This window comes from Mastigoproctus giganteus, chromosome 1, assembly GCF_048544385.1.
Source record: "Mastigoproctus giganteus isolate SK-2022 chromosome 1, ASM4854438v1, whole genome shotgun sequence".
Lineage (NCBI taxonomy): Eukaryota > Metazoa > Arthropoda > Arachnida > Uropygi > Thelyphonidae > Mastigoproctus > Mastigoproctus giganteus.
This window is the reverse complement of record NC_143575.1, coordinates 175,631,552-175,698,660: the sequence shown is the minus strand read 5'-3', so window position 1 is coordinate 175,698,660 and position 67,109 is coordinate 175,631,552. Positions and strand designations below refer to the sequence as shown.

At 37.5% G+C, this 67,109-nt stretch overlaps 1 protein-coding gene across 2 annotated transcripts; it reads right to left on the bottom strand.

Moving 5' to 3' along the window:
- Nucleotides 1-9,049: 9,049 nt before the first annotated feature.
- LOC150091289 (uncharacterized) lies at nt 9,050-40,196 on the bottom strand. 2 transcript variants are annotated; one of them, XM_090383113.1, is made up of 3 exons: nt 40,104-40,196; nt 11,593-11,711; nt 9,050-10,598 (listed from the first exon to the last, which is right to left on the bottom strand). In XM_090383113.1, the coding sequence occupies exon 3, from the start codon at nt 10,580-10,582 to the stop codon at nt 9,221-9,223; it is 1,362 nt and encodes a 453-aa protein (XP_090239239.1). In that variant the 5' UTR covers nt 10,583-10,598; nt 11,593-11,711; nt 40,104-40,196; the 3' UTR covers nt 9,050-9,220. The 2 variants fall into 2 exon arrangements, with proteins under 2 accessions (XP_090239239.1, XP_090239246.1); XM_090383120.1 differs by having other exon boundaries at nt 9,050-10,594.
- Between the last annotated feature and the right edge of the window lie 26,913 nt (nt 40,197-67,109).

Sequence of the window (67,109 nt, the reverse complement as noted above, 5' to 3'; positions counted from 1 at the left end):
GCTATTTATTGAATTCACAAAAGCCCACCAAAAAAACACAATCAGTTGCCACTCCTATATCCGTACCTCCTAGTGCTCCACCACTACCAAAACCAAGTGGTAAAAAAGAGCAAAAACGTTCGGAAGAGTCACCCGTAATACCAGAAACAATGGATGTAGAGAACAAGGAGGTACAGGATGAATCAGTCATGGAACTCTTTGCGGAGGAAGAAATGGACACGGGACAGCGTCCATTCTTCCCCAAAAAAGATAAAGCCAAGACTGATAAAAGTAAGCCCTCAGCACCTCGGAAGCCGCCTGATGGACCCACCAAGCCAAAATAATGGCTAAATTCCTACAATGGATTTGTCGTGGATTCCGGCGAAATACTGACGACATCAAGGCCCTCCTGCAAAAGCACGAGCCAGTTTGCTTTTGCTTGCAGGAGACTTATCTAAAGGCAAATGATGATCCCACCATGCATAACATCACAATCTTTCGTAAGGATAGAATTGCGGATGGTCCTGCTCATGGAGGAGTGGCTATCCTTGTGGGTAATCAGACCCCAGTTCAGCCCTTGCTAATTACAACCAGCATAGAGGCTGTTGCAATTCACCTTACAGTGGGATTTTTATTAACGGTCTGCTCTATTTATTTGCCACCTGGGACTGACATCTCCCAGGAAGACCTTGATGATCTTTTAACGCAGTTGCCTCCCCCTTTATTACTTCTCGGGGATTTTAATGGACATAACACCCTGTGGGGTATGCTAACATTAATGGAAGGGGACGAGTCATAGAGCGTATGCTCAATGACAACGACCTTTCCCTTCTAAATATTGGAACAAACACCTTCTTCCACATGCCTACCCGTACCTTTTCTGCCATTGATCTTTCTATCTGCTCCCCTTCTCTACTCCCTTCACTCACTTGGGAAGTGGAGGAGAATCCATACGGAAGTGATCACTTCCCTGTGATAACCTTGTTACACAGTGGGAGACCTTGTCTTCCCTTCAGGTTACCACGGTGGAAGATTGATCAGGCTGACTGGGCTGCCTTCCAACATCAGGCAAATTTTGATCTCAGCACCGTCAGTCAGGAGCCGATCAATGATGCAGTAAAGTACATCACAGAAATCATCGTCCAAGCAGCTGGGAACGCTGTTCCAAAAACATCTGCCCGGTTTCCACCATTTCCCAAACCTTGGTGGAATTCACAATGCACAGCAGCAAAAAAGGCTCAAAACAAAGCTTGGGGGATATTCCGCCGATATTCTACCACTGTTAATCTAATAGCCTTCAAGCGTTCACGAGCCAAAGCACGCTACATTCGCCGTCAGAGTCAAAAGGAATCATGGATCCGTTTTACATTATCTATTAACCAGGCTACCAACTCTAAGGTAGTCTGGGATAAAATCCGGAAAATGAAGGGAAAATATACATCCCACCCTTCTTCAATCCTAGATTATAATGGATGCGCTATTGCAGATCCAACTGCAATAGCCAATTCTCTTGGGGAAACTTTCTCCAACATCTCTGCAACATCTTCGTATTCCCCAGAGTTCCTGGTCCTGAAACATAAAATTGAAAAGCAGGCCCTTAGTTTTAAGTCCAAGGGCCTTTATCCCTACAACGGGGCATTCACTATAGAGGAACTGGAAAGAGCCCTCACTCTTTCCAATGCAAGTGCTGTTGGACCAGATGGCATCCATTATGAAATGATTAAGCATCTTTCACCAAAATATATGGATTATCTGCTCCTTCTATATAACAGAATCTTTATTGAAGGGCAGTTTCCGGATTCCTGGAGCAAGGCAATCGTTCTCGCCTTTGCTAAGCCAGGAAAGGATCCAAAAGTCACTACTAATTACCGTCCTATTGCTCTGACTAGCTGTATGTGCAAAATTCTGGAGAGAATGGTTAATTTTCGTTTAATATGGTATTTAGAATCAAATGACCTTCTCTCCAACATCCAGTGGGGCTTCCGAAAAAACAGATCAACTCTTGATCATTTAATTAGACTGGAAACATCCATCCGGGATGCTTTCCTAAAACGCGAACACTTGGTATCAGTGTTCTTTGACATGGAAAAAGCATATGACACAACTTGGAAATTTGGCATTTTAAAAGATTTGCATATCCTTGGTCTTAGCGGCCATCTCCCCATTTTTATTAGAAACTTTTTAGCCAATCGATCTTTCCAAGTTCGTGTGGGATCCTCACTCTCTCGTTCCTTTAGCCAAGAGGAGGGAGTTCCACAAGGATCAGTTTTAAGTGTCACGCTTTTCGCCATCAAAATAAATTCCATCACAGAGCAACTTCCTCCAACTGTACACAGTGCCCTCTATGTTGATGACTTCAGCATATTTTGTCAGTCATGCAACATGAGGGTTATTGAAAGACAACTGCAGAAAGCCATTGATCGCCTTAATTCCTGGGCACTTGCTAATGGCTTCAGGTTCTCGCCGGAGAAGACCGTTTGCGTACATTTTTGTCGTAAGCGTAATCTTCATCTTCACCCTACGTGGCTATCCGTAGGGTGGTCTGGCACCCTACGTGGCTATCCGTTTTTGAGCCACGATGGGAAAATTTATACAATACCCGTAAGACTGCCAATCGTCCTTTTGGTAATCGTCTCCAAGATCTACTCATAGAACTTAATATCAAGGTAGACAAGGTTGCCCAAACACCTAAGCAACCCCTTCCACCCTGGCATGCTCATGTCCCGAAATGTGATTTGTCCCTTCGGAATTGGGGAAAGTCGGACACTCCATCATCTGTCTAACTGCAGCTTTATTCAGCATACCGTGCTGAACATTCTGACTTCGCGCCAGTTTACACAGACGGTTCGAAGTCAGAATCATATGTGGGATCTGCTGCTGTCTTTACAGACAGCACTACATCGGAGCAGATTCCCTCTGAATGTAGCATATTTACTGCAGAGCTGCACGCAATTGAGTTAGCCTTGGATCACATTAGTAAATACCAATACCAACGGTTCATTTTATATTCAGACTCTCTTAGCATGTTACAGGCTTTAATATCTGTGAGGTATAATCCTCATCCAGTTCTGTCTAGTATTCAGCAGAAGATTCACTTCCTCCTCGGACGTGAATATGATATCCGCTTCTGCTGGATTCCCAGCCACAAGAGATTAGGGGAAATGATTTGGCTGACGCCGCAGCCAAATCAGCAATTCCCAATAATAACTGCTGCCTGTCAGTCCCCTATACAGACTACAGGCAAATAATACACGAGAAGATACACTCCCAATGGCAGGATTCGTGGAATAGACAGACTGCGAATAAATTATATCGTATAAAGCCTGTTATTGAACCGTGGCAGTCTAGTCTGCGCAGGAATCGTAAGGAGGAAGTTGTTCTTGCCCGGACTCGCATAGGACATAGTCATTTAACTCATTCGTTTCTGCTGAGGGCTGATGACCCTCCTATGTGTGTGTGTGTGTCCTGTGGCACAATTTTAACGATTAGACACCTTTTAATTGACTGTCCAGATTTTAGCAGCACCCGTTTTACCGCTTTTAATCATCTGACTGAACCTTATATACTCAGTCAGATTTTATCTGACAATGACCATGTGTCTGCTGTTTTTAACTTTAACTATTTTAAATCAATAAAAGTTTTTAATTGCATTTAAAATTTATGTTATTGTTACCTCTTTATTGGTTTATTTTTTATATACGTGTTATTATATATCTGGACATGGTGGCCTAACTACTTAGGTCACTGAATGTTTTAACATTTTATAATATGACCGGTATTTGGCGCATTATAGCCTCAGTTGCTGATGCGCCAATAAAACCCAAACCAAACTCCCCCAATTTAGAGGATATATCAATTCATTAGTTCATTTATGGATGAAAAAGTCGTCGCACTAAAGCTGATCTTGATTAGAGGATAAGTCTTTCTCACGAGGAATTCGTCAGACCATTTTACATCTTTTTAATCATCAACAGTCCATCCAAATTTTAGGTGTTTTAGTCTGCATGAGCCGAACTTTTAATGCGCAGCTGTTCATATCGGTAATTTTTGGGTGCCTCACTCCAGATCCATGTTATGCAATTTTCGTTTTAGTGTTCTCCTTAGAATCGGCTCATAAAGTCCTTGGTTAACTATTTGAAGTCTTGTCTTCTTATTTCCTTTTAAATTGTTCTTAAAGAAATGAGTTCTTCTGTTAATGAGTTCTTGTATTCTTTTGAATTGTTTTTCGTTTATTAGATATTCATCGTTGATCACGATCAATTAGAGATTTTGAACCACAATTCTGCAGCTGATTTTTGGTTGATACCATCCCTTAAAAACTCTTATTATTGTTGGTATTAGTATTATTAAAGACAAATAATGTAGAGAAGCGAATCTGCCAAAAACAAATAAAATAATTAAAATAAAACAGAATGTTTATACTATTCCCATTCCAGCAAAGTAATAATCCAATTTTGTTTTGAATTTAATCAGATTCATTTCGTCCCACAGTTGGAGACAACTTATGCCATTGTTTGACAACCCACTGCCCATAAGTGGGCTTAGTGAAATCTAATCTTCTGTTATTTCCTCAGATTTTATATTTGTGTTTCCCCCGATTCGTGCCTCACCTTCGAGGGAGAACACACCTTCCTCATTAATTTTACTCAATCTCTTTACTGCCTTATACACCTCAATTCTGATCGTATTGAAACCTGCCAAATGCCATCATTACTTTTTATCACTCGCTAACATCTTTTCTACTTCCCAATTTTCGTGGAGAAAACTTTTTGCTCTTCAGTCACTGCTGGTATACCTGCTACAGCTTGTATCGAAAATCTGGTTGCATGGTTTAATAATTTATCCAAGATCAGATTCTGGATTAACTCATCATATTGCTTGGCACAGTGAGTTCTGCTATTATTTACTATTTGGCATTTTACAATAGCTTTGTGGCAATCGAATCTAGATCTCTCCTGATCGGAGAGATCTGGATTCGATTCCCGTAGACGATTGGCTGAACTTTTAAAGTCCTCTTGAATAGAAGCTGTAGGTAGTCAATCTGAGGTGGAGGAAGTGGGGTTTTTCTGTGAGTTATTCCGCGTTTTTAGCTCGCAAGACATGAAAATAACCCGGTGAACACACACATCTACAAGCATAATACGCTTATACGGATATAAGTTATGCTTGGGAGCCATTATATGTAATTGTCGATTCTATGAGGAAGACAGGGCACCACCAAACTGGAACTGGAATGTAAGCGATTTCTAACCAATAGATCGACAGGGATGGTCCATTCTGTTGGCCTCCTCGTTCTCCAGATATCACACCTATGGGTTTATTTGTATGGGTATACGTAAAGGAAAAGGGGTACGCAAAAAAAAGGTTAACAACTTCACAGAGTTAAAAAAAAAAAATGGATTTAACTGGCAGTGACTTCCATTTCTCAAGAGACTCTTCAAATCACTTGGAATAAAAATCGGCTACCGTCTTCACCTTTCACGTGCTATCAAAGGTGTGGATTCTATGAGGAAGACAGGGTGAAGACTTTTCTTTTATCATTAAATATGGATATCCCATATGCGCTCTCAGAAAGAGGTTAAGAAACACCAGTACTGATTGTACATTTTATACTAATAATTGGTCAAAAATGCTTCATGATTTAAAAAAAAAAAACAACTAATTTTATCACAAGACAGCATGAATAATAATTACAGCAAATACTATATTTTAAGTCTACTTTAAAGATGCTTGGAATGCACCCTGTAATAGACCTGTAGAAAACAAATAATTCGTCTCTGGCAGTCTTTAGAGCATAACATTTTTCTATGAACGACCAACAGAAGCGGAACTTTCAACCAACAACTTCATTTGAAGCCTGTGTATATCCTTGTTGTTGATTGTACTGATAACAAACCAAAACCAGAAACTTTCTTAGAAGAACATTTAACTTCCTTAGATCCTTCTATTGCCTAATTTGTGGCGATAAGAGCAGTATTGTTAATTAGAGTATTTTCGAATAGGAAACCATTATGATATTCAGACACTTTCTGGTCTTATCAAATGAAACTTTTACTCTGAATTTCTGACAGCTAATAATAATACAATTAACACAATAACTTACTAAAATATAGATCTTTTAATGCTTTTTCGCTCTTTAAATTATTCTATATTTCATACAAAAACAAGATATTGCTTGTTTTTGCAAGCTCATTCACTTTATTGAACTGACAACCGATCAATTTTCTTGATTATTAAATGACTCCATTCGATCTAACTAACTCTTAGGATTTAAACGATTCTCCGGTATGAATGAGGAATAAATGAAATTCTCTCTTCTTAAAGAAGCATAATATTTCAAGTTCATGGCACGTGCATATATATCTCGATCGAAACAGTTCAGTTAAGTGGTGAGAAAATTGCTCTCCAATGAAAGTGCCGTGCTCTTAAGGATGACCAGAGCATGTCAGTCTGTCTCAACGCCGGAACTATAAGTGATTAATAAGGTAATGTCATCCATTCTGTGACAACTATCAACTGTAAATTTCGCAATCAACAAATAGATGTTGCAAATGATCCTAAAAGACAAAAATATAGGATATGGGAATTTTTAATGATGGAATTGCAAGAGCGCCAGATTCATTGGGTTAAGGGATAGATTACGCGTACCTGTAAATCCTTCCCATGTTGAAAGAATCCAGTTTATATAAGGAATACTTGATTTGCTCCAGATTCCCATTGCACTTTCCTTTTGATTCGTCATAGGTCGATTTTTGTTAAATTGGTTCAGATTGGTTTAATGAATTAAATACTTTTGTGGCGTAGAGGAGACTTGGAAGCACATATTGTATCAATGGCAATTTTCGATATCAATTTCAACCTTAGGTTGGAATTGATATCCAAATTTGGGGGAATAAATAAGCTGGGAGAAGGTGATGAGTGGGTATTGGTTGAATCTCGAGAGAACTTTATGGTCTTTCAAGGTCATTTTTGCAAAATCATATGCTGTCCCATAGCTTTGATCGATCTTCGGGTGCTGTTTTCCCTCTGGAATTAATGGTGCTCCACAGTATTACTTTCTTGGACTGTACTAGCTGCGCTCATCAGGAAGATTGAGTTCAAAACTTGTTTACAGTAAGCCACAATGTAATGACAGTATTTTACGGGGTTTTTTGTACAGCAGTGCGCAAACCTGATGGTAGCTCCTCGGAGGAAATTGCTGCTGTCCAACGGTAGTGATTATAGCCAAGATACAGCTTGAGCTTGAGATCATAGCGTGTCAAATCTGGATAATACATTCCTAACCAGAAACCATCTATCTTTTTTTTTAACAGGCTTCAATTTGAATGATTTAATGTACACGCGGCGGGGTTGCCATGGGCTGGAAGGGGCCTCTTTATTTATATATATAATATCTGCGGCTGATTTACTATCGCTTTGAACTGGTTTAATTCAAATTCGGACTGAAACTTTAATTGACTTATTTTAAATCCCTGTGTACGTCTTTTCTCTTAAACTCGAGTGCATTTCTCAGAGAAGCAAACCAACAAAAGTACGCTTACTGCTGTTGTAGGCCAGGTGTATGTTTAGTGCCAAAGTAAGGCTATGTTTATTAGGTACCAGTATATTAGGGAAAAAAATATGAGATCCTCAACTGATGCCGAATAGGACCTAAGAAGTATGCTCTGGTTCTCATCAACAAGTTAATTGTTTTGTAATTTTATAACGTATTTATAATTTTAACATATAAGGAACCTCGATTAAGAAATTATGGTCGATATTTTGACTCTAAATTCGTGTCTTTAAACAAAAAGCGAATTATTTGTTTTTGTGAAATGTATCTCCATGTTTCAAAAGAACCCCGACTATGAATCAAAGTGCATATATGAATGTATACGCTTTGATTCTTGTAAAATTCATATCTGTCTTTTGGATGGATATTCTCTTACACCACTTAGGACAGCATCGCTTTTGACATTCCTTTTGTAGGAATAATTTTAATATTATACAAAGATTAAATATACAATATGAATTCAAAAAGATAAATAAACACAGTGAATATTGCAAAATTGATTTTTATTATACAGTAAATATTATATACATTTACTGATTGAAAATTATGAGAATTTTTTCATAAAAGAAACACGTGGAATCAAAAAGCACAATTACAATCAGTATTCTCAGATGTTTCGGTTCTATGGATTTGTAGGAACTCCATGGACTGAAAGCTGCTTGTCTGCTTAGTATTTGCGACAAGGCACCCAAGACATGGCATCAGTGTATGTGTCTGAATATTGTGTATAAGTTATGATCAGTTTGACTATTTGCTGATGAATTTTTAATGAGAAATGCAGAGTTTAAGGGACAAAAAACAGTGCAACCTTCATCCGGGATTAATCAACTTAAACAGGATGTGAAAAAAGTTGATAAAAGTTCTTTTCAACTCAATAAGATTTAAACTGCTGGGAATGGAGAGTGACAGAGAGCTCAAATTTCTAACATTTGACAATAAAATTAACAACAAATAAAAAGTAGAATAAAATAGTATTATAAAAAGTATTTTAAATTACAGAAATATGTTTTATAACATAAGCTATAAATTGTTCTTCATATCTGTTGCATGATTATTTACACATCACGTATTGTGTACAATATAAACATTTGCTTAGTTCGGTAAATAACTCGATATTGATAGGAGAATATTAGATTCTGTACTTACTTTCCACTCGATAGATTAGTCAGTTATGTATTTTTAATTGCCCGTATACAATAGTACCATCAGAATTCTTTTTCACAATCCCTGAGAAGGCATAAAATAAACTACAGGCTATATTGAAACATGAGCAGACTCCTTACCTGTAGAAAAATCCAATGTCCCTCCGGAAAAAAAGATCTGTTACCGTTGGACATCTGATTTTCGAAAAATAGCATATTCTTCTATGAAAGTTATTGTTTGTAGTTTAATATCAATACATGTTTAATATCAATACATTGTTTGTAGTTTAATATCAATACATTGTTTGTAGTTTAATATCAATACATTGTTTGTAGTTTAATATCAATACATGTTTGTAGTTTAATATCAATACATATCAATACATCAAGTTATAACATCAAATTCAGAAGTTTATGGTTTCAAGTTCAAAGGCTGGTAGCGGTAATTTGTATTCAGAAGATTTTCAAAGACTGTTTCTATGACTTAAATAGACAGAAGTAAATTAGCCTTATTCCTTCAATTAAAATTAGAAATAAAACTGTTAATTCATAGTATCAAATACCAAAAACAAAGCAATGCTGTACACATTCCCTTTGCAACCACTGAAAAGAGAACACTAGAAGCTACAGAAGTATTAGCCCTCACAGACTCCATAATTGTGGTATAATCCAGTGGAGGTTTGGTGACAAAAACATCTTTTATTGTTGGACTGACCGTTGGGACTTTGCTTGTAGAAAAGGTGTTATGTTCTCCTAGGAACGAATGTCGTTTAATGTCAGTACATCGACCGGAAATGTCTTTTATAGGCTCCAAATTGTGAAGTTGCTCGTTTGCAAGCTCTGCTGGACCATAACAGTAACTTGTATTCAAGAGAGCTTGATAGAGAACGTGTTTATTTTCAAAAAACAACCACACAAGCTCGCAGTTACAGTAAAACGAATTATTATGAACTACCAAAGCCACTTGTGGATTCAAAGTGCCAAGTAGATCATAATCAGAAAACAGAAATTCCTGCTCTGCTACTTTTATTTTGTTCTCAGAAAATTCCAAACTGTGAGTGACTTCTAATAAACTCAAGCTTTGCCGATGAAATAATTCCACGTTGCATCTTACAAAAGCAAAAAATTTCAATTTTTGAGCAAAAATCATATTCTTGCCTACTTCCTGGAACGTACAACCCACAAATTCCAGAGAAGTTATATCCAAAATATAAAGAAAAGACGTGCTAATATCCATAAATCTCAGGAAACAGTTTTCGAAAGTGATAGTATCAGCTATATTTATAACTAAAGACGCTTCCTGCAGAGTTCCAATCGAGCTGTTCACTATCCGAAAATCTGTGACATTAAGCAAAATTAAAGCAAGAGATTCTAATGTTCCAATAGTAGAATTTATTATTTCGAATGTCTCGATATCAGCAATGTCATTAATTGCCGAATTAAGAAGTACTTCTACGGAAACATTAACCATTGATATCAAATGCGCTCTTTTAATACCCGTAAATCCATATGGTGCGATGTCCAATTGACCAACATCACGCAGCTGAAGCACCTGAATACTTTGTATTGGAAACATGGCGAAAGGATGTATGTGCAACTCGTGAATATCAATAAATTCAATTCGCTCTATGTGCAATTTCGGTATTTCTTCGCTCTCTCTTTGATAAAAGGTAAAAGGATGGTGGAAATCTACTTTACCACACCCTTCGATTCTCATGATCTGCAGAGATTCATTTGTTACCATTGTGACAGTGAGATTTTGTCTATTCGTACAGAAGCACAATACTTCGGATCCTCCACAGGTGCACAGATCTTCGTCTGGACAGAAAACGTCCATTATGAAAATAGACATTGTTATCAGAGGAAGAGGTAAAAGGAAAGGAAGCAGCAGAAGTATGTAGTGATCCATTGCAGAGAAAGCCTGCCTGAAATTAAATTAAACAAAAAGTTATTATTTCTTTAAAATATTAAAGGGCACTATTAAAAAAATTAAGTGTCTTTAATTAATCAGTAATCGGCTGTTATACTCAACTCTGTAGATGAGGTTTTCACTGGAGTTGCAGCCAGCAATTGTGAGGAAGAGGTATGTGGGTTTTCCCCCCTGATTATATCAATTTAATTGCTACCTTCCGCTGTTTGAATTCACATTTTCATCCCTCGTTAAAAGGGCATTAGAGGACACGCAGTATACAGGAATATTATATAGAGCACCCCCCTTCCACGCCTAATAATAAAGTTACCTCTAGATGCGAATATAAAATAATAAAAGTGGAAGAAAGAGAAAAATCAGATTCCTTTCATTTGGGCAACGGGAGGAAAAAGAACCATTCCCTCTTCCGAGTCTTAATTTGATTATGGAGTAAAAGAGCTCCTTAAAGATTCTCTCGTCCTGAAGGGTTATTTTTCAGCCTCGAACAAAGAGAGAAGGGTCATTATACACAAACAACTACACTTCTTTTACATTCTTAGATCTATTTCGGTTATTCATGCAAAATCCAACACTAAAATCTTGTCACATTGGATCTGATTGGTCATATTTCAATTGAACTGATGTCATAGGTGCAATATATATATATATATGCTCTGTTCGGTTTCCTTATTACTCTTAGCGTTCCTTAAAAACTGATTAACGTATTTTATAATATAAATTATAATATATTTTATTATACATATATATTATTAGTTTAATGTTAAAAATTTGTAGTGATGTCAATGATACAAAGAGGGTGGATAACAAATATGGAAGATGGAGCTTAAAAAAGAGTTAGACAATTTATTTATATTTTCAGAAAAATTACACTTAAGATGCAATAATGATAACGAAAACTTTCGTATTCGTAAATCAGCAATATCACGGATTAATTTATTACAAAATAAACTTGTAATTGTAAGATGATAATTTTATAATCAGATACTAACCTGAAAAAACGCTAAAGACAAGAAATATGATGGGAGTTTCTTCTTTCAGCAGTTAGATAGGTTGCAGAAGAGTTCACGAAGTTGTTCTAGGATGAAAGTGGTGCTGTTTCTTCGATTTTCTTTAAAGAATACTTCAGAGTTCTTATCTCTATTACTATTAATGTACAGCGAAACTTGCCATTTATTATACACAAAAGCTTTTGAAAATATAGAAAGATGTACTAAACTGCTTACCGTAAAATTCGTTTCGAATGAACAAAATCCAAACTTAATTTTATAAGTAGATCACACTAGGAAGTATAGACATTTGACTATTTACGTCATCGGAAACATTGGGTAGCCTGTTTCCGTTTAAAACACGATGTCGTCAGCACTATTCTCTGAAAAGAGGCTTTTAAGATGGAGCTTCCGCTCTGCAGTGACCTTACATATAAATTACTAGATTTATAATCATAAACTGAAGGGCAGGTCGTCATGGGGTATCTGAGATAGGACTTGGGAGATGTTATTTCATATTTTTTTGCTGTTCTAAACTAAATTCGAAAGTGAAACTCGTGGATTGATTTCTGTCGTTAAATTACGAATCACAAAATGAGCTAAAGAATCATTAAGTATGTTCTGATTAACATTAGGTCAAACACCCATAGGCTTGGACGAAAGACAACTATCCTGCACTTCACTTAGACGCTCATCTTACTGTGACCCAAATGAAACAAACCATGACTCATCTCAATCCAAGAGACTACGAAAGAATGAACCTAAACAGGAATATCCAACATTCCTTATATTACATTGTCTTTCGTTCAAACCAATGGGTATGCTATCAAGGTCTCTAATTCATAAAGGTTTAGAAGCCGTTGAATCCCGAAAATTTTGAAAAGACTCCGGTCTAGAGATTTACTCATTAAAACAGCTAACCATCAGCATCATCAGTTGAAGCTTCCCAGAAAAACATTGAGGACAGAGTTAAATTAATAGTAGGCTATCTATCCTCCTGGATGTCCCGATACATTGTAGACGATCTTGATGAGATGAAATACACAGAAGGTAACTTGACTGAACCGAAAAATCCTTTCCTAACTGGAAATACTGATTAAAAACCCAGAAGATAATACGAGTGAGATGTGTTTCGAATTCACATAATCCTTATTAAAAGCTAACAAAAGTCTTCGCCAATCTTCTGCAATCAGAGACAATCGATAAGGGAACATGGGAAGTCTACAGAAGTATTAGATTGGGCTAGTCGATATAGGTCATTAATCCCCTGGATTAATGAACTACATCAACTAGCCCAATCCTTTTCGAAATCACGGTGTGTTGTAAACATGCTTTTGGATAAATACTTCCCAGACTCTAAGACCGCTGACTTCCTGTGTCAGAGTGATATGGAAAATAACCATCGCCCACAGTGTCATGATGATCTTTCCACCATACCGCACAATGTTATGAATGATAATTTGCAGCCTCAAGCAATTGGTCACGTTCAGATGTCTTCCATCGCTAATGTCTCAACCACCCAGAAATTAATGGAAATGGGTCAGTTAATGGCAAAGCTAACATTATGTCAAAGCGGCAAGCAAGACTGAAACAATCAGGTTGACCCAGACAATTGCAAGAATACAACAAACTGTTTTAACCGAATACATAAAGAACCCAGGGCAATTGTGCATACCAGGAAAGTAAATAAAAGGGTGTAGACTTATTAGAAATAGCTCAAATTAAAGTAATATGTGAAGGTGATGAGAAAAAAGAAAACAAAAACATTTGATCCGTTATTCAGGATAATTATCTGGGCGAAAGTATAAGACGACATCTAGCATACAGGTACCGAAAAGAAGAGTTCATAGATGTAACTGCTGCGCGATCTACTTTAAAATCTATCCCTGTGAAATCTGTGGTTTTTATTACACGGCTCCATCCAACTACTAGTTCCACACCAGTTAAGGAACTAATAGCCAATAAAACAGTTATAAAGATGGATACAGGCATCATTCAAACGCATCTTTTTACGTTTCCTGTAAATGGCATGTCTATATTGCTGGAAGATAAGGCAGTTTCTCTCTAGAACATTGGACGCACTGAAGACGTATTTCTAGCAATTAAAATCATATAAATCTAAATAAATCAAGAACCAACAACATATGCGTTCTTCAGAATGTAAGAAATAACTCAAATTATATGCTCTCGAAAACCTATTGTTTTATGATGAATTTTCAATCATTTGTCTAACAGAAATCTGGCTTTCTCTCTCATAACATAGAGATTGACTTGCTGAACAAATCTACAAACTGTCATCTCGTAGGTAATAACAGAATGGACAAAAAATGGTGGAGGAGTGGCATTCATCTTTAAAAAGTCGATGCGGATTTGCAGGACTGGGAAAAGCTCGACCTATAACTTTGAGTCGATCTGTGCAAAGTTTAAAGTTCAAAGCCCCGAGGTCCAGATATATTGCAGCAACTAATTTCCCGAAAGATGGATACACCTACAGTAAATAATATTGTGTTTTTGATTCTTCGAGGAGCGAGAGGAACAAATTTTTTTTTCTGATAGAAAATAAAGGATGTCGACGCTGCAGAAAAATTATCAGTTTCTCCAATTCTAGACTTCCAGTTGATTTTTGTGGGGGTGGGGTCTTTTTTTATATTTATATTATTTTTTTTTGTTTATATTATTATTTCTTTATTTACTATAGTATTTATTATTATTTATATTCTTAAATATCCCCACTTTGCATCTGACTTGTTATCTCACAGAAGAATTCCGGTTCTGTGGGAGTTCCTATATTAGTGCACTCCTCCTTTGGATTTTTTGCTGTGTGTTCAGAAATGACCAAACACTATTTGCATTAGGTTAGATACAATTAGTTTATTATACATAATTACAAATAAAAGATCAAGCAATTCATTACACATTATTCACTTCATATATAGGTACATGGCATGGATTACGTTCCTGGTCATTAGGCTCTCCTATCATCATCTTCTTAATATTCGGCAACTAACACATTCCTACGATCAGTTTCACCTAACTCTTTCTTAAATACAGTTGACACTTTTTATTTATTAATCATACTTATCCAGCACAATCCTACATTCTTCTTCATGGTTAACACAATTCTTCTTCTGGAATTTAATGTCCACTTCACACATTATTCTATTCTATTCTCACCCTAACGCATTAAAATTACATGTTAATGAAATATACATTGGTTTATTTATTTCTTCATCCTCTCAGGTAAACTTCAGCATTTAGCGACTAATTTCTCTACTTCAGTAATATTATATAAGTAACATACAACTGTACCTGCATTATAGGTTAACCCGTCCAAAATTATTAACTTCCTTCCATTAATTAGCAAATAAACCATAACTATAATCAATCCTTCGTTAAACTAATTCTACAATATTTCTTTGCTTATCTATACAACATGCACTGAGTTAACTGTATGTTTCCCTAAATCTCACTTGATGTTAATCTAATCTTCCCTGCAGTCCTTTGCAATTACGTAGGGGTATATACGTTGTTTAATCACTTACTTCTGGGGATTTGAATCCTACCGCTAATACAATGTTTGGCCTGTGACTTTCCGCTCTGCATCGGGTCCTCCATTGGTTTGGGAACGTTCTTCCCTGATTCCGGAATGCTAACTTCAGCCAGGGACACTATTCGCTTTGCCGATCATCCTGGTGTCGTATCCTTCTTTGCTGTGCCGGATCATTCAGTAGGAGTCGCTTCCCATCACTTTATTTCTACAGAACGGTACGGTGTTCTTCCGTAAGCATTATCTCACTGTCCTCCTTTCAAATATATCTCTCGGTGGACGCTCTCGGACTTCTATGTTACATCTCGAGAAAGTTCCCCTTTCTGTAACTTATCTACACTTTATTAAAGCTATCAGAACTTAGTCAACTCACCATAACTGGTTCTACTGGTGGATCGCTTCCGGGGACTGTTTCCTGAGCTTATCTCTCCAAAAACACCTTTCTCCCCCTCAAAAAAAACTTTATCATTTCCGAAAAAAACTTTATCACCCTTGTTTGCGTGCGCTCTTCCCCCTTTATTTCCCAAAATTTCGTAACGCCCCTCCTTTCCTCGACCAATCATTTCTGTCTGACCATCATCGTCTCCATTCTCATTTGCCTATGACCCATGACACGATGGTCGAGCCCCTTCCGGTGTAGAGAGGACTTCCGTTTCTAGAGAATTCTCGAATATTCTGGAAGGTGATCGAAATTTCGGAGCTCAGTATCATCCAGAAAGCACCTGCGTCCATTTACTTGATTCGTCTCGCCACGCCCGTTCTGTTTGCAGTAAACAAGAACGCCCCCCGCTGGTACCCCTATTGTCATCTCTGGAGCAATCCGTCCCTTGCCATTCTATCAGTTTACCCCCCACTGTTCCGTCTTGCTATCTTCGCTGGCTGATTCAGGTGTGGGCACTGATTCAAAACTCTTTCTAATGTTTATTTCCACGGTATATTTGCTTTTACATTAACTATAGACTCCACTTAATTAAATTCCATTAGCGTGAGACCCACTATCTTAAACAATATTTGTGTGTGACTTTAAGTGTTTTCTTGTAAGGTTTACAATATCACTCTATCTAGCATTCTATCATTAATTATATAGACATTTAATTTAATTTGTAAGACTTTGTGTCTTACAATTTACCAGAGACTTGCCAGACATCTAAAGAATTTGTCTGATTGACTGATCTCTTTATCTCGGCGTCTCCAGATTTTTCCTTTGAACTGCTGTGTTTCCAGAGATGTTTGTGTAACAATCTTTATATAAATTGTGTATATGTATTGATGTAATATATTAATTATGGACATTATTTAAAGATATATCGCTTACTGATAAAAATTGTAAGAAATGAACACACTTCTAGCAAAATTGCTATCCAAGAATAACTTGAATTAAAATGATAAATGAATTAATTAAATTGTTCTAGAGGGATATTTGCAGAGTGAGACTTAAAAAAATCAAAAAGTCGTTCAAGAAAAGTGAATAATGATCAAAAAAGATGACGAACTTGTTTTTAGCAGAACGTTATTCTTACATCAAGTACTCCAACCTTATCTTCGTCTGTCGAAACCGGATACCTCAATTTCTGCCTGTATCTTCACATACCCAATCAAATCAGATGATACAAGTGTCAAAAATGTGGATACTCTCAAAGAGTACATCTGTTTGGTGGAAGGTAATTTGCCAAAACTCCGAAGTCCATACACAAACGGATTACACTGAAAAAAATGCTGCTATTCCCAAATTGAAACAGGAACAGGCAGGATCCAGCCTACTCAAAAGCCTGCGAACTTTGCAAGGTAGGAAAAAAGATTAAAAAATACAAGGTTGAACTAAAGTCAGCATAATGTGCTACTAGCTTACTAATAGTTCAACTATCAGAAAACTAGAAGTAAGTTATGCTGAACATGCCAAAACTCACTTATGTTTCAGCTACTCAGACAAACCAGTCTATAAAATACAAATGACTGTCATTGTATCTCCATCCATATCATACAGTGACTGTGCTCGAACTGTGCTCTCGTTTCCAGAGCAGACATCTGCAGAGCAATGTAGACTCTGTGCTAGCAATGCTCCGCTAACAGTCCCACGAACTGCTTCTCATGCTGAAGATGACTTGGACGTTGGACGCCCCACTTCTCCACAAAAAGAAAATGTGAAACCAGATTGGTACAAACAGGCTGGATACAAAAAAAAAAGGAAAGAACTAGACGCAATCTCTAAAACCAAATAATGCAGAACATTATACAATGGAAATGTTGACGTCTATGCAGCAACATTTGTGATATTTATGATCGAGCCAAGCATTACTCTCTGGTGAGGATCTGCCTGCAAGAAACCAATCTAACCCCATAGGTGACCTCAGTGATTAAAACCTGTACTATATATCAACAGGACAGAAACATCACTTACACAACAAAAGGAAACGTAACCGTCATTGTAAATAATAAGGGTCCTACCAAACACATCTCCTACTGCACACTACGTTACAGGCATTAGCAGGGTGTGTTGCTTTATGTGTCTGCGGGGATAGAACAGTGGATTGTCACCGTCTTTCCAATATCCGTGGAAAAGGTTCTGTTTGGAATCCTTTCGATGACGCGAGTAACTTTTATGGGCTTTTTTCACTCGGTGGCTGAGTTAGTCCGTCTCAGGCATAGATAGCAAGGTTTTTTTTTTTGTCGAGGAAAGCAGGCAAATCTACTAGAGAGCAAACTCAATTTACAGACACAATACACATGGGTAGTTGAAAGTTACTTTCCAGGTGACCCTAATATAATAATTTAGTTTAATTTAGTTTGTGGCCTTTTGATTATTGTCGAAAAAGCAGTAAGAAACATGAAAAGTATGGTAGTTTTGAGAGTTGAGAATAAAGACCGAGTTTACACACACACACACACACACACACACACACACACACACTAGATTCAAACGGGGATTTGTTACCCTGTGGAGAATACAAGGCTCTGAAAATGACATCGTGTAGGTTAATGTGCAGTATGCATTGTGTTCTGTTGGGTATGTTGTTCATCTGACCTCTAGTGGGACCTGACATTGCCCTTCCAGCACCACGCGGAGGTGAGCCAGGTAGTAGGGATCGGACTCTGGCTAAGGCTGTCCTCAGAGTTCGCTGAGCTTTCTGGAGGCGTCCAACGACAAAAAAAAATTGTGAGGGTGATGGACAGAGAAAGAATGGAAGTTAACGTTGGGGGGAAGCTAGAAGGATGGGGAAGGAAAGCGTCTTCCTTCAAATAAAAGAGGTGTGAGGGAGAAGAGTTGGAAACCCTCAGCCCTGGAAGCCCGCCCAGGGCCAGAAGAAGTAAAGGATGAAAGTATTGCTCAGCTAGGGTGTCAGCAAAGTAAGGTTGCCATTTGGCACGTGAAAACACAATGTTGGTTGAGGTACAGTTGATAATTTCATCCAATGAACTATTTATAATGGGTAATGCTGTGGTTGGTAGTTCCTTCTGATGCTAAATGCAGCCTGAAAAAACAGTCAGTTGTTTGAAGTGTTTATCTTCAGTGAGAAAGATAAATTCTTCACCCCGTGGGAGAGACAGTAATTGTGTATACACACCTGTAGCAGAATTATGGTCAAATGTTAGATTAACTGTCTGCCTTTTCCATGTACCTCATATTGGTTCAAAAAAATACGATCACCATAATACCTTTTTCGAAGCTTACTCAGCTGGCTTCTTATCATCTGGCGGGTTGTTTCTGTTAGCAAACATATGCCAAAGTGTGAATAATGTACTTTGTCTAAGCGAACAGTCAAGTGGATTTACTGGTGGACAAAGGCCTTGGGGAAGGAAGTCCACATCGAAATTCAGGTTCATCCATCAGAGCCAACAACAGAATAAGTTTATAGTAGGTGTATTTCTTTTTTCACAATAGGATGTGATATCGGTGATGAATATTACGCGCCAAAGAAAACACACGTAAGGCTATGAGGCATCAATGTGTAATAGCTGAATTGAATGCATTCTTTGGTCGGTTTGCTGGACGAAAAACCCGATTTTCCAAGAGAAAAAAATACATGCAATCCTCTCCTGAAATCAGTTAATTCAGAAAGAATTGGATATGTTATCGTTTTTGGGTTAAGAAGAATTGTAGAAAGTTGTTGTTGTAGGGTTTATGGGCATCAGTGACTAAGGCCATATTGCTCCGTATGTAAATTGCATAGTCTGTGGTCGATTTTTTGTTTTCTGAACGAAAAATCTGAGTTTCGGAAGGCAAAAGTCATGCTACCGTTGCCTGAGACCGACTAACTCTGCCACGTTGTGAAAAATGTCCATAAAAATTCCTCACATCATTGACGGGACACGAACTCAAGTCTTTTCTACCTGGTGTGAGGAGGACGGCAATTTTACCAACTGTGCTACCCACGAAGGCTTCGCTGTTGAAAACATGGGTGGCTTATCTTACATCGAGCTAATTTGGTATCACTTCGGCTTGTTATTCAAAGCTGGAGAATTTTTATAGTAATGGTAAGTGACTTGATCACATTTGACGGTTTTTTAATACTTTCAATAACTGCAGCTGTGTCATTAATGAAGACCTGACGATTTCTTAATTTCTCCGCTATGAAATAAAGAAAAATTACAGAATCGGTTGATGAATATGTATGTGAAATAACTTCGATTAAAAGACATTGCATAAAAAGTTCTTTACAAAGAACCATCATTCATTATGCACTGTAGACTTTTCAAATTATACAGTTTCATGTATTGAGAGGGGTTATTGCAAAATGAATATTTTAACAAATTCCAATCCTCACATAAAAAGCGTATTATCAAGCATGCAGGCTACTATTATATAGCGATCTTTAAGAAGTTTTAATTATACCCTGTTAAGTCTTCCTTACAAGCTATTAATTATCATCCTAGATAAAAAAGGTATCTTCTTTTCGTGTGCATGCCGCTGATGAAAATAAAATTATAAATATGATGAGGTGTGCCATTAAATCTTCCCATCAGTGATGCATTGTTTGCTTTTATGTAATTTCATGTTTTATATGGATTATATTTTTGAAAAGTCTAGTTTATAGCTTTGCTGTATTCTCATACCATATTAAAAATAATTTGATTGCAGTCAATGGCCGAAGTTTAAAAATGCTTCACCAGAAATATAATACAGGGTAAGTACAATAGCTTTAATATGATTAAATTAAAGGAAATTTAAATATAAAAACATATAGCAGATTATATCAACTTGGAGAGAAACCGAATACAAAAAATAAAAGTAGTTTAAAAAAATTTAATAATAATGTAAATTAAGATAACACAAAAAGTTTCCTTGAGTTGGGTTTTCTCTGAGATCTAGGATGAGCCGTCTATACTTTTTGTCATCTACGATTTTACACAAATCAGCATCCAGGGATTGAACTAGATTGAGCTTTTAATATGGATGGAAGCGATCTTTAAACTGCAGCCGCGAAGGAAGAGCAAGAAGCTTGGGAGTGGAGCTGGTTGGGGGATTCGCCCACAAACAGTGTACCAAATGTTGGGCCCTAATATTCTCCCAGCGATCATTTTGATGGTCTTCTTTCATGCATTGGGGGTGAAAATCAAATCTAGTTAAATTCAGTGCTTTAGCCATTGGTGTTGTGTGCTGCTGTGGTGGGAAATGACACTTCCAGGTCTCCCACTTCAGGAGCCAGTATTCTGCGGCATTTAATTTGAATGTTGCAACAGAGTTCTACAACTCTACTCCATACAGTACACTTTCGAAAATCATCGTCCTGTTACACATTTTTATCAGATTTTTATCGTATATGTAGCTTTGGCATCCCACCGTTTGCCGTTGAATTTGGCGCAGAGTTATTCTGTATAATGAGGAATCTTAATTTTTGGTTAAAGATCACACCCAGATCTCCCTGCTTTTCAACGCAGGGGATCAGAACTCCCTCAATCGCTGGCTGAATTATGGTTGGTGTGCGTTTAAGTGAGAATACCATGACGGCAGATTTTTCAGGATTAACTTGCAAGTCAAATCTCATGAGGTACTGCTTTATTTCTGATAAAGTCATGTTGATGGTTACCGTCTGTAAAATGGCTGCATTCTGGGAAATATCCTCACAGAAACTAGATGTGATAAACACTCTGAACCTCTCCTCGGAGGAACATCTACTGGGGAATGCCAATTACAGAAACACCCCATAAGACACTTAATTCATTCCGAGGCGTGATCTCTGAATAGGATCAACTTGAGGTGTCTGAAGAGGAGATTTTTTTCAGGACTGAAACCTCAAGGAGTGATAGCTGTAAAGAGAACGTTTGTGCGTAGGGATGGGAATGTATTGCCAACTGGAAATCTCAACCTTACTTTTATTTCCCCTAAAATAAGCCTCATGGCTTAAAGTGGGGTAAATAAAATTGTATGTTGTGTTGGCAAAATTGCGAATATTCCGTGCTGTGTTTTCTGGTTTTTCCCGATTTGTCTAAGATAAAACGTATGAAACCCTGGCTCGAATCTGAGTTACTTAGATTCGCGCCAGGTTTCTCTGTTCAAGTTGTCACGAACATAGCCTCTTTTAGTCTTTGTGGAAAGACACAGATCGTAACTACTGCGCTATTCGCAAAGCCCCCAGCCTTCCCACAGAATCTGATCAGTCGAAATGTCCTCCCTTGCAGTCTGTCTGCTTTTACTGCATCGCTAATCTAATGTAACAGAATGCAAATTCCTTACCATGTAATTATTTTGACTTAGAATAATTTGATATCTTCGTCAAAGGTGTGTAGAATTGTGACTTATTTTTGTCTGTATCTATTTATCAACTTTGACTCTCTTTTGTGTAGTGTAAAATCTATTTATCCAGTTTTTATCTGCTAATTTTCTCTTCCAGAAAACAGTAAAATCGCCCCATGTGCAAAACCTCCCGCGGTACTCCGAATTTTAGTAACTTAATTTCGAATAAATTCATTTAATTGCATGGCCACCTTAATGGACTAATTCTTAATAAGGCAAACTCTATTCCTGTGAGAGAGTGAAATAAATGTACAATTATTCCCCCAAGACGCAGACTTCTAATTCTACATATATACAGACACGAAACTAGTGACAATTTCGTCCTTTTTTTGAGGATACTCATTTTCCAGGGTTACGTGATCAGTATATTAATTGCTGGAAGTTGATTGAAAATTAAACAATCGTGTTAAGTTAATGGGATGAAGCCAAATTAGGAATGTGAAAAACGTCTCTCCTATTTACCGGAAATGTTATACTGATTATTTCACACAGACTTTCTTGGTCACCACTAAATACCAGGTCGGCGACGAACAACGTAATTCGAAGTAAAAGAGAAATAAGTACATCGTTAGGATTTCTTTAAGTTCTCAAAGCAAAGAGCAGAAAATAAAATATTTTAATGGTTTCTTCAGCATTAATATTTTTAATTAAAAGAGTGTAAGAATTGAGAATGGGAATTCAAATTGAAACGAAGATTTTTTGGTCAATAATACTTAAATGATAAATAAATAGCCAACTCTTCGATTTTAATAATTCACTGAATTGGATTGTTAAAATCAATTTCTTTTCAAAGATGAGTAAAATTTCACAGTCAGAGTGACTGAAATTACAACTTTTCGGCCCCATCATTATAAACTTGTTTGAGACCTTTTGGCTCCCCATCGAGATCTGCGTCAAATAGCTTTTTACATGCGTTTTTGCAGAGTAAATGAAGAAAAAAAATCCCATCATCGATTTCTCTAAGAATTGAGCATATTTTCAATAGGTATAGAGTTTTAATCATCATCTATTGCTACGCAGTTATTAGCATGTGGGTCCCCGAGCTTTCGCTCTTTTGTTAGAACGCGAGAGAGCTGTAATGCGCATTGGAGAAGTGCTTTAGGCTAGTACGTTTTTCGTTCATATGCGTGTTAAAATGCATATAATCTAAATGTGCATTTTAAATTATTGGGTGAGGGTTATGTCCCTTTATCACGATATAAGCAGCTTCACAAGGATATATTATATAGCAATGTAGCTAGCGAAAAAAAGTTGAACAGAAACCTGAAAGCTGAAATACGGCCCAATTCGGCTTATTTGATACGCTTCCTCTTTTGAAAGGAAAATTTTCATTTTATAATAGTTTTTTTGCATGTGATTGTTCAAATATAGATTTAGCTTAGTTTTTTACCTAGGTCTTCAATCATCCAAGAAGTCAGTAGTCCTCAGAGTACTTGAAATATTATGGTAACCATAAATGACAGTATGTCGGTAAGGGCTGTAGCGAAGCACTTCCCAGGTCCCCAAATGACTCTGAGAACTCGTTTTCAAACGAGAAAATTATGAGAAAAAATTAAAAGACTTAGAATTATTATCTACGCCTTCCAGTTTCTTAATACTTCTATTAAGACCCATTTGACAACTTTAAGAAAGTTTAAATCATGGCTTAAGATTTTGATTCCAGCAAATTGTTTTTTAAAGTTAACGTATTGGACGACAATTAAACCTTATTGTATACTAATCAAATTCAACGAACTACCAAACTTTAAGTGGACCTTATTTGCTTAATCACCACACGTGGTTTATTGGAAGAATATGTGAGTCCGCTTCTCTGAGGTCCTTTTTATTTCTAGGCGGTTTCTGGCAAACTTTTGGCAAGACCGCCAGACATTGTCATACACACAGTATCATACAGGTTAAAATTCGGCATATCATACGGAAAATGCACAGAATGAGGTATGATAATAACATGGAATATCATACAGTTATAGTTGTGTTGAGTGATAGGTCACCATAGTGATCCTAAAGTTATTTCTAAAATCACAAATTGTTTGTAAAATTCAAGTATTCATCAAATGCCTAAATGGATGCTAAATGAATTTCTTGATCCGATCTACGCAGTATGAGACGCATTACATTCCTGTTCCAGTCATTTGCCCTTTCTGATTTACCTGCATATGCCTTACTCATCACCACAATAGCACATAAAGCCTTCCTGGCACAGCACAAGGAACAGAACACATCCTAGGATCCATGCAACAGAACGAAACGCGTGGATGTTGCATGAAGTCACATACGGATAGCGTACTGAACCGTCCACTACCTCCCTCTTGTCCCTAACATCAGATGATGAAACTGAATAATGGAACCGTCAGCAACTTCAATGTATATACTCACTTCTAGACCTTTTCCTTTCATACGTTGATCAATGCTCCAAAGTAATAGGTTCAATTTGGCTATAGTAGCCCTTGCGCCAATAAACCCCACTCCGATGACAACAACAATCGTCAGCAACTCTGAAGGCTTATTCTGAATTCATCTTTAAAAACTGCAATTAATTTTGATAAACTGGTTTGGTACGCAGCGTATATTTTGCGTTTCATTTATTGCTTCTTATATCTATGATATTACTCATTATCAGTATGCCAGTTTACTTATTTTGTTGGATGAAAATTCCGAATTTCCGGGCGAAAACAACCATGCATCCCTAGCCTGAAATTTCCTAACTTGGTCCATAAAAATTCTTTTTATCTATACGGAACTCAAACCCAAGCTTCTTCTACTCGATGTGGAAGAACAGTTATGGCAACCACTCTGCTGCTCATGACAGGTTTTTAATGAAAAACGTCATTAAAGTTTTCCTGTACTTCGGTAATGAGACTATCGGTGAAAAAACATGGGAAAAAAAGGTAGAAATAGATCAGTCGAACAGTTTTTTTTTAATGCTTGCTCTTAACTGATATTCTACTGAAGATTATTTTAATCTTATATGTATGTCATTGTAGTTAGACTGCATAGAAAGAACTGCATAGTACATATTGACCCTTGCACTATGCAGTATTTAATTTTTTACAGAGAGGTACACAGAGGACATATTTAAAGAAACTTACAAGTTATGCAATGAACTTTCCGAGACTCAAATTTCTTGAATGATCATCTGGAGGCTGTGATCTCAGGAAAGAGTTTTGAAGTTACAAATGTGGTGTTAAAATGTGGACACTGTCTGAAGACTTTCAGAGGTCTAAAAGATAACTTAAACCGTTAATTATTGCCTTGGTTAGCGAAAGAATTTTGTGAATTAACTTAATAATGCAGAAGATAAACAATCTATGTTTTAATTCAGATGTTTTAATAGTTTGTGTTAAGTTTTAACGTTGTTGCTTTAAAGTTTAACCCCGAGGAGTATTCAATTCAGGAAAAGTAAAAATTACAAAAGTAAATAGAACAGTACCAGGACTGTAATGTATGAGTAACTTTAATGTAGAAGGAAAGAAATATTTCTAAATCTGTCGTTTGTAAACTTGAATTGAAATAAAATATTGTAAACATATGAATTCATTTGTAATTATCCTATAATCCATCCTCATATCCTTTACAGCTGTACCGGGATGATTTGCAATAAACAAATACATAAATAATTATGTTCCTTAACGTAAGAATAATTGAAATAATTTCACGATATACACGTAACGTTTTTCTTTGAAAGAAAGCAAAAACAAGGCCTGTTGTAATGTTAAGGATGTTCTCGCTAGAACTAACTGGACAAAAGATACGTTCTTGTACTTCGAAAGAGAAAACATCAGTACTCAAAACTATAAGTTTTCTCTAAAACTTCTGCGCACGAAAAGAATAATACCATATTATTATTATTTACTTAAAAAGAGAGCGACAAGTTTATTCTCTTGATTCTTACTATTAATGCTTAACGTATTTGGAGCATGAACCAATTGTTTCAAAAAAGAGCATCTTTTAATGCTGCATAATGAATGTGTTACTATTTATATGAAGAAAGTTGTTTGAAACAGAAGCGTAAATTACCTTTAGAATTATTTCAAGAAAAGAAATTATATACGGGTGGTTTTGATTGTACTTTGTGTGGTCTCATTCATTTGGGTTCTCTTGATTCCGTTTATTTTCTGTTAAGCTTTGATATTGAAGATAATTGAGGAAATTAAAGACAAAACCATAACCTGTACATGTCATTTAGTTAATTGGGAAGAGTGTGTACTAGATCGGTATCGTTGCTCAGGTTGCATTAATGTTTGATTTACTGATCCACGCCAATACTTATCTCGTCTGTATTACACCAGGTAGAAACAGCCTGAGTTCGAATCCCGTCAAGAAAAAGAACTCTTTATTGTATATAGAAGGAACATTCCTGTACACAATATCCTTCACGGATACAAGCCAGGGATAAACTTCACGGATAAACAAAGATGAGAAAAAAAGCATTATAACTAAAGAAAGCTTTGAACACTGTAGTGATGGATCCATGGCAGTGATGGAAAGGTCCTCGGGAGCAGATTCTAATGTCCTGTGATGTCCTGAGTAGGAAGTCGATGGAGTACGTTCTGCCTATAATTCTCATCGACTGCGAACTTATCGAGGTCGTCAAAGATGCGAGGAACTTCTGTGGGATTTTTTCTCGCTGTGGCTGAGACGAGGACAGCAATTTTTTTCTCTCTTCTGGAAACCTGAATTTTTTCAGTAAAGCAAGCAAACCGACCTAAGAACATAATGGACATAATACACATAGGTGGATAATGTTGTTTTTTGGTAACCCTAGCATGACAATTTTTATCCACGACACTACATTGGTTCTGTTTGTTAAATTTCTGCTTTTATTCTTGTGTACCAGAAAAGTTATGAAATATCTTCAAATAAAACATTTGTCTTAGTTTTTTCCTTTCAGATTGTTTTTCATTCGTGTCCTTGTAGCCAAAGGAACCGATCGGTTGTATGCCAACTAGTATCATTATTGAATAAAATACTGAAACTTTTATAATATCAATTTAATCATTAGGTTATATTATAATGCATCAAATTTAATACATTTCTGTTCCTCTAACTCCGAGGAAATATCTTCTAGACTTACTCATCAATATTAACCACTTGCGCCGTCTTATCTCCGGGTGAATGAATAATCAGCGAACCCCCTACCAACTTCAGAGAAATAGCCAGTCACGTAACCGAGATGCGAGCTGCAAGCGGTAACCCAAATATATAGAATTCAATAATGATCAACTTCTGATGGAGAGTGCTCTCTGGGCAAACAGAAGTGCTTATTATGTTTGAGTGAAATCGTAGATATTTCCTAATTTATCTCAAAACGCAATGAAGGTTTGAATTCGAACTTCATGAAGACGAAGTTTTGCGACTAATCGATAGGTCTTTTGATTTTCGTCGTCATGCTGGTTGAGTCCATGCGCTTTGTGCTTTCCACACGATAAACTTCCTAAAGTTTCTTCTTGTTACACATCATTACTCAAAGTTCCTGCTTACAACAGCAAAAGTATCTACTCAGGCGAAACAACCATTAACTTCGCTATTGCAGAATACTAAAATGACTAATATACATACACCTGCACAAACAGTATGCATCAAAAGAAAGTATAGTCAAATGTTAATACGTTTTTCAGTAATCAATGAAACTACATGCCTCAAAAAAAAAAGACATTTCTTAAGTATTATGAATAGCAGCAATCAAACGTATTTTTTATCTGCGAAAGTTTTAGCCATTAAATTAAAGTAAGGGACCATGCTTACAAAGTATTATGGATTATTATTTTACTTCAAATCTTACCATTCGTGAAGGGGGATGCTGAGTCCAGCAAGTTATAACGTGCAGAAATGTTACTAAAAGCTTAAAGAAGCAAATTCACAAGAGACTTGCTTGCAGTGAACATCATGTTAATAAGGTAAAGGAGAGAACAGCATATTGGCAGTGTTCAAAAAATTTTCAAGACTTTGTTAAAGGAACGATGTGCACTACAATAACTGTATATATCCATGGGCGGTAGGATGCTGTTTTTCCAGGCCCCGGGTGCCAAGCGAATGTGATCGAGCGTTTTCTCTGTGCTTAAAAAGTGATTATATAAAAGCGATTTAAAGTTATATTAAGTTACTGTCCTTAAGAAATTAATTTTTTATATCAGCTACTGTCACAAAAAGTACTTGTACAGAGCAAGAAAGAAAAGCTACCTTTCTTTATTTTTCATACTTCTTTTACTAACACTTAATACTCTACGCTTGGTCACACCAGGCACTGCTCCTGCCTCCCCGTGGCGGGGCCGGAAGTCTTGGCAGAAAAGCTCATCTGCCAAGGACTAAAAGGAGCAAACATGGATCAACATGCCTTTCCGCCTCTCGAGCCGACAAGCTCTCGGCCAGAGTTAGAAAATGAGCATAGCACGTCGCAACCCAAGAGGATGAAAACCACTTCCTCAGCGACAAATTGTCCTGCATTTCTAATAATGCACTCTCTTACAGATCAGCCTCTCAGTAAACTCTCTCCGTTCCTTATCCAGAAACACCTGGAAAGTCTGGCAGGATCTCCTAAGACAGTCAAGAGGCTACAATCAGGCGACCTTCTATTGGAAACAGTGAATTGTAAACATTCAGAGAAACTGCTTAAACTTACAAGCTTTGCTGGAATTCCAGTAAAAGTTTCTCCCCATGCTACCCTAAATACATCTAAGGGCGTTATATCCAGCTGGGATCTATTGAATGTCACTGAGGAGGAGATAACACTAGAGCTTCAAGATCAAAATGTTATTGCTGTGAGAAGAATTATGGTGAAAAGAGAAAATATACTCACACCAACAAGGAATATTATTCTAACTTTTAACACGCCAAATCTACCACCATCGATAAAAGCAGGCTACCTACTCTGCCGCATTAGACCATATATTCCTAACCCATTGAGATGTTTTAAGTGCCAGAAGTATGGCCACTCTCAAACGGCGTGCAGAGGAAACCAGGTTTGTCCTAATTGTGGGTCCGCTGACCACACCCAAAGTGACTGCTTGGCAAAAGAAATGACTTGTCCCAACTGTAAGGGAAACCATCCTGCCTACTCAAGGACGTGCGACAGATGGAAAACTGAAAAGCAAATCGTTAAATATAAGATAGAAAATAAAGTGAGCTTTCAGGAAGCACGGAAATTAATTGCTCCCAGTATGAATAAACGTACGTACGCCAATATTACGCAAAAATATCAATCAGTAGCCACCCAAACTGATGTTACAGTCCCTTCTACCACCTCAATCTCTGACTGGGCTCGGACTGTTCTCTCTCAGCAACAGTCCAATCTCCCGAAACAGTTGAACCAGGCAAGTAATACTGCACTTACAGTACCAGCTACATCTCCTGCTCCTCCCCCAGTGATTTCTTCTATATCGAATAATCGTAACTCAAATTTAAAAAAGAATATCCAAGAAACGTCTATGGATACCATTGACTCATCCAGACAGGAAGAACCGATCTTAGAAATATATGCGGAAGAAGAAATAGACACCGGTCGACCATTATTCCCAAAAAAAGACAAACCAAGGCCTGAACGTCACAAGACAGTTACATTAAAAAAACAGTCAGAAGCAGCTTCTTCTACTAAACATCAGTAATGCCTTACATTCTACAATGGAATTGTAGAGGATTTCGTAGCAACCTTAATGACATTCAAGTCTTAATTAACCGCTACTCTCCAGTTGGTTTCTGTCTACAGGAAACCTATCTAACTCCGCAAATTTCCACCAACATAAAGAACTATGCCATCTATCGGCACGATCGTAATAATTCAAATACTGCCCGTGGGGGAGTGGCCATCTTAATCAGCTCAAATATCCCGACCAAGCAAATTGTTTTGCAAACTACAATTGAAGCTGTCGCCGTACGTTTGATAACCCAGATTGCTTTAACACTGGTATCAGTCTATCTCCCACCAAGTCATACCTTCTCTTACCAAGACCTTGAAAACCTGCTAATGCAATTAGTACCCCCTGTCTGTCTCTTGGGTGATTTCAATGGCCACAACCCCTTATGGGGATCTACAAAATTAGATATACATGGCCGCTTAATTGAAACCTTTCTGGATAAGGAAAACCTTACTCTTCTTAATACTGGTGCACCTACTCACATACAACTACCAACTGGACAAACCTCTGCAATCGATCTATCAATATGTTCCCCGATTCTGTTTCCAATTATAGAATGGTCTGTTATGGACGATCCCATGGGCAGTGACCATTTTCCGATTATTTGCGATCTGCTCACTGCACAACCACCGTTAGTTATACCCTGCAGGAAATGGAAGTTCTCTCAAGCTAACTGGGTCAAATTTCAATCAGTTGTCACCCTGGATGAACAATATATACGAACACAGTCAATAGATGAAGCCACAGATTATATCACTTCTCATATAATATCTGCAGCTAAATGTTCAATTCCATTGTCGAATCCCCAATCCCGACGGCACCTTAACTATTGGTGGAATCAAGAATGCACAATAGCTAAGAAGTTAAAAAATAAAGCGTGGAATTTATTTCGTAGATCCCCAACCACAGCTAATCTTATCAATTACAAGAAACTAAGAGCAAAAGCACGTCGCATTCAAAGAGAAGCAAAGAAAAATTCTTGGATTCGGTTTGCATCTACCATAAACAGAAACACTAACTCCAGGTTAATATGGAAGAAAATCAGGCAGATTTCTGGAAAATTTCCAACCACCCCTTCACCAATTCTTTCATGGAATGGGCAAGAACTATCTGCTCCTCAAGACATTGCAAATGCCTTGGCTAAAACTTTTGCCGAAGTTTCTGCGGCATCAAATTATTCTCCGGATTTCCAGAAAATAAAGACCAAGACTGAACAACGAGCCATCAATTTTCGAACCTCAGTTTCTTTTCCATATAATCAGCCTCTTCAATATCATGAACTTATACATGTCATTAAAACAACACGCAACAGTGCCTCTGGACCAGATGGAATATCTTACATTATGTTACAAAACCTTGGTGACAGAAACTTACAAATACTACTGGTCTACTATAACCGGATATTTATGGAAAACATTTATCCCAGCTCTTGGCATCATGCCACAGTTCTTGCCTTTTTGAAACCCGGTAAAGATCCTACCAGTCCTAACAGTTATAGACCTATTTCTCTATCCAGTTGCCTCGGTAAATTACTTGAAAAAATGATCCATAATCGCCTTGTTTGGATCATCGAAACGCAACAACTAATTAGCAATAATCAGCATGGCTTTCGAAAGAACAGGTCCTCCTTAGATCTCATGATCAAAGCTGAGTTTGCAATTCGTAATGCCTTTGTGAAAAATGAACATCTTGTTATGGTTTCCATAGACATAGAAAAGGCATTTGATACTACCTGGCGTCGTGGCATTCTCAGTGACCTCCATGCTCTAGGTCTACGAGGCAACCTTCCTATATTCATCAGGAACTTTCTCAGGACTCGTTCGTTCCAAGTTCGATACCGCAACTCGCTTTCTAAGACATTTTTACAGGAAGAAGGAGTGCCACAAGGGTCCGTACTGAGTGCAACCCTATTTTCCCTAAGAATCGATTCCATCACAAAAGATCTTCCAAATACTGTTGAGACCTACCTTTATGCCGATGATCTCTCTATTTCTTGCCATTCTCTGAATATGAGATCCATTGAACGACAGCTGCAGATATCTTTAAATAAAGTCCAAAGGTGGGCAGAGTTAAATGGCTATCATCTATCACAGCAGAAAACTGTTGCAATCCACTTTTGTAATCAACGGAAAATGCATACAGATCCCGAACTTCAGATGCAAAACTTTACTGTTCCAGTGACTAACAACATCAAACTCTTGGGATTAATCCTTGACAGGAAACTGAATTTCCTTGAGCACATTAAATCTGTGCGTATATCCTGCCTCAAAAAGCTGAACATACTAAGAGCTTTATCTGCCTTGTCTTGGGGAGCAGACCGTACATCTCTCTTGCTTTTATATAGAGCATTGATCAGATCCCGATTGGATTATGGTGCTCCCCTTTATGATTCTGCCCGTAAGAGTACACTACGATGGCTGGATCCTATACAGCATAGCGCATTGCGGATTGCACTTGGTGCTTTCAGGACATCTCCTACTCATAGTTTGTATATTGAAGCACATGAGCCCCCCCTTCACCTCCGCAGAAAAACGCTGCTTCTTAAGTATGCAGCCCGAATACAAAGTTGCTTTCAGCATCCTATTGGACCATATCTCTTTAATCCACCACTGCAAAACCTTTATAGAAATAAACCCAGTAAAATAAGACCGGCAGGCTTACGCCTTATTGAATTAACGCAGAGTTGGAACGTTCAAATTTTCAACAGTAAACATGTAATGAATTACTCCCAACCGCCATGGATTCCTCCTCCTCAGTTATATTTGGATACTTATCTTGAAAAGTGGGGAAAGAATCGTCTACCAACGCTCAGTGTGAAACAACTCCATGCAAGTCATATTCAGAAATACGCAGATTTTTTGCCCATATATACTGATGGCTCCAAATCACATTCAGCCGTAGGAGCAGCGGCAGTATTTCCGTCTACTATCATCTCGGCTGCCCTTCCACCTGAGTATAGCAGCTTCTCCGCAGAACTTCATGCAATAAAATTAGCTTTAGACAACCTGAATCTCTACCCATCTATGAAATATGTTATATACACAGACTCTCTCAGCTCAATAACCGCAATGCAAAACTCTTTCTACAAGGCTCATCCTGTGTTAAATCAAATTAGAAGACTCCTGTTACAAATTGAAGAACGTCATCAATCAGTGACCTTTTGCTGGATCCCAGCACATTCAGGGATAATGGGTAACGAACTTGCTGATGTAAATGCTAAAAATCCGTCAACCTTTGATTTAACCTCCATTCCGATTCCAGCCTCTGACTACTGTCACATCATACAAACAGCATGTTTCGCGAAGTGGAAAGATCTGTGGCACAAACAAAAGAATAATAAACTCTACCAGTTGAAACAGGATCCCAAACATTGGCACTCTAGCACAAAAACAGTGCGAAGAGAAGAAGTGGTTCTTGCACGGGCACGTATTGGACACACATATCTGACCCACCTCCATCTGCTCAGAGGCGAAGATCCTCCTCAATGTCCATACTGTTCAGAAAAATTAACAGTCAAACATATTCTGATTGACTGCCCTCACTATCAACAGGACAGAACATCCGTCCTGAGTTCCCTGAAAAATCTACAAGAACCAATGACATTACAACATATTATTGGAGATGATGCAAACATCAACGAATTTTTCTCATATCTGAAAATAATTGGATTCTATGATAAATTTTAAATATCTCTATAAACGCAAACAAGTTGTTACGCCTAAATTATGTTTTTAGCTCTTTCATGTGAATAGGCGCATTATAGCCACAGCAGCTTATGCGCCGATAAACACCCATAACACACACACACACGCTGTTTTTCCATACTGAGTTCCTTCTGTGAGGATATGTGAGTGGCTTTTTAGCATCATGTCATTGACCCAGACAATGCAAAAGCAAAAGGTAAGAAAAACATAAGCAAAAGGTTATCTTCTGCTGGATCCCAGGCCATACTGGAATACCAGGAAATGAAATTGCGGACGATGCTACCAAACATCCATCCAGCTCACCCCCAACGAATTCCCTAGTATCGTTCACAGATTATAAAATGAATATACAAAGTATATGTAAAGGTTAATGGACTGTTCAGTGGCAAGCTCATTTTCATAATAAACTACTTCAAATGAAACCTGTACCAAAATTATGGGCTTCTAGCCTCACTCAAACAGACAAGAAGAAGTAATTCTAGCCAGAGCCAGGATCGGCCATACTCATTTAACCCATTTAGTTTGGTTTTGGTTTTTTTTTTTTTTTTTTTTTTTTTTTAGGAGCATTAGCAACTAAAGCCATATTGCTCCGGGATATGCGGGGGTCATTCCCTGACCTTTCCGCATCCTCCGTATTTGGTGGTGACGGGCTCAAACTCCGGTCTAATAAAGAAGCGTGCCATCTGTTCCTTTTGTCAGGGAATGACCCTCCTCAGTGTAATCATTGTCATACACCACTCAAAGTCAAACACTTACTTCTGGAATGTACTCTATATAATAATGCTCGACTAGTGTCATTCGGTTCTCTGTCAAATTTAAAGGAACTTTTGTCGCTTAGCCATATCATAGGCGAGAAATCAAATCTCACAGAATTCTTCTCCTTCCTAAAATGAATAGGATTATATAGCCGTTTTTGACTGCTTCTAAATAAACCAACGCATGCAGTACGAACCACTTTCATAGGTGCAGTATGGCCTAAGTAGCTATTGCACTTAAAACCCCATTAACAACAACGACTCCTATTACAAATTGAACAATGTCATCAATCAGTGACCTTTTGCTGGATCCCAGCACATTCGGGGATAAAGGGGAACGAACTTGCTGATCATGCTAAAAATCCATCAACTTTTGATTTAACCTCCGTTCCAGTTCCAGCCTCTGACCACAGTCACATCATACAAATAGCATAACTCGCGCAGTGGAAAGAGCTATGGCACACCCAAACTAATAATAAACACTTTGCCAGTTGAATACGATCCAAAGCGTTGGCACTGTAGAACCAAAACAGTGCGAAGAGAAGAAGTGGTACTTTCACGGGCACGAATCGGACATTCATATCAGACTTACCTCCATCTACTCACAGGCGATGATCCTCCTCAGTGTCCATATTGTTCAGAACACTTTCCAGTGATCACCATCAGTGTCCTAGGCAACGTGATGTTACGGCTTGTCCCTTGTTAAAAAAGTACCATATTTGTGCTAAAGAAAAATGTTCATATTTCAAACTTTAGGAGTTTAATTGCATGGGCCAGAGACACCAGTCTGCGCTAATGCAGACCTGTTTACAAAGAATTTAAAGAACAGTTTCTTCCAAACATGAAAGGAAATCCGAGAAAGTTTTTAACTATACTTTTTATTATTACATTTAATCATTCATTACCTACATCTTTTAATAATTAAGCAAAAAGTTAGGCCAACTTATTTTCATTAAATCCGAAAATTGTACAAAAAAAATCCTTATCAATTTTGAATCTTTTTTTCCTTATTTTTTATTATAAAAAACAAGCAAGGAAAGAATTTAATTATAAGCGAATATTAGGTAGTGTTGGAATAAAAGAAGTGTATGGGAGAAAGGTCATTCCACGTGGAACTAAAATTTCCCCTCCCAGCTCAGTAATGGGTTTACATAATCTGCGTATTAATTTGCACGCTGTTTGATGAAAGAAGAATTACGATATCTCCAGTTATTAGCGGTTACTTGTTAGTTAACTTCTAACCAACTCCAGGAGATGAAGTGGAATCCTTCTACTTACTCGTAGTTAAACCAGTAGTCTTGTATCTTTTCTCAGGAATGAATATTAATCCATTCCTGAGAAAAAGCTCTGATTAGCCTTTACCCTTAGTAATTTAACATCAAGGAAGGTTTGGGGACACTCGTACGCATGTCTATTTATGCATTCTGTTCATTAACATGCAAACAAAAGAGAAAAAAATAACCCTACAGAAGTGTAAAGTAACTTTCTTCTTACATTTATCGCGCGTACTATTCTTATGTCTGAATTTAGCAGGCCCCACTTCCGTGGCTTTACCCTATTAAAATTTTCTAGCACGAAATCATTCACACGCTTAATTAAAATGGCGGATGAACTAGCAAAACGGAAAGAACAAGGAATCTAGCTTAGTATTTAACGTGGAGCTAATTTTGGTTTGCGTTAGGCTTCACATTTTGAATTAATTATCATCGTGTAAGTGACTGTTTAATTAGACTTTGTAACTGCCCGGAAACAATGGCAACCATTTGTGCCACAAACACCTTTTGTGTCACTTGGAAAAGGCAATTTTCCGTTGCAGAAATTATCTCAAGAAGCACTTCACTTGGAGGGCATTATCTGCAAAAGTGTTTGTATGTGGCTAATCTAAAGAGGTGTTGGTTTCCAACAGGCTTCTGCCAACTGCTGTCCACTGCAAATGCTGTGATTCAGTTCAAGGAATCACAACCTTTCACAGTAACCATATCAATAACACTTAAAGATTAAAAGCTTAATCTTAAGCAACACTTTTTGGGTATCACAATATGATATCACCTAACAGATATATCGATATCTTCGGTCTCTCATTGCCTACCAAACTGAATTCTGGGCGTCTGCGGCAAAACAAATACTTTTCAAACCCTCACATCTGCTGAGTACTGGCTATTTCGATGGATTCTGGGCAAACATAATCTACCTCCAAACATACACGCTTCACAAATAACGGTGACCAACTTTGGAAAAGTTTTCGAAGGGACCTTTGCCCTTTGCTTGGTCGCAACATATAAAAGTGTTAGTGGAAGACATAACTATGGGCAACTTCGTCATGGAGAACTCCTTTCCCGCACGCTTGAAAAGCATTCCCAACTCTACAGTTTGTGTCATGGAGCTTACAGTCGACGGGTTCCTGTGAATGAAAATGCAGCACAACCTTCAGAATCTAGACGCTGTTTATAAGAAGTTTATAGTTCAGAGCCTACAGAAGAAAAAAAATAAACAGTGAACGGTTCTCATCATAAAGGCCTTCAAGCAGTGATACTGCTACGCCAATGTGGGGAAAAGAACTGTAATACTGTGATGAATGATCATAATCTAGTCGATCCGATTCTATTGCTCAGAGGCAGAAATTGTATTTCATTTTTTTTCTGTTTTTTTATAAATAACTTTAAGAACTATATTTTTTTCTAAGTACATTTTAAATCCCTAGAATTACTGCTGTTATGAGCGTTGAATCAATCAACAACATAACAGTAATAAATATTATTACTGTCGGCAATAATGATATACACTCAGTGATCGCTAAATTATAAACACCCCATCTGTCATGGACTGTGCCGCATAGCTCGCAGTATAAAAAGAAAAACAGCTTCGTACACTAAAGCATTGGCAATTTGCATCTGGTCGTGCAAGTTAAAGCGATAAAGTAGCAATCATGGGACATAGTAAATATATCACGGAGTTTCAAAAGGGCATGATTATGGAGGTCGTGCGTGTCCATATCGGAAATCATGTCTTGTGGGTTGCTTACGGCCCACTGTGGTTAACGTATTCAAAGAATGGTGACCAACGGGTCAAATCACTTCGGACAGAACTTCAAAGGATGTTACGTAAGGAGGATATTCGTGGTGAGCGAAGAGTGCAGCGCATCGTACGGGATCAACAGTAAATCTCTTTGTGACAAATGACATCGCAATACAATATGGGGAATGCAAGACAGTATCTCAAATGACGATGCGTCGCACGCTGAGATGTATGGAGTTGCATAGCAACGACCCAAGAGACGCCTACTCCTCACCGCTGATCATCGTCGACGACGGCGAATGCCGTGGTGTCAATATTACGCTGGTTGAACAATGGAGGATTGGAAATGAGTGTGCTGGTCGGATGAGTCCAATACCTGGTGCAACGCGCCGATGGATGCCTTTGTGTGTGGCGAAGCAACACGAGTCAATGGACCCATCGTTCATGGTGCTCACTATCCAGGCAAGTGGCGGTAGTTGCTTAATATAGGGCATGTTTTAACTAGGAGCTCTGGTATGTATGGACCAACATTTCACTGTTGAGGTCTACTGGCAACTCTTAGGCGATCATGTGCACCCTGCTACGTTGCTTTTTTTCCCGTACAGAAACGGAATCTTCCAAGACGGTAATGCACCGTGTCATCGGGACCGCACTGTGCACGAGTGGTTCGAGAATCATAGTGAAGATATCATCCGTCATGGTTGATCTCCAAATTGGCCTGATCTCAGTCCAATTGAACTCCTGTGGGATGTTTTGGAATGGAAAGTGAGGCGTACAGACACGCAACCGCCATCTATTTCGACACTATGGAGAGCTTTGCAGGCAGCGTGGCTGCAAATCCCTACGAACATCTTCAGATATCTAGTGGACTCGACGACTAGGTGAATAGCGGCTGTTATCCATGGGAACGGTGGACCAACACGGTATTAAGTAGGTGGCCATATTTCAGTGATCTCTGAGTGTATAATGATATAATACAAAGCTATGATTGCTGCACCGCATAGATTTTATAGAAGTTTATTACTTTGATATTTTCAACAACACCATCATTTTAATTCAAAATTATTCTTTCAAAATCTCCATTTCCTTGACATAAAGTTGCAAAAGTTACACATGGAAGTAAAGTACAGTAGAATGTATATTTCGAAAAAAAAAATGATATTTTTGTGTATAATAACATTACGGATAATTAATGCAGCTAGTACAGAACATGAATAAATCCATTAAGAAATAATACAAAACACGTGGGCAAATTTAATTCAACTAACCGATGGACCCTGAAAAATAGATGGATCGATAATAGTCTTGGATCTCTGCCCTCAAAGAAACTTATGTCCATGCCCAGACTTGTAACTAAATGGGTAAACAAAATGATAATGCCTAAATCAAAATTCCTTGGATTAATATTTGGGGAAAAAATGCTCTATTTTATAGAGCATTAATGTGCAATATTTACCGATTTTCCGTATATCATTAACTACACTGAAAATCTTAAGCCTACAGATAGGCAAATCTCCTGCTAGTTTCCTACAAGTTAATTTAAATAACGATAGCTGGGTTGTCTTTCGCAAACTAAGAGATTAATTAGAAAAAAAAGTTAGATATAGTGATATTGAAAGATGAAAAAATGTTACAAATTTAATAAAATAATAGGGAATTACTAGACAGTAATAGGGAAATAGTTTTCCCTATTACTAGACAGTAATAGAGAAATAGTTAAAAGTAGAAGTAATGGGAAGGCCAAGGATGATAAGAAACGGGGTTATGAAAAACAGTTAAGTGTGCCAGGAAAGGTAACGACCTCTTGGGACAAGATGCATCAGAATGATCTTTAGTAGTAAAGGAGGAGTTACGCATTCAAAGAGGAGAAGGGACGCCAGACCCATGCAGCCAAGAGTTCCGGAAATTTATCTGAAGCAGATTCAGGAGAAAGCAGAGGAAGGAGAGCCAAAGAAGATAGCCTAAGCCTGAAACCTCCCTGGAAAGGAAAGAAAAAGATAGAAGTAGGTGAGCAATATATTAAAGTTAGCAAGAAGGACTGTTAGTGAAATAGTATAATAATTAATGAAAAGGGGGTAGTACTAGAAAGTAAAGAGAAGAAAATTTATCTCTGAAGTAGAAATTCTAACAGAGTTTATTATGTTAAAAGGGGTTGGTGTATAATAGAAAGGAAACTAAGGAATGAATAGTAGATGAGATTGATATAACAGATATAATGTGTTAGGAAGGGTAGTAAACTTAAAGATATAGATTCTGAATATGTTTTAAAGATATAGACAAGTAAGTTATATGAGAAACTCTGAATGTAATGGTTTATTGATGAAGATTGTTGGTTTATCTGAATGACTAGTGACAAGTAGAGACTTTAGGAAGGTTAAGACGTCTACAAGTATATTGTAACAGAGTGCAGGAGTAATGAAATAAGTATAGTGAATGTATAAGTGTTCAGAGTTAGTTAGATCAAAAAATGAATCAGGTGTTTTTATATAATGGTAAACTCTAGATTATCTAGTGAATAGAAACTGTAATTAGAATGATTATGCAAGGTATCTCTGAGTCGACTTTGTATAGAAGAAATGTATGTTTTCTTTTATTCAATTGTATATAATATTGTATATGTGTATGTAATAAATTTCATGTTTTCTTTTCACTTGAGTCCTGTTAGTCTAATCAACACACGCCTTGCTTGCCTAGTTAAGAGCTTGCTCTCCCGCAATTAGGCGAGAGAGTCCTGGTCTCTGATTAAGGGGAATCAATGGAAATTACCCTCAAGAGCTTGAGAATCTTCTGTGATATTTGCAGAGTATAGCAGTCAGGTGGAAAAAAGTGGGGTCTTGTAGGTGTGAGGGCACCTAAGAAAACCTGAGTTAAATGTATAATAAGACAAAGAAAGATAATAATAACAAAAAAGGATAAAAGAGAGAAAATCCCCCCCCCCACAGACAACATCTGTGGTACTTGAAGCTGCGCACATGCTTCTAGGTGTTCAACATGTATACTACAGTATGGCGTCTATCAAAATTACAAATCATCTGCTAAATATAATACTAAACATAAAGATAAAGTTCTTCATGTGAAATATGATTTTATGCCAATGCATCTTTAAGAATTAAATTCACTGAAACTTACCAAAGAACTTTATCAAATGTTCATGGAACAATACGTTTTGCAAACCATGACTGACATGAAAGAAATTCTTATTTACCTAGAAAATGAGACAATATGCTCACGCTTTCGCATTATAAAAAGAACAAAGCAGCGATACAAATTTCTTATTTACTGTTTCGCAGTTGTCTAGTCCAAGTAAGTGACATGCTGTGAAACAGCTGCGCGAGTGAATTCCAAGGCATGAAGACAAAAAAAAAAAAAAAGCAAGAAGAGAGAAGAGAATGTATAAAATGGAATGCCAGCAACAGAGTAACGGAAGGAGAACACTTCTACGATCACGAGGAGGTGTCATGGACTAGTGGATTAAAAATCTATAAGGAGTAATTATACTCTGAGAGGTTGTTATCGAGTGCTATAAGTAAAAGTAATTTAATATCAAACAAATATTCAAAACGGTTCTATTCATACGCAATAATAGCGTATCACGTTTGTTAACAATATTTCACTTCTGTACAGAATAGAGCTGCATGTTTGCTGCATGTTAAAAAAAAAGCTAAAAGAAATCACAAATTAAAATGCCGAACTGTCATGTTTTAAACTAAGAAAACAAATCCTTAAAAAGTGCATTTGTTGTTCTTTGTCTTTTTTGGTGAGTATAATAACTCCGAACAAAGAATCAGACATAATCGCCCACCACAGCTTCATAACCCCTTCCTTAGAAACTCCTCTTCATTGACTGTATGTCTTATCCCATTTTTCTGTAATTTTTAATCAACTTGTCAAATAGTCCTTTGTAATTTTTGCTCTTAATGTTACGAAAAACGTTATTCACTACAAGACAAAAAGATCGCCAGGCATTATGCTCAGCATTGGTCATTTTGTTTACCAGTCCTTGTTCTTGTGAAGCCAACGTCTACCTAATGTTTGACATAAGTAACAGGCCACCTTTCACTTTTGCATTAAACAATTTTGAAAACAAAAATTGAAGGTGTCACCTTGAGGACCCAATGCATTAACAAATTGTTTGACTAGTTCCAGCTTATTTTGGAGTGGTGGAAGCAAGACTTTTTTTCTTGAATCCAAGGTACAGTATTGTTTATTACATCGTATGTATCAGGCTGAATCTCATTTTCTGGAAGTCCATTCTTTTTTCCCTCTTCTGTTTCTCTGCTGCTGCTGCTGCTGCTGTACTGTTCCAGAGGCAGAGAAATTGATGAAACTACCTGTAAACTCAAAAAAGAATCCTGTCATCTTGAAGTCTCCATAGATATCCCATTTATACAGGGTACAGTTATTTATAACACACGCTTCATAATTTTTAGCCTTTCTTCATAAGAACAGAGTAAGTACTAGGGGTTTCCAAAAAGTAATATAACTTTTTTTTTTCTCTCGATGATGTTTAATAATACGAAGTTGAAATTACACACCAAGAAATAAGTGAACGTGTATTACTTCTCCACAAAGTCTCCAGTTTTATTGATTCACTTGTCCCAAAGATGGATCAGTTTATCAATACCAGTACTGAAGAAGTCCGTGCCCACATGCAGTAACCAACATCGCACCGCCTTGATGAACTTCCTCATCCGTGGTGTGGTGAAATGCTTTCCTGAAAGGTGTTGTTTCAGAGGGCCGAACAAATGGAAGTCTGAATGCGCTAAGTCTGGTATGTGGGGGGGAGAGTGACAGAGTTCCTAACGATTGCGACGCAACCACTCATGAGTGGTGTGGGCAGTGTGTGGAGTTGCGTTGTCGTGCAACAAAATCACGCCGCTTGTCAGGAGTCCTGGTCGTTTGCGTCGAATGTTGGCTTTCGGTTTTTCCAACGTTGCACAGTAAAGCTGTGCATTGATTGCTTCTCCCTTCGGCAAAAAATCCACCAACAGAATGCCTTGGCGATCACAGAACACTGTGGCCATGACTTTTCGAACACTGGGAACAGTTTCGATTTTTTTTGCGCACAGGAGATTGCGGATATTTCCAGGTCACGAAGTCTTGTTTGCTCTCCTGAGTAAAGTGATGAACCCACGTTTTGTCTGCTGTGACTATGAGAGAGAGAAAATCCTCGCCTTCCTGGCTGTATCGCAACAGGTTCTCCAGACACATCCCCATGCGTTTTGCTTTTTCCTCCTTTGACAATTGTCAGGGCACCCAGGGGCAGCACACCTTTCGAAAGTCATCGTGAACAACTTCGTGAACAGTCGACTTACTCACGTTCACTATTTGTGCAATTTCACTTGCCTGTTTAATGATGACGCATTTTAATAATGACCATCGCTTGTGTTTTATCCATCCGGCTGAGCTTTAATACACTCCGACAAATTTTATCGGACAATGACGAATTGACAGATATCTTTTAAGTTTCTACAACGTATTAATTTATACGATTTTATCTAGAACGCTTTATAACTGTTTTTTATCGTATACTCTTTTATAATAATATTTTAATTAATTATACTATTTTATTCTTATATTTTATATCTTTTTTACTTGCGCATCATAGGCTTAGACGCTGAAGTGTCATAAAGTCCTTAAACAAAGAAACAAATCTCACCGTGGCCTCTCTACCAAGAGTTACACGTTTTTTTTTTTTTTTTTTTTTCTCCTCTTCGGAAACTCGGACTTTTTTAATTCAGAAGCTGGCAAAGAGACCATAGAATACGTATACCTTACAGACCCAACGCACTGATACATCATGGCCTTAGTCTCTTTAGTGAAAATCTAAAACAAACGAAAACATATCACTCACTGGAGTAGCAGATCGAGCGATGTGTTTATTCCCAGTGCTGTCTTTCAGATGTGTTCCCTGGGTATATATTTTTGAAAAGATCTTCTATCACGGTTGCAGGTACTATGGAAACCATTTAACTTTCTATATACATATTTGGATATATGAAAACTGTCTATCAATCTATCAGCTCTTCCAGTACGTTAAAACCAACCAATCCGCCATTTGCAATCGTTAGTGGTCACCCTTGAATACTGCCATTTTGTTACGTATAAATCTATGAAAATTGATCTTGTTATAATTATTGTAATCAGCAGTATATTTGCATGTTGTACAAGACATTTCTTTTCCTTTCCAGAATCTCAAAAACCTTTTTTCATAATTACTGCTCTGTTCTTTTTCAAAAGGCATCGTACCATTCTTTGATAAGATAAAGAACTCTCTTGCGAGTAGCGCCTTGGAGGTTATATCCGATATTAATTAACTTTCTCACTAATCAAATTTCTCCAACTTTCGTGCCCATCATTTTTACAGTATGAAATAAAATAGCTGCCATTTAATTTCGCATATCACCGTTTTACTTTCAAATAAACGTCTTAATTTTTTAGACACGACAGCTTCTTAACCGAACTAGCTGTCCCATAAATCTGAGAGAAGATTACTTCCTTTAGGAATTAAATTTCATCACGCAGAAAAAAAATATAATATTTTCATTGGAGAGCTTTCTCCCTGCATCTTTTCTTCAGTAAGCGTATCTAAATATTTTACCGACGAAATCGAATTCAAATTACCCATATTCTTGGAGCACCTTGTAATATTTTGCCTCCAGCAAAATTGCCTCATTCTCTATCAATGTTTTACCATTTGTTGCTGAGAAAATTATATCTCATTTGTATTTGTGTCGACTGTTTTATCCCCCAGGGTCCCTTTAATTTCTTTTCCATCCGACACTATCTTTAACAACACGTTGGTTACTTGTAAATTACGGGGCCTTGTCTTGTTATTTATGGTCAGTTACTTTTTGGAGATTATGAATATGTTACTGTGGGAACAAAAATCATAAATAAACGCTAATAATATCCCATAACTCGAATCTATTAAGGCTGAATTTGTTGTAAAATATGCGTCTTCATACATTATGAGTCTACAGGGATTTAGATAAATAAAGTAATGCTGAAATAGCCGTTACGAGTTATGACTTCCATTAAAAAAAGAAAACCTAAATGGAAAAAATATATATATTCTTACCATTTTGTGAATTATTTAGCAAAATGAGTAATTTTTCAAATACAGAAAATGTACTCTTTAACGTGGGAAATCAGAAATTCCTAAGGATTTTTCTCCAAATTTTAGATAACTTTATCAAACCATCATTAGCAATAAGGAAATCGCTATAAGTGCGTTTTGTGGATAGATCGCAACTGCCAGTGACCTGGATGTGACTTTCCCATCTCCAACTTGGTCAAATAATGCAAATTAAAAAAAATCCGTGACCATCCTGAGCCCTCGTCGTTCCCCTATAACTGTAATAGCAGTTATTCTTATCTTGATGTAAACATAGGAACAACTGGAGGTACTGTCTGGGTACTGTTTTGTTTTCTGCAACTAGTGCAAGTTGGAAGAAATCTACAATTGCTTGCAAATATGTTGGAGAACTTTTCGTGGAATTTCCCTTACATTTAAAACTTTTTTGACGGTTTAGGAGAGTTTTTTATCATCGGTGCTAAACAAGTTGAAATATTATAATTAGATCAACAACAATGCCGAGTTCATGTGCCGCTTTTCAAGACGGGCAAGAGAGTTACCTATATTAGGACATTGGTGCCGAATTCATGCACCTCTCGTGGTTAGAATCGCCATCCTCTTCACAACGGGTGGAAAGACATGAGTTCGAGTTCCATCGATGACGTGATGAGTTTTTATGGGCCGTTTTCAGTCCGTGGCTGAGTTAGTCGGTCTCAGGCGTAGATACCAAGGTATTTTTCCCCAGAAACTGGAGCTTTTGCATTCAGCAAAGCAGACAAACCGAGAAGAGAACGCAAGCAATTTATAGACACAATAGGCATGGGTATATGTAAGAAATTACCGGGTGACTCTAAGATAATAGTTTGATTTGTTTTTTTCAACTTGTCTTAAACTTTGTATCATTTCCCTTACCTCAGAGATCACCCTTTTAAAAGTGTTAGCTATGTTTGTATTCTCTTTCCCCTTTTTTTGTCATTTCCCTGCTGAAAAATCAGGGAAAAATAGTATTAGTATTAATCGTGGCAAATGATAGAAGAAAATAACCTATGCAGCATCAGCCAAACGAAGAAAAATTTCCCACATCACCTATCCATTCCCTCCAATACTTTGTCTACGAGATGTTCCTGGAATGTATTCAAACTACCAACTCTCACAAGAACAGATGACGTTCGTTTCAACTATTAGCTACCCGCTGGCTGAAAGCTAACTTCCGCATATCAAATTGCAACCATCTTTCTTCAAATTGAATTATCACCCCCCCTCATGTGCAGTCCGATAAGAGGAAGAATCCCATCATCATTGAGCTTGCTCAATCCATTCAAAGCCTTAAACAGCTAAATGAGGTCATATGGCATGTGTCTCATTTCCAGACGCTGCACTGAAATTTTCAGAAATAAAGCTTTTCCTGGTAAAAGCACCCTTTATTTTGTTCCCTCCACCAATCTCGTTGGCCTCCTCTGCACCTTTTCCAGCGGTGCTACACCCTTCCTAAACTGAGGCCTCCATCCCTGTATACAGTATTCAAGATGAGGCCTAACCATAGCCTTATACAAAGGGATAATCACCTCATTATTATTGGTAGCCTGCCTGCACTGCACAGAAAACTTCATATATTTGGCTGCGCAATTACCGCTCCCCCCCCTCATTTTTTTTTTCATTTTTTTCGCTATCCCGAGTATACACTTGAACGTGCCATTTTCCAGCCCATCTGCCTAATTTTCTAGATCTTGTTGCAGTGCATGTATGTATAACTTATTGTTTTAAAAAGGAATGTGTTTTCTGTCTGAAAATAATTAATTGTAATTGACTGCAGCAATAGTCAATTCTTAGCGATCCTATTTTCTTTTCTGACTCCACAATTTAATTCGTTCTTTCGACATCCTAAAAAATTATTTAAATCATTTTCTGTAAATTATTAAAGTCATTGACTTCAGTGATTGCTCTTCGGAAAGGACTCTTTGTCATTAGAGAACGGGAACATGCTTTCCTCCCGGAAACACTAACAAGCAGCTCCTCTGAATTGCTGTCTAATGTCGCATACTTCGAAACTCAAAGATAATCATTATGATAGGAAAAGAGGTAAGGTTACATGCTTTTGTGGGATTTTCACATTCGTCATATCGAGTGGAAAGGAATAAATGGACAAGAATGGAAGAAATTATTTTTAGAATCCGAAAGAAACTTCAAAAATTGAGTATTGGAACGTTTTGAATATTTGTTTTTTATATATGAATGGAAAGCAATGAATATAATTTTGGGGCCTATATGATTGACTTTTTTAAGGAAGATACACCAACCCAAAATTGGTAGCCCGAGACTATTTCAGGTTGATTTGCAATGTAGTGTCTTTAATAGACACAACAGTGAATATCAAGAATATGATATCCACTGTTGCACCTGTTGTATCTATGGTATATCCATAAATGCGATGATGATGATACATCATCATCATCGCATGGAATAAACCGCGTTCATAATGTTCAATAGGTAGTTAACCAGAAAGTCTCATTAAAAATGAGAAAAGTTGTTTATGAGGTTTCCTATAATGCGCAGTTAAACAAACAACGGGAAATTAACTAATTCCCTTAAGTGGGAACGGATCTAGTTCCTACATTTTCGACAGACCTCGACCATACAAATAGTTTGTTCAATGTTCTGATCTGGAAAGTAATTAGTTCTGGTTTGAGCCATTATGTTGTACAAAAATATGCGGTCAACTGCTTCAACCAACGTGCAGGTTATAAAAGTTGCCAATCAATCCTGATGCTCAAATTATAATGAAGCTATTATGAGAAGTGTCGATGCTGATGCTGCCCCATCTGCTTACTTCTGATTAGAAATTATAAACTGAGGAGGTGAAATAGAAAAATTTGGGGATTTATGATGGGCTTTCAAACAAAAATTTGGAGTAATTGGACAACAAATGAGTAGTCACAGCAACTATTCTGTTTAATGAGTCGCTTGATATTCTGATATGGTCACTATCAAAATGTGAGACCGAACTTGCTAGTGTGCTGATACAAGAAGTTGATTTATGCGAGGTGAAGATCCTTCAGCCACTGGAGGACCATAATCTGCAATTTGCGATTACTGCAATGGCACGATTGCTCTCCTACGTCCTGCTTTGTTTATCTTATGAGCATTTTTTTCACATTCTTCTAGGCGACTCAGTGGGTTTGGGGTTTTCAAGGGCTTCCGGTTTTTCTCCCGGAAATACGTGTTTTTCATCCATCAAATAGGCATACACACCGTAGAATACGCAAATTTGCAGACACAATACCTGATGCCTTAAAGCCTTAGTTGCCTTGGCCCAAAATCCTATAACTCTATCTATAATCACTGATTTAATTAGTAACTGTGATCATAATTTTAAGAGCAGCTTGGTAGACCTGTTGTGAAGTTTATCGCTGTACACGACAATATGGTAGTCATGGCTTGGAAATGTTTAAGATATTTCCTATAATTATTATTTTGTTGTAAAGAATTACTTAGATTAAAAACTCATGGTTAGAAGGGTGAATGAATTGAGCTTTTTATATGCATTTAAGGCGTGTTGTATTAATACAACAGGCCTTTTATGCTGTTCTTAAAATTATGATCACCATTACTAATTAAATCAGTGATTTTAGATAGAGTTGCATGTTTTGGGCAAAGGAAACTAAGACTATGACCTATCGGCCATTGTGTCTGTAAATTGCGTGTTCTGTGGTCTGTATGCTTATTTCAGATATCTGTTATATATTAAAAACATTATTGTGGCGTGTGTGTTTGTGCGTGAAGCCTCACCCACGCATAATAACTTTTACGTTTTCAGCTTGACACCAACTAATTCAAGGTTACATAGCATGATTCTATGGTAGTTTTACTAACGCTTTTAAAGAAAGGTTCGATGTTATTCTCATTGGAATAATATCCATGCTTCATACTGGATGCTTTTACTTCAATCCGCTTTTTTACAATTTTGGTTGCTATGGTTTCTTATCTGGTTTATCTTATAGTCATTATTCAGCAGCATTACACCATACTGCTCCTCCAGTTTCATTAGGAACGATACGTTAAACATCGAGTATAATTCTGTTTAACTCTGTCATAACCTTTATTTCCAATCTAACAGAATTATATCTACGGAGATTAGAGAAAAATCCGATTATTCATTCAATTACGGACTGAATGAAGAAGGAAAGGAATTCAATTTTCCTTCTTTCGTCTCCCTATAATTCATTAATCGTATTTCTGCTAATAGGTTAAATTCTATAAGTGCTCATAAAGAAAGGTTAGAGCTGAAAGATTTGGATTTGGCTAGCGACTTCCGTTTTGACGATTCCCAGAGGAAAAATTACTTTGTGATTTGAGTTAATTGGCAATGCACATTGTCAATCAATTCCATGTTTCAACTACAATAACAATACTCTAATAATATTATATAGGAAAAGTTATCACTTGAATCTTCCAGCTGTTCATTTTTAATAATCTTTTGGTCATTTTCCAACTTTTGTTTGGTGATAAACAAGTTAATCTTCTTAAAACAGGAAGCACATTTCTTTGGCTGCAATCAATAGACGAAGCTACGTACGCTGAGGCACTTATAAATCATCGTTAGTTCATCCCATGATCTTATTAGCGCAATCAATGGCTCTGATTTCTCATTTCTTTCATCGTCCACCATACTACAAACGGAGCCCACTGCAGTCTCGAGAACATAAACCACCATTAGGAAAGCAATAAGCTTAATGGAAAAAGAAAAAAGAAGGCTTTTAAAAGTATCGCTTCAAAAACCCCATTATTCTTAGATCGTGACCTTTCTCTCCATTTTGGTAGATTCTCCGCAATAACAAACAAACAAACAAACAAATCAGAAAACGCACGAAGAAAAGCAACCACAGGAAAAACTTCTTCATGTTCCATTATCTGGGAGTTAGACCATTTCTTCATATTTTTCCGAAATCTTTTTTAAAAAAAATTCAAGCTGGATTTTAATTAATATCGAGATGAATATTTTTCTTTATTTAGTTTATGGGAATCTGCAATGTTGTTGCTTTGAAATGAGGGAAAACAGGAACGGGATAATAAACATTTTGAATACAAAATAAAGGTGTAATTGAATTTAGATGACTACCCAAGAAGGGAAAAGTATTTGAAAGATCGGTTGGATACGATTTTATCTGTGAAAAACTCGAAGAATACTGTAGGGTGTTAAGATATTTTTAGTTGAATTATACTGAGCATTCGAATTAGATTTTAATCTTCGTTATATTTTGTTTTAATCTAAACAAAAACATAAATTGATCTTCATTAAAAAAAGAGCAATGAGTTTACAGGATTTGAGTGAATAATTATTAATCGATCGTGTTTAAATCATATAACAGTACACATAACTAATAAAACTATACTCCCTGAGATCGGCCATGTACAGCCGGATAGAGGAGGCTTGTAAGAATCCTTCGGTCTTTTGCGAATTATACTACGATACAGCCACATAAGGGTTTATTCTGTTTTTCTGTAACCATCTTTGTAATTTCCTCTAGTGCACATATCGTCAAACTAGTATATATTTATTTTCTTAATTTCTTTACAAATTTTCTTAATTTACTTAATTTATTTAACAATAATTAAATAACTAATAACTAATTAATAAAGTAATTTTCTTAATTTAACAAAATTTCTTAATTTATTTAATTAATTAACTAGATATCTAAAATTTTCTTAATTTATTTAACAAACTAATTAATAACTCATAATTAATTAATAACTGATTAATAAATTATTTTCTTTATTATTTAACAAATTTTCTTAATTTATTTAACAATAATTAAATAACTAATAGCTAATTAAATTAATTTTCTTAATTTAACAAATTTTCTTAATTTATTTAACTAATTAATTAACTAATAACTAAATTTTTCTTTATTAATTCAACAAACTAATTTATTTATTTAACAAACTAATTTATTTATTTAACAAACTAATTAATTAACTAATAATAAATTAATAATTGATTAATTAATTTATTTTCTTTATTTATTGAACAAACTAACTAATAATAAATTAATAATTGATTAATTTATTTATTTTCTTTATTTATTTAACAAACTAAATAAAACAACATTTCATTTAAATTGTTATTTTTATAAAAGTCAACATCTTTTATAGAAATGAAAATTTTGAATTTTTGTTTTGAGAAAGTCCAACGAAGTCGTGCTTTTCTGAAAATATACTATATCTAGTGCGAAAAGACTCGTTAATCTCTTCTCACTAATGACATGGTGCAAGTAGACACCAGCAGCGACATTGCAAAATATTCTTGTGGCAATTTCTAAGGTAGTAGTCAGTGTCATTGATGTCACTGATATTTAATGACCACAACTCCACAAACGGACATTATTCAAGAGAATATTTTGTGTGCTTGTTTGTATCTGTATGTTATGACAGTGCGAGTAGGTAATGCTAGGAGTGCCATCTCAATTTATTAGTATTTAAGTGTCTGCTCAAATACATAAATAGTTCGAGAATCCAAAGGATTGTGATTTACAGCATCATAACATAAACTGAAACAACAAAGAGAGAGAGAGTCATGAGGAATCTTCAAAACAAATATCATTGCTAAATTGCAAATTCACAGTAGGGGTACAGTGGGATAAAAGTTATAGACTATTCAGAACAAAACTCCTGCCAGAAACTTTTTTAAATAATCACGAAATGCATTAAAAACAGTTTAGCCGACTAATTAAAATTATTAAATTATATTTATATTAATTAAAAATAACTGTCTGTGGTCGCTTGTTTATTTATTTATTCTATAACTGGCTATACGCCAATTGTTTTCGGACAACTGAATTTTCTCCTGACTTGAAATCACTGGTTGGCTCACCAATTGTGGTCGCCCGTATATCCTCCGTGGCAGACAGGCTCCTCACATCCGTTTCAAATTTTTCTGATGGTCTATCTCTTCTTCTGGAGGCTCTTGGATTGGAAACTCCCTCTCCACGTAGATTTCGTGGCTCACAGACCTTGCATACCCGGCTCAGTCTAGGCAGAACCGGATCTAGATAAGTGTGTAGCTTCCTACACGAATTAATCTTCAGAAATACAGCATAGGATTATTTTTCTAGACACGCCGCTCACCCGACTGATGGCCAACTCCACTTGCACTTTAAACTTTAAACGCACATGTTTACCATTCGTCCCCGATTCCCAAACAAAAGCATCACTTTCAGTCCGCACATCCTCGTGTTCTCTTCCCTCACTACTCTTTTTTTTTTTCTCCATCTTAGATCTCACACACTTCTCACTTTTTCTGAACTCCAAACTTCAACTCGGAAACTCGAACTCAAACTCTCACCCGCACTTGTACTCTCGAACTCTCATCCGAACCCTTTTTTTCCCTCAGAAGTTTGTAACTCCTCCCACATGACTCTCAACCAATACCACTTCTATACTTAATTTTTTACTCCTTCATGCAACAAACCAAACCCCTCTCTTTCTTGTTTACTTCGTACTCCAGCATTACAGCCTTTCGTGTACGCAGAGCGCCTCCAAAAGTACCTATTTTCAAGTTTACACTAAATTTCGACAAGCGTCACCCCTTGCCTAAAATCGTCACACTGGCTCGGTCTTTTTTTGACACAAACGCCAGACTGTCCCGTTAGTTCTATTTCTGTCCAGCTTCGACTTACATCAAACGTTCTTTTCATAACCCTATTTCAGGGTTCTGTTGTCTCCCATCTTAGCAACCCTTTCTCGCTTGTTCACAAATAACCACTCCTTCCCTAGTATGGGCCACAGTTTTGTTTTCTCTCAATTCATCCTCTTTGTACTACTTATTACTTCTTGCTCCAGTTAACTGCTATTTAATGCACACATTTATAACCTCCCTGTTTTTAAATCCATTATTTTCAAACTTCAATAATTCACTATTTTTTTTTGCCCTTCATGAATTTATTTCAGATAAAGTGTCTGTACTCTTACATGCCATTACTGCGATGACGTCGATTATACTTTTATCTTGAACAGTTTTAAGTTTTCCATGGTGTCTTAGATTCTTCACTTTATGTGTCTTATCATACCATGATTTGATAACGTGTCGGAAGATCTACACAGAATAATGGATGGTTCAATAATATCTGTAATTGATATATTGATATCTAAGGTGGTACAATGCGTGATTTTTCTGTCATAAAATCCCAATTATCAGTTTAAATAAATGCTGTTTCCTTTAAATTTGTATACGAATTCGTTCTTAAAAGTTTGGTTTATCTCTGCTTGAAATAGAAACCAGAACACTCTGTAGAAAACGCTTAAGAGAGCTCTTAATAATCATAAAAGACTCATAACTCCAACAAAACTTTTCACTGCATAAAAAAAGCAATCATCCACGAGAACAATTAACTTTTTGTTAGTATCTTAGTGTGAAAAATTACCTAGATGTAATAGCTTCGTTAGTTTGGATGCTATCTTTGTTTTTTTCCTATGGAAGAGTAATGAGTCTATCATTTCTATTCCAAGTATTTTTTTGATTAAAGAGGCAGTTTGTTTACATTAGGATTACTGGAAGACAGGAATTTATTAGGAATACAAGAAATGCGCTGATGTACTCGAGCTTTATCAGATTCATTTCGAATTTCTTTGTGGGATTTTAGAAGTTTCTTTTTAATACCTTCAGCCATCTTTTAAGGACAATTTTCAACAAACGAAATCCTAACCGTTTTTCCAAGTTTAAAAAAAAAATCAATTTTACTTAAGCTAATAGTTTTGTTACTACTATCTCTCTTGCCAGGGGGTTTAAGCAGAAGTTTAACTTGCTTTCAAGAAAATAATGGCACTGCTACACCCACGGGAGCACGTGCGCCTATAACGGACGGCTACTTGTTATCAAAGTAAGCCAAATGGTTTTTGGTTTTCTTTTCTCATTATTCTCTGATAAATTTCTCTCTTTTTTTTCCATCATAGAGAAAAATAATGACCCACTCTATTTAATAGTAGAATAAACGCAATGTATAAAGCGTAAAAAAACCTAGAAATAAAATGCTAAAGTCACATACTTAATAGGATTTTCAAATATTTTTAGCACTTTATTCTACTTATTAAAGTAGAAGACTTTTTAGAGTTTTTGGAAGGTTCGAACTCCTTAGTCTATGGATGTTCTATATTCTATATAGTTTTAATGGATTATAAGGTAAGCGCCAAAGATGTGAAGGCCGTGAGGTGATGAGGGGGTATTAATACATCACCTATGCGGAAATTACATTTAATCTGGATTAATTTGCAAGCAGGAGAGTTTATCTATTGAACTGCCAAGTGATACATCCCTGATTCGGAATAAAAGAATCGCTGCTCTGGTCCAAGAAGAATTAGTTATATTGGAAAACTCTATTGGTAGGAAAATGGGTAACATTTTTTGTAATAAAATAGGTGGACTAAATGTACATGAATTGATGATTTGTTGAATAGGTATAGACCATGCTCGAAAAAGGCCGAGAGTTTGAACAGAATTTTTGGCTGCTGTTATAAGCGGAAAGCCTTGTGGATTAACTCAAGATTTGAGGGACTCTTCAAGGCTTTTGGGAGGAAATTTTTATCAGCATGGCCCAAAATTGCAGGTAAAAAGTTTGGTTGTTTTGTATAGATGAAATGTATTTGAATAAAGGTAGTCCAAGTGCTTCTGTTCTGCCAGTATCGTTCAGGATCTTGTAAGGGTTCAGGAAGGCTGCTAATAAGGAGGACAGGGATAATATAGACAAGCATTTATCTGTTGAAGCGGTTAAAATTAACACTGCACAAATCTAAAGAGTTCTTGTTTGTTGCCACAAAAGCCAATATTAACAAGAAGAGTCGAGTATAGCTATGTTTCTAACGAAAGAGAAGCTCGTGCTAGGGAAATAAGCTAAAGAGTAGTTGCAATGTCTGCAGTAATGTCACCATGGAGATAAACTTTTAAGTGAATTAGATGGATTATTATTTATACCAGCATGTTAAAGAATATGTTAGGGTTAAGCATATTATGTACCTGACCATGATTCGCGAATCAGATGACATCACATGGCTTATAGGAACGAGTGGCAGGTAGTGATCACGCAGCCATTACATGGAAGATAAAGAAAGAGTTGCAGTTGTTAGAGGTGAAAACACCGGTTTTAATTTCAAGAAATGGAGTAAGTTATCGTATATGGTATGTAGCAATTAGGACGATTGTAAAGACAGGGTGAATACATTAGAATTACGGAATATCTTAAAGCAAGTGTAGTCACAGAAGCCATGAACGCATACATATCATTTAGAACAATGGAGAACTCAAGAGCAAATTTTTGAACCCATTAAAACCCCATTAAAAAGGGATATCGTATTTTAAAAATCCTTTAAATTCGGGGGGAAAAGGATGTCACTATAAAGAATACTGAACACAAACAAACTAATTTCATTTAACAGGTACAGGTCAATGTTGAAAAAAAGTCGCGAGTTAGGGTTACGTTTGAAAGTGTCTGCAATTATGTCCATACACGATAGGAGGGAGTATATGATGAGAGCTTTGTCCATCAATTCGGCATGGAGAGATTGTGCAAGGCTCGTTGGTAGAATTTTTCTTAGCACAGTCTTTGCTCATTATGGGATACACTTAAATAGAAAGGGTGCAACAATATTTGTTGATGCTATCGAGGCAGTGTTAGGTGGATCGGAAAACTGCTAGCTTTGGAGGAATCGCAGACTAAAAGATTAGCACTGGACGCAGGCAGAGGTGAAAGTGATGTTTGCACTGCTTATTGGAATGAGCAGCCGCCTGGAAAGCGAGGTACTGGGGATTTCAAGGATTGCTGAGAGTCATCATGGAACAAATAAACACATGGGTGTGTTAGGGTAACTAAGAGTAAGAATAGGTGCATGAATACTTGCATGCACACCAATACTAGGAGTTTGGTAAATGAATTTGAGGTACTGGTGAAGACTTCAAAGGCGGATATTGTTGGGATATCAGAAATGTGGTGTCACACAGAGATAAGGAATGCAAAATTGGAATTTGGGGAGTACAATGTGCACAGAAAGGATAGACAGGATAAGGAAAGGGAGGAGGGGTCTGCTGTTAGTTAAGAAACATAAAATCTAAAGACGTGCATCCAGTTAACATGGGTGGACAGTGCAGCCTTGAGTTTGGTGCGACATAAGCACTGGGAAAGCAAAGTTGAGAATGGGAGTGTATTACAAGCTTAATGACTATGATGATTACAGCGAACAACTGTACAGAAAAATAGAGTGGGCCAGTAAATCAGATTGTTTTATAATGGGGAATTTTAATTTCTCCGATATAGACTAGAACTTGTGGATTGGGCACTCACACACTAGCAACAGTTTTGTGGATTTATTGGAGGATTGTTTTTTAGAGCAGCATGTTCTAGAGGGAGTAATATTCTTGATCTGCTTATCAGAAGTGATTATTAAGAATCTGCAGATAAAAGAACCACCAGATGGCAGTGATCACATTGTACTGATGTGGGATTTACTCCAAGATGTAACTATCATCAGGGGTAAAGGGAAGGGTGTTTGCTTTTGTAAAGGTGACTACAGTGGTCTCAGACAGTGTTTAAATTCTATGTAGTGGGACCAATTGATGATATTACCAACAGTAAATTCTAAATATGAATCATTCAAGGAATTAATCTTAGAAGCTACTAGCCTTTTCATACCAACTAAGAAATATACTGTTCAAGGTTTAGGCCTAAATGGTTGTCAAATGAACTAATGAGACTCGTGGCAGAGAAGAAAAATGCATGGGACGTATATAAATTATCAGAAGAAACTGATGTCTATGGTAGATATAAGATAGTCTGTAATCAAGTCACAAAGGAGGTTAGGCAATCAAAGGCAATTTCTGAGAAATCTTTGTCAAAGAATGCAAAGAAAACCAGTAAAAACTTCTTTACTAATGTAAACTCTAGAAGGAAGGGGATGAATCAGATTGATCCACTTGATATCGATGGTTCAATCGTTAATGATTCTGCTCAGATTGCTGACAAATTGAATGAGTATTTTGCATTTACATTCACACATGGGGAATTCTGTAGTGAACTGTAGGCTAGAACCTTATAAAACTCTAACAGGGAGTTAAATGATTTTGTAATAATTAAGACCAAAGTGGAGGAGAAATTGCTGAAGCTAAACATAAGGTAGTCACCTGGCGTGGATGGGATCTACCCGGTTATATTAAAGGAAGGAGCAAAAGAAGGCCCTTAGCCATTATTATGAAGGCATCCTTGGACCCAGGTCCCCACGGACTAGAGATGTGCAAATGTATCTCCAATTCACAAAGGGGGATCGAAGGGTGACACGAGTAATTACAGACCAGTTAGTTTAACTTCTGTTCCGGGAGAAAATAATGGAGTCATTGGTTAGGGAAGCACTGCAAGATCATCTAGACAATACTCCAGTTATAGTTTAGACACAGCATGGGTTTGTTATCGATTTGTCTTGTCTGACCAATTTGATTGGATACTATGATGTTGTTACAAAGGAACTGGATGCAACAAATAATTTTGATATCAAATACTTGGATTTCAGGAAAGCTTTTGATACTATTGCACATGGAAGACTATTGTACAAGTTGGAGTAGTATGGCATTAAGGGCAAGTTGCTAAAATGATAAAAGGATGGTTGAGTGGGAGAAGAAAGAGAGTGGTACTCAATGGATACTGCTCTTCATGGACTAATGCTATTAGTGGAGTTTCCCAGGGGTCCGTGTTGGGACCCATTGTTGTTTTCTGTATTTATCAATGATATTGATAAAGGTATATCAGGCTTAATGTATTTCTGTATTTATCAATGATATTGATGAAGGTATATCAGGCTTAATGTCCAAGTTTTCAGACTATATGAAGGTTGGTAGGGTTGTTAATGATAGTAAGGATAGTACTCTGCTGCAAGAGGATCTAGAAAAGTTGAACAGATGGGCTGAGAGGTGGCAACTGAAATTTAACATTGACAAATGCAAAGTGCTGCATATTGGTAGCAGTAAACCCAGCGTAACATACCAACTGCGGTACTACACTGAGGGTAGTGAAGAATGAAAAAGACCGGGGGTAATTGTGCAGTCAGATATGAAGTTTTCTGAGCAGTGGAGATAGGCTGCAAGAGTAGCTCATCGGGTCTTGTCAATGATGTATAGGAATTTTAGTAGCCGGGATAAGGAGGTAATTATCCTTTTTGTATAAGGCAATGGTCAGGCCACACCTTGAATACTGCATACAGATCTGGAGCCCTCATTTTAGGAAAGATGTTGGGCTGCTAGAACGAGTTCAGAGATGGGCAACGAGATTAGTGAGTGGAACAAAGGGTTGCTGTTACCAAGATAGGCTAGAGTTCTGCAAATACAGCGTCTAAAGACTAGGAATCTGCAAGGTGATCTGACTGAGATGTGGGTAAGTATTAACAGTGAAGTTTCTCATAAATGAGTTGAGCAGGCTCAGTTCTGATGGAATCCTTCCTCTTGCTCAGATTCCGCACCTGAGAGGGCATAAATTCAAATTGAGGAAAGACAGTTGTAGAATAGATGTGAGTAAATTTGCCTTTAGCCAGCGAGTGCTTGATTGGTGGAACAAACTTCCCTCTGTCGTTGTGGAAGATAACAGCTTAAATAAATTCAAGGCTGAACTAAACAAACTTTTGGAGTGAAGGGATGAAACGGGAAAGTTTTTTTTTTTTTTTTTTTGGCTGATGCTATATAAGTTTTCTTTCTTGCATCATATGCCTCCTCTACTAATGCTAATGCAGCGAAAATTACTGAAGCCTGCAACAGCCGCAGGCTCATCAATAAGAGTAACCTCAGGGAAGGTTAGGACGGCACGCAAAGAAGAAGAAGAAAAGAATTAAACGAATCAGAATAAGAACAACATTTGTGTATTGGTTGTGGGTATTAACTCAGTGAAGTTTCTCATAAATTGATTATGTTTTTCGGATTGATACATACTGACAAAAAACCCTTCATAGTGAGGAGACGCTGTGAGAGTGAAGCTAACATACATAAAATTACAGATAATTATTTAACAATACGAAATTTTTAGAAATCTTCAAGTACCGTGTTAATGGACTAGAAAGGAATAGCGAAAGCTTAAAAAGCGGTACTCACCTTGAAATTAATCTGCGATGGTTTACTTAGGAAGCGTGGCTAATGTTTAAGTTGAATTGTTGAATTGAAAATTAAAAGGGAGGGAAGTAGGTAAAAGTTGACTGAGTTAAATAGGCGCAAGGAAATAGAAGTGTACACATCCAATCCTTGGTTGTCATCGAAATAAAGAGAAGAAGGAATGATTAAAAACTATGTAAGGATTCATCATCGGATTCACTTACATAGTTTTTAATCATTCCTTCTTCTCTTTATTTCGATGACAACCAAGGATTGGATGTGTACACTTCTATTTCCTTGCGCCTATTTAACTCAGTCAACTTTTACCTACTTCCCTCCCTTTTAATTTTCAATTCAACAATTCAACTTAAACATTAGCCACGCTTCCTAAGTAAACCATCGCAGATTAATTTCAAGGTGAGTACCGCTTTTTAAGCTTTCGCTATTCCTTTCTAGATAATTATTTATTAAAAAAACAAAACTTTCGAGCCTAAAGACACCTTTGATGGACGAGGTCAGAGAGCGAATTGAACCGTTAAAGTTAATCATTGAATTCGGGAGAGAGTTCTCTAGGTTGGAGAAGTTCCAGTGTATCTCTAATATATAAAGGAGGGGCGAAAAGCAAGTGAATAATTAGACTGGTCGGTCTACTTTGATTTCAGTGGTTAACAAAATATGGAAGGCAATGATTAAGAGTGCCATCCAAGGATATTTAAATAGAAATGGAATTCTGAAGGACACAGAAAATGATTTTGTTAAGAGATAATTATGTTTAACCAACCCGGTTAAGTATAATTTAAAAAATCACTCATTAGTTGAGTGGAGGAAAAATTTAGGCATAATTTACTTAGATCTTAACAAGGCATTTGACTTAGACCCTCATGAGAAATTATTGTATAAACTACAGCATGTTGGGATCACGGGAAAAATTCTAAGATGGAACACAGGGTAGCTGCAAAGCAGGAAGCCGAGGTTTCTGATTAATGGATATTCTTCAGATTAGTGTAATCAGAAATAAAGATGCTCAAATGATCGGGTGTTAGACTACTGTTGTTTCTGATTGTCAAAAATGACATCGACTAGTGGGATAGAGGGCATGCTTTCACAATTTGCAGGGGATGCAAAGACAAGAAAAGTGGTTAATGATCAGTGCCAAGCAGCGCTCTTTCAAGATAACGTGGACAAGCTTCATGATGGTCAGAAAAGTGGCAAATATATTTTTAATAAAGCATAATGCAAGGTCCTGGATGGGGGAAACAGCAACCCCAAGATAACTGATACACTTTGCGGGATTCAATTAAAAATTGTAGAGGAGTTATGATACAACGAATATGAAGTTTTCTGAACAGTGTAGACAGGTGGCTAGGAAATTCCAATGGCACATTCAATGACTGATCGCAAAATAGCCTAAAAGGACAGGGAGGTAATGACCGCACTGTATAAGGCAACTCTATGACTGCACTTGGAATGTTGTGTCCAAGTATGGATTCTTCATCTAAAAAAGAGAGTGAGCGTTTTGAAAGGGTCCAAATACGAGCAGTTGGCATGGTGAGATCTGCAAAAAGGCGACTATATGATGAAAGACTTCGATTATATGGGTTACAGAGCTTTGAAACTAAGCAGTTTAGAGATGACTTGATTGAGGTCTTTAAGGTTCTGAGAGGGGTCAGTAAATGAGTGAAGGAGAAAGTAGTACTATTTATCTTTATTCTTTATTAAAAAAAAACAAAACAACAAGCGCCCCCTAGCCAGAAACTGGCAAATGTGCTATGTACATACATAAATATATATACGATGATATATATATATGATACATATAATGATACATACAATGATATACATATAATCGTGTTAATTACAATGTTATAAGTGTAATGAACATGTAACATGTTCATTACACTTATAACATTGTAATTAACACATCACGCAACTAATCAGAAGTATAAATTGTGGCACAGGAACCACAAAGACAGCAGTCTTTTTCTGTCCCAAGAAGAACGAAAACCGCACCCACTGGAGGTAGTGCTATACCAATGGGTGTTAGCTAATCCTGTATCCACAGTTGCCCAAACTGCGGTAACAGCTTAAAAAAAAAAAAGAGTAGATGGCAGGCAATATCAGTTTTAAGAAATATCGATAGACATTGCAGGCGTTGGGTTGGTTCCTTGTTGTTGATATGTTGATAAACTTGAGAAGAGTTGCTTTCTTTTGGTGAAAACAGCAGAGCAGAATTGTTGTAGAGCTGAGAACGACTGAGAATTTTCAGTCAGCGCCACTTCATTTCCTTCAAAGAAGTTGATGACAGCAGCTTGTAGTGTAGATCTGTCATCGTTGTACAGGCTGCAGCGATACAGAATGTGCGTCCAGGTTTCCTCAGCACCACACAAGCAGAGACTGGTATCAGACAAGCCAAATTGAAATAGTTTGGAATTGATGGAGCCGTGCCCAGTAAGTATATACGATGTTGTTAGGCTGGGAGAAAACCATTGGCGGACGTTCTTGTTGAGAGGGAAGGTAACTGCAGGAACAAAAGAGCGGGTGACTTGACCAGTAGTAGTGGAATCTCATCGTGATTACCACACACTGATAAGTTCATTCCAGATTCTCCGTTTCTCGTCTTTGATGTTAGCAGTTAAGTTGCATGAGATACCGAGAATCTTGCCGGGAACTCCGTGCTTTAGACAACAGCATAGTCCTTTGAAGATGACATGCAGATCTAGTGGTAAGACTCCAGCAAGGACCTGCAGAGCAGCAGCAGAGGACACTGTCTTGCACACCCGGAGCATGGCAAGCAGCATAATCCGTTGAATGGAGTTTAACATTAACGGCTCTATGAAACCAGACTCCAGAAGCATATGTTGTTATTGGTACGAATGTTCCTGTATAATATAGTAAGAGAGTCTTCATATTTAGTCCCCAGTGCGATTTGGAAATTCGGATAACTGCTGCAGTGAACTTCTTAATCTTCGAGACGAGGTGATTAATATGAGAGGAGAAGGTTAACCTGTCATCTAAAATTACGCCAAGATTCATTAAATCAGGAACAAAAGGGATTTGCTTTCCGTCTGTCTTCATATTTGGAGGTCTTCTATAATCTAACTTGCCCTTAAAAACCATCAGTTTTGTTTTTGTGGCAGATATTCGCAGTTTATGTGTACTTGACCACTTTATTAGCTCATAAAGAGTTATATTGGCTGTTTGTTCTAGTTGAAGACGCGATCGACCTGGAATTAGAAGAACCAAATCATCGGCGTAGGCAAAGGCAGAGATATTGTCAGGTTTTTGCTTGAGCCAGCTGTCCAAAACTATGTTCCAGAAGAGGGGTCCTAGAACTGACCCCTGGGGCATCCTCTTGAGATGGTCCTTGAGAGAGACTGCTGTTTCGAGATTACTTGGATGAGTTTATTTTGGAAGTAGCTTCTAATAACTTGGAACAGTTGCTGAGAGCACTTGGCTTTGGTAAGACGATTGAGAGCGCTCTCCCACCAGAGGGAATCGAAAGCTCCCTCGAAGTCAACGAATATGGCCATTTCATATTTAGCCCTAGAAGCTGATATGTGGTTAACTAAAGAGACCAAGGCGTCTTCACAGGATTTTCCCTTCTTGAAGCCAAATTGGGATGGAGACATTAAGTTTTGACCTATAATTAAATCTGCTACTCTGGGTGCTAACAATCTTTCAAATAGTTTGCCGAAGTTTGACAAAAGAGAAATGGGTCTGTATGCTTTGGGATCAGATTTATTTTTGTCTGGCTTGTGAATAATTTTGATCAAAGCTACCTTCCAGAGATTAGGAAATATCCCCTCAGTAAGACATTTGTTGTACATAGAAGTATTTCTGGAAAGATTTCGGCAAATTTGATAATTACAGCATTTTCTACAAGATCTAAACCCGGACATTTATGGATATTTATTTTGCTTAGGGCCAGCTTTAGCTCGGGAAGAGTGAAAAGATCGGTTTCATATGAGGAGTGGTAGGTTGAGTTGCTATTCCTGATAGATATTTCTGGAGTGAAGGAGAAAAAAATCAAATTATTATTTTAGGGTTTCCCGTAATTAAATACATTAACCCGTATTGGTGTCTGTAAATTGCGTATGTTCTATGGTTGATTTGCCTGTTTTTCTGGACGAAAAAAAACCCCAGTTACTGGGAAGAAAAACTTTGCTATCTACGCCTGAGACCAACTAACTCAGCCACGGAGTGAAAAAAGCCCATTCAAGTTCCTCGCGTCATCGACGGGATTCGAACCCAGGCCTTTTCCACCTGGTGTGGGGAGGACGGTGACGATACCACTGTGCTACCCGCGCATACAGAGTGAAGGAGAAATAGTGGACATAGTGTTTTTTGTTATGCGGTTCCCGTGGTTTCCCACAAATCCGCGTTAAATACTCTGTTAACATAGCAAAGCCAGTCAGTGTGGGTTATGTGTGAGTAGTGTGTTGTTTGTGTTGTTTGACTGGCCTCTTCGTTACTGGGAGGCGCGATCACCAGGAAGGAGCCTCCAAGCATCCGTCCACTGGCACGAGGAGCCGGACCAGGGAGTAAAAGACATCTGACGGGCCGTCCACACTCTTGCAGGAGCGAGAGTGGGGAGGGCCAAGGAAAGAGCGGAGAAGAGACAGGAAAGTGGAAGACAGACAAGATAGCGAGGATGACAGAGCGTAGGCATCCTCCCAGGCGAAACGGAGCAGGAAGAGTGCTAGGTGCAGTTGTGAGAGTCCTGGAGAAAGACTGTGGGTAGGAAAAAGAGAATAGGTAAAGTTCAAATTAAAGAGTCCAGGATCGTCACAATGGAGAATCACGGAGCGGCGTCGACAGGGCTGTCCGCCATTTGCAGTTTCATGTCTGGAAGTTTCCGGTGCTGGGTATCAGTTGCTGTCTAGAGGAGGTTATCCAGGAGTAGTGTTCGGGAGTTGCAGGTGATGCCAGCGACGACGAAAGACCTCGTTGGCATAACTGGTCAGTGCACGGAAGGCATCATTAGATTCCAATAACTTGGTTTCTGGACGAAGTGATGTAGTGTGGAGGTCTAGGAGTAGTTGGTTTCTTAGATCTAAGTATACGTTGCATGAGTGCATCACGTGATCCCAGTCTTCAGGTTCTCCGCAGGTACAGAGGGCATCCTCGACTAGGCCGAACTCTAGAAGGCGTCTCTTGAAGGACCCGTGGCCAGTTAATAGGAAGGAAGCATAGACGTTAGGGAAGAACCAAGTGGAACGTTGCTTGTTGATGTAGGTTACCACAGGAAGGAAAAGTTTAGTAGTTGCACCAGTTGTGGAGTTATTCCAGCGGGTTTGCCATAAGTTTATGAATTGTAGCCACACACGTTTATGTTCCTGTTTGATGTCGGTATCGGTACGGGTTTGAATAGTGAGGAATTCAGCTTCCTTATTCTTCTTGATGGCATGAGAAAGTCCGATAAAAGCGACGTGGAGGTCCAAGGGGAGGCGGCCTGTTAGTATCTGTAGGGCGGCAGTTGATGTCGTTCTACATGCGCGGGTCATTTGTAGTAGCATAAGTCGTTGAATTTGCTGAATTTTACGTTGAGCATGCACTAAAGTCATTCGGTGGTACCATACTGCAGCTCCATATGTGACAATTGGTATAAATACTGCTGAGTATAAAAGGCGTAGAGTTGGTCCTTTAAGACCCCAGTCCTTGCGGGTAAAGCGTGCTAACATACTGATGTAAAGTAGGATCATTTACAATTTAGATTAGAATACAGGCATTTCTTTTTAGCCAGTGAATTATTGATTATTGAAAAAACCTAACCTCCGCGGACAGATTGAGGCTGGCAGCTTGGAGAAATTCAAATATCAGCTGAACCTCCATGAGTCGGGAAGCACATAGTTAATCTATATTCTTATCTACTTTATATATTTTTATATATATATTATCAAATGTCAGCGAAAGGTTGATGTTACAGGTGAGCGCCGGGTCCGAGGACTCGTATAGGCAAACAGGCGCAGCACTGTTGAAGAGTTGACTACCCAATACAACATGGACTTCTCCCCAGTAACTGGGGTTTTTTCGTCCAGCAAAACAGGCAAATCAACCATAGAACATATGCAATTTACAGACACAAATAAGGGTTAATGTATTTAATTAAGGGGAACCCTAAAATAATACAACATGGACCAACCCGGAACAATATCTGCCATGACCATGCGTCGCACGCTCGCACTTATTGGCTATATCAGCTGCGACCCCTACGGCATCCTCTTCTAACCAAGGTTAATTGACGCAAAAGACTCGCCTGGTGCAAAGAGCATGCAAGTCGGACGTTACAAGACTGGAAGAAGGTGTGCTGGTCGAATGATTCACGTTATTTACTCCACACCGTGGATGGTCGTGTACGGATTTGGCGTCAACAACATGAGGCTCTTCATCCATCATGCATGGTATCAAAAAGTGCAGGCTGTGGAGGCAATTGTAAGGCCATTTTTGCCACTGAAATGACATCTGACTGGGATGGCTTAGAGATTAACACAGTAGTTACGATCATTGTTCTTCTTCACTGTGTGGGTCAGGCCATAGTTTGAATTTCATTTCGGTGGATGGATTTTTTATCTGCTTTTTTCATGTAGCTGAGTTTATCAGTGTGGTGCTTTTTGCACAGTTATCTCCCGGAAATTCGTGCTTGTTTATTTTAGAAAACAAACGATCTGAAGGGCAAAAATCTTCAAAATTGTAAAAATGTAATAAAACAGAGATAGCTGCAGGTTGATCACGATTGCTTTGCAGAGCCTACCCGTGCATTGTCTAAACTGAGTCCAAATCTGCTTACCAAAGTTTCGGTGGGGGTGGGGGGAAAGAAACAGATCTAGATCTCGTTCACCAAGCTTGCGCAGAAATGGGACTAAGAAGAGTCAAGAAATATTAGAACAATTAATATGCAGAATCTCGTGAATAAATTACAATCACGTATTTATATACGACGTTCAAATTACAGCAAATTAAGTTTCAATAAGTAAAAAATATAATTATTTTTCTGATAATCAATATTAGTATCAAAATTTAAGAAAAAGTTAACATATTGTACTCAGTAAAATTTGATTTTATGCACTTCTGTGATCTAGTCTGTTTATTAAATAACATATGCAAAAAAACTACGTTTAAGATGTCATTGAATTCTTTACTTCTTATCCAGACCGGCTGATCACAGTTCCGGATGAAACCAAAATGTGTGTGAGACAGAGAGAGGGATTTCATTTATTTTTTATCAGTTTGTAATATCTAGCCTTCGTTCCTTTACAATTCATTCCAAGAACAGCTAGCTTTAAATCCGAAAAAAAATCCTTAAATCCAGTTATAACCAAATTAAATGTGGCATATCGAAATCATTTCCCTCATTCTGTAAAGCAACCACCAACTTTTGACGAGCTACTATATATTTGTACATTTTGTCCGGCACTTATTAGCTGTTAATGGACAACGTATTAAAAGGGATCACATTGTGCTTATGGCTTTCTTTGAATAGCGCCGATGTCCGGATTCATTTTGCATGAAAGCAGTAACAGAGAAACCCCATTAGCTGACAAGCCCTTGGTATTTGGCTGCAGAAAGCCATTACATGTTCTGACAACCAGAATTAGAACACCTCCTTTGAGCATCGTTCCTCATTCAGAGAAACTTCAAAGTATTATTCCAACGTTCGCAGATTACTTCCAGTATGTTACTTCATCAAAGAATACTGCGCCACGTTTGGAAGTTTTCTAAGGGTAAATTGCGCGAGTCGTCAATAGTTACGATGCTATTACTGAAATGGATAAAAGTATCGAATTCTAACATGGTAACGGGCGCTTCAAAAATAAAAGCGATGAAGGGGATAAAACTCTGCGAAAAGTAGTGTTCCGTACTTTAAATTAAAGCGTGATTCCTATTGATGCATATTGACTTTTTTAGGAGCTTCGCCTTAACAGTGGAGTTGATACTGTTTGTTTTGAAACGCATGGTAGACATAAATGAATCCTTCGCGTATATGGAAAGCATATTGATATATGTGAAAGTATATCACAAGAAGTTCGTTCCTTAATGCGTAAGTGCTTACAAAAGCTCACATGAATTCTTCTATAAAGAGAAAGGAAATAAAAAAAAATTAGTAAAATATTATATACTCCTATATGGGTCTATCTGTCTATGGATCTATCTGTCTATCACGTGTTAAAAGTTGGGTATAAAAGACACGCACACTTAATCATTATGCGATACGATAGGCCGATGTAACAAAATGGGATGAAAACAGCAGTAGAGCGTTTCATAAAAGTGAAATTGTAGATTTTCACATAGCGGGCATATCCATTCGCCAGAGAGCTGAAAGAGTTGGATCCCAGAATCATCTATTGGAACCATCGGACGCCAATGGAAGACGGAAAGCTTCCATCATGCGACTATTCAACCCAAGCCAGGTAGAATGATTAACTCATCTCCAGAGATTGACAGTTGAAATGGACAGCTAGAGGAAATCACAAAGGCACCCTTAATTAACTGACTCGAGACAACTGACAGAAATGGAATAAGTGCAGGAGCAACAACCATCAGAAAAATACTTTACTGAAAGGAACTATAGTCATTCAAGATGCTCGAAAATGAGGACGAAGCTGTCTTCCAGCAGCCCACATCACTGCTTATTTTGACTCAGAAAACAGATATGTTGGGTATTGTAGTCAGAATTCGTAACTTGATAACACACCAGGAATTAGTTGGTGGTGATAAAGTGATGGTATGAATGCTTCTCACGTGGTTTTGACTTGGTCATCCCGTCGTTCTCATTGACGAAAACGCGAATGCAGCTATCTATTGTGATATTCTACTTTACCTGCGTTGTGGTCTTTCTTTCAAGAGGTAATCGTATTTGCATAATCATGATAACTGTATCATAAAGCATGTCAGTACAATGATGATTTGAAGAGAATGTGGTGAGCCTGCTATTTCCAGCTCATAGCCGAAATAT

Coding starts and splice junctions, on each gene's coding strand:
- LOC150091289 (XM_090383113.1), bottom strand. CDS start 10,582: ATGGATCACTACATACTTCTGCTGCTTCCTTTCCTTTTACCTCTTCCT.